The sequence below is a fragment of the Geotrypetes seraphini genome, chromosome 6 (genome assembly GCF_902459505.1).
Source record: "Geotrypetes seraphini chromosome 6, aGeoSer1.1, whole genome shotgun sequence".
Lineage (NCBI taxonomy): Eukaryota > Metazoa > Chordata > Amphibia > Gymnophiona > Dermophiidae > Geotrypetes > Geotrypetes seraphini.
In genome coordinates, this window is record NC_047089.1 from 100,798,453 (window position 1) to 100,870,541 (window position 72,089).

Genomic DNA, 72,089 nt, shown 5'->3' on the forward strand with positions numbered 1-72,089 from the left:
GAGTTCGGGGATGCTGCGGGGCAAGAGGACTTGGGCTCCCTCTTGCCCCGATCTTTATCGGGGGTTCGGAGGTGCTGTGGGGCAAGAGGGCTTGGGCTCCCTCTTGCCCCGATAGTGTCAGGGAGTTTGGGGATGCCACGGGGGAAGAGGGCTTGGGCTCCCTATTGCCCCGATCGTTATAGGGGGGGATTCTGTAACCGGTGTTGTTTTTGACAGACACCGGTTACAGAATCCAGCTTTTAGGTGAAGGACTAGCTCCTCCTTCGCCGAAAAGCCCTTGTTTTGGACGTTTGGGACTTAGGCGTTTTTTAGGTTGATTATATGGTGTTAGTGTAGACGTAGTGGTGGTCTGGGCGTTTAAACAGCTGAATGTAGAGGCAGGCCATTATAAAAAAAAAACTCCTTTTGGATGTTTTTTTTGATAATGGACATTTCCCCTGCTTCTACTTTCAACGTTTAAGGCCTTAGGCCAAAAGGGTACTTAGACTTTTTTTGGATTATGCCCCTCTAAGTCTCCATAAGTTTTTTCTGCTAGAAAGTTTTTGCGATAAGAACATAAGAACATAAGAATTGCCACTGCTGAGTCAGACCAGTGGTCCATCTTGCCCAGCAGTCCGCTCACGCGGCGGCCCTCTGGTCCAAGACCAGCACCCTAACTAAGACTAGCCCTACCAGCACACGTTCCTGTTCTTTTGGTAAATAAGGGAATGCTTGCGATTGGTCTGTAGTTGGATGGGGAATCCGGTGGTTCTTTCACATTTTTTATGATTGGGGTAATCATGATATGACCTTGCTCAGACGGGAAGTTTCCTGTGGATAGAAGGGAGGTAACCCATGTCATCATATTAGCTTTGAAGTGGAGCGGGGCAGCTTTCATAATGTTCGGAGGGCATGTGTCCAATTTGTAGAAGGTGTGTGAGTATTTGTTGTAATAGGTATTAAAGGTGTGCCAGTCAATTGTTTTAAATTGTTTCCAGCTAAGGTCTGTTCTGGTTCCTGGGTCAGGGTTAGATAAATCCGGGACCGGAAGAATTGGGAACTGCTCGAGGGGATTGGGTATGGTGGGCAGTATGGACCTTAGTTTTTGGATTTTGGTGTTAAAGTAGTCTGCAAGTGAGTTTGAAGTTAGTGTTGATCCTTTGTTTGTGTTTGTGAAGGTCTCGATGTTGTAGAGGTCATTGACCAGTTTGAAAAGGTTACTGCTGTTGGATTTAGTGTTGCCGATTTTGTGGGAGTAAAAATTTTTCCTTTTTTCATTAGTGAGGTTTTTGTAATTTTTTAGTTTTTGTCTCCAGGCCAATCTGTGTTCTAGGGTTCCGGATTTTTGCCATATTCTTTCTGCTTTTCTGAGGTCCTTCTTAGCTATCAGCAGTTCTGAATCGAACCAGCCCTCTTTGTTATTGAATCTAATTCTGCGGGTTTTGAGAGGGGCTATCTCATTTAGTGTATTGGTACTATCTTTGATCCAGGTGCTCATGAGTTGTTCTGTTTCTTCAGTTGGATTAGTGTTGATTTCGAAGTGGGACCAAAATTCCGTAGGGTCGATTTTTCCTCTGGTGGTGTGAGTTTTGGTGATTCTGGTTTTATTATTTTTGGGGGGTTTGTGTTGGCATCCTATGGTGAAGCTGCATAACCGGTGGTCAGACTATAGAGAGTTTGACCAGTTGCCTTGTTTCCAGTAGAAGGTGGGGTTGAACTGTTCCTTGGTGGAGAGAGTCACCAGGTCTAGTTGGTGGCCTCTTTGATGAGTTTTGATAAGGGGGGTGTTTGTCGAAGCCTAGTTGAGTGAGCAGTGACCAGAAATCCGAGATTTCTGATTGGTCCGTTTGCTCGAGATGGATGTTAATGTCCCCACATAGTAGGTTATAAGGACTAGTTAAAGCGTTGGTTAGTAGCGTTTCCGCAAAGTCCTCTTTGGACAAGGTCCATTTTTTTGGAGGGATGTAGAATAGGGTGATGATTAATGTGGAGGGCAGTGGTTTTGATGTTAGAGAGATGGTTAGAATTTCTGCATTGGGGGAAGATATTGTGTTGAGAGTGGTGCAATTTAATTGGTCCTGGAAGATTATTGCCAGGCCTCCTCCTCTTCACCAAGTTCTGGCTAATGAGAGGATCTTGAATCCTGGGGGAAGACAATCTTTAATGATGATGTCTTTGTCAGATAGCAACCAGGTTTCAGCAAGAAGGACGATCAGCCAGTCTTTGATCAGAGTCGATTTGTTCCTCATTGATCTGATGTTTAGGTAAAAACCGCGTAAGATCTGCTGGTTGGGGTAGTTGATTGGGGAGAAGTGGGTGTATGTCAGTTTTTTTAGAGTTTGTGGTTTTCTTGAGTGGGGCTTAGTTGGTTTGTGTGGGTGAGGGGGGATAGTGGGTGGATTGGTGTGAGGGTGGTCTTGTGAGTAAGGGAGAGTGTGGGTAGGGAGTTTTGTTTTGCTGATCGGTATGTTGTGACATGGATGGGGATGGGGGAAGCATTAGAGTTGTCTGTGATGCAGATCCTAGTGGTAAGCAGGTAGAGTAGGCAAAGTGCTGTGCATCGGTTTGTGCTTGGCCAGGCCATTTGGTCTAGAGCAGTATAGTAGAGATCGGTACAGTCCAGTGCAATACAGTAAAATATAAGCCAGTAAAGAACAAATAAACGGTGCAATGTAATATCAACAGAGTGATCCAATACAATTCAGAGTAGTATCAACCATGCACTTATACGTTTTGACTTAGACCAAGTTAAAACAGGTATAAGTTCTGAAAAAGGGGCCGCTGAGCTGATCGCTGCAGCTCAGCGGCACTAGCAACCTGCCTACTACCTACTGCAACTATCACTGCAGGAGAGATGGCTCATCTCTCCTGCTGCGATGGTGATTGCCCACCCCCCTGAACCACGGCACTTCGAGGTGAACATTGCAACAGGGCATCTCCCCTGCCGGTGATCCTCACCCCGAAGTTCTGCAGTTTGGGGGGGTGGGCGATCACCATTGTGGCAGGAGAGATGAGCCATCTCTCCTGCAGCGATCCACCCCTGCCCCGCGACTTAATCCGGGCAGAAGGGAGCCCAAGCCCTCCTGCCCCAGCGAACCCCCCGCGACTCGATCCAGGCAGGAGGGAGCCCAAACCCTCCTGCCCCAGCGAACCCCCCCATGACTCGATCCGAGCAGGAGGGAGCTGATTCCGGTTTGCCCAGGTGCCTCAGGCCCCACCTATGGGCGGGGTTTGAGGCGCCTGGGCCAATCAGGCCCTAAGGCCTGCCATTCAATGGATGGCGGGCCTGCCAAATGGACGGGCTTGGGACCCATCTGTCTGACCAACTTTTTTTCAGGTACGGGAGGGGGGGGGTGTCGGGGGTGTCAAGGGGTCAGCGGGGGTGGGGCAATTGGGGGTTGGGGGGGCGATTGTGGGAAGGGGGTGTGCCGAGGACAGGAGAGCCTTTTTTCATATGGCTCCTTACTGTTCCCATAGATTTTCAAAAGAGAAAGTTTCTATGGAATGAAAGCAACCCCTGTTTCTTTTCAAAATAGGTGCCAAACTATCCTCCATCTTTATAATCAAGCCTTTATCTTGCAGGTTAAAGCACATTTCATTTTAAACTGTCCTAGGGTTATAAATGTCTTTGGAAAACCCTGCCAGTAATTCCCATTGGTGATATACAGTAACACCTATAATGCTGGTTAGAGAAGACCTAATTAATTGCAGCATTCTTTGTTACAAGGCTGGGTCAAACAAGGGATTTATGGATCTAGTGGGCATTTCTGCTGTTAGACCAACGGTAAATTTACTTTTTAAGTCTGTTTTTGTGATCTCTCGCAGGAGCATATGTAAGCACAACCAGCTGAGAAACTAGCTTCTCTATATATGGAGAAAAATTTCTCTTTGTACAAGTTAGTGTCTTGGGGGTTTGAAAGCAGGTAGAAAATTGAACAGAAAGATCTATAGTACTACACATTCCTAATGTTAATCAGAGAATCTGAAAGGCACTGTCTTCTTTTTCTGTGTAGATTCTGGTTGCTGTAACTTCACTTTTTTAAATCAAGCATTAGATGTAATTAACAGGATCAATATTAAAAGTGATTTATGCAGCCAAGATAATCAACTGTTGTTTAAATTAAGCGCTCCTTTTACTAAGGTGCGCTAGGGTTTTAACGCACAGAATAGCGCGTGCTACATTGCCGCACGCGCTAGACTTTAATGCCAGCATTGATCTGGCATTAGTTCTAGATGCGTAGCGCGAGGTGTAGTGCGCAGTAATTTCCTGCATGTGCTAAAAATGCTAGCGCACCATAGTAAAAGGGGCCCTAAGTCTGCCTAGCTGTCAATATTCAGCGGAATTTAACGGAATATTGACACTGCTGAATATTGACACTCACAGTCACATTGAAAATCGACAGATGAGGGGCAGGGAGTGAACTTGGAGAGGAGCTGGGAGTTATGTGGGTGCTGAATATTAGCTGGTACCCGCATAACTTCCAGGTCCTGGCTTGGAGAGTGCAGTGTCTTCCTCACCCACCCCAGCAAGTTATGATCATTCCTCCCACCCCCTGACACAATTACTTACCTCTCTCACCCCTGGCATAGTCTCTGTTCTCTGCTCTTCCCTGCCACAATCATACACCCCCTCCACCCACTTCCCTCAGCCCAGTTGCAGATCCCTTTTCTCTCTCAACTAGAACAGTCCCTCTGGGCCTACCCTAGTCCCTGATATCCAATGTGGCAATGGGGGCAAGAGTGAACCCCACTCACACCATCCCTTAGAGATTACTGCTAGAAGTTGTAGTGATCATGTTTATAATGGAGCTGCTAGGGCCAGAAGCCTACATTAGAAGATGCATATTCATGCCTATATGTATACTTTTATGCCTAACCTAATTATATATAAAACATTTTACATGCAGATATTGCCATATTAAGATGACTTTATAAAATTACCCCTGTAGAGAGACAGAATTTTATACAGTTCAAATCTACCTAGCTAAAATCCAGGTGTAGCTCTATAAATCTTTTCAAAACAATTCTCTAAGCAAATACCGTATTTTCACGCATATAACGCGCGCGTTATACGCGTTTTTACCTACCGCGCATACCCCTCGCGCGTTATATGCGTGAGCGCGGTATACGAAAGTTTTAAAACATAGTTCCCACCCCGCCCGACGCCCGATTCACCCCCCCCAGCAGGACCACTCGCACCCCCACCCCGAACGACCACTCGCACGCGCTCCCACCCGCACCCGCATCCACGATCGGAGCAAGAGGGAGCCCAAGCCCTCTTGCCCGCCGACTCCCCGACGTCCGATACATCCCCCCCCCCCGGCAGGACCACTCGCACCCCCACCCCGAAGGACCGCCGACTTCCCGACAATATCGGGCCAGAAGGGAGCCCAAACCCTCCTGGCCACGGCGACCCCCTAACCCCACCCCGCACTACATTACGGGCAGGAGGGATCCCAGGCCCTCCTGCCCTCGACGCAAACCCCCCTCCCCCCCAACGACCGTCCCCCCCCCAAGAACCTCCGACCGCCCCCCCAGCCGACCCGCGACCCCCCTGGCCGACCCCCACGACCCCCCCACCCCCCTTCCCCGTACCTTTGGAAGTTGGCCGGACAGACGGGAGCCAAACCCGCCTGTCCGGCAGGCAGCCAACGAAGGAATGAGGCCGGATTGGCCCATCCGTCCTAAAGCTCCGCCTACTGGTGGGGCCTAAGGCGCGTGGGCCAATCAGAATAGGCCCTGGAGCCTTAGGTCCCACCTGGGGGCGCGGCCTGAGGCACATGGTCGGGTTGGGCCCATGTGCCTCAGGCCGCGCCCCCAGGTGGGACCTAAGGCTCCAGGGCCTATTCTGATTGGCCCACGCGCCTTAGGCCCCACCAGTAGGCGGAGCTTTAGGACGGATGGGCCAATCCGGCCTCATTCCTTCGTTGGCTGCCTGCCGGACAGGCGGGTTTGGCTCCCGTCTGTCCGGCCAACTACCAAAGGTACGGGGAAGGGGGGTGGGGGGGTCGTGGGGGTCGCCAGGGGGGTCGCGGGTCGGCTGGGGGGGCGGTCGGAGGTTCTTGGGGGGGGCGGTCGTTGGGGGGGAGGGGGGTTTGCGTCGAGGGCAGGAGGGCCTGGGATCCCTCCTGCCCGTAATGTAGTGCGGGGTGGGGGTAGGGGGTCGCCGTGGCCAGGAGGGTTTGGGCTCCCTCCTGGCCCGATATTGTCGGGGAGTCGGCGGTCCTTCGGGGTGGGGGTGCGAATGGTCCTGCCGGGGGGGGGGGATGAATCGGACGTCGGGGGGGAGGTGAACGGAGAGTCGGGACAGCGCACGGAGAGGCGGGGCAGTGCACGGAAGTCAGGGGGGTGAACGGAGAGTCGGGACAGCGCACGGAAAGTCAGGGCAGTGCATGGAAGTCAGGGGGGGGGTGAACGGAGAGTCGGGACAGCGCACGGAGAGGCGGGGCAGTGCACGGAAGTCAGGGGGGGTGAACGGAGAGTCGGGACAGCGCACGGAAAGTCAGGGCAGTGCACGGAAGTCAGGGGGGGGTGAACGGAGAGTCGGGACAGCGCACGGAGAGACGGGGCAGTGCACGGAAGTCAGGGGGGGTGAACGGAGAGTCGGGACAGCGCACGGAGAGGCGGGGCAGTGCACGGAAGTCAGGGGGGGGTGAACGGAGAGTCGGGACAGCGCACGGAGAGGCGGGGCAGTGCACGGAAGTCAGGGGGGTGAACGGAGAGTCGGGCAGCATACGCGGTATAATAGTGAGCGCGTTATACCAAAGTTTTTGTGCTTATCATCGTGATTTCTGCGCGCTATACACGTGTGCGCGTTTTATACGGGTGCGTGTTATTTGCGTGAAAATACGGTACATTAAGAAAATAGTAAAAATATGCATGTTGGGTATAGGTAGGAAAGCTGCATACCTCTGTCCTATCATGTATCATAGCCCTATGTTATTGTTATGCTCCATTAAATCACTAGCAATCAGCACAAGCATTTCTTTATCTGCAAAGGCAGTGGAGTATATAAGAAAAAAGGTTTTAGATTCCTATGATGCCTAGCTGGTGTAAATGAAATTACGGTGGCTGATCAACATGATTTGCAATGGATCTCAGCAATGGAAAAACTGTAGAGCAGAACCCTCAGCCAGATGTTAATGCTGAAGATGGTCGATGCTACTTTCAGCAACTGACATATTTGAAAAGTGGAAGAATGGAAAATATGCAAATGTCAGACATTTTGGCACACAAAGCAGACAGAGAGGGGAGCAGTATAACAAATATAGAGAAGTAATAAATAACTCTATATAATTTCCATCCATATGAATTGCTCTTATTTATATCATCCTGCATACCTATTTTATTTTTAGGTCAGAACATACCAGTTAAGTCAAAAAAATATTGCTTAACTAATATGATAAATTGCTGTTTAACAACAAAAAACAACAACAACCCAACAGAATTTGATAGGACACAGTATAAATATATTCAGGGCATAATTCTATAAGGAGGGTGCCAAGATTTAGGTGCAAAGAACATGCATAAATGACCAGAAGACCAGCATATATGCGCATGTATGTTCACATACACATGCAAATATTGATCAAATGTCTATAAAATGGTACCTAAATATGATGACATAGTTTGAAGGTAGGCATGCATATGGACAGAATCTGGGTGGGGCACATTGTTGCATTAATAATTTATACACTCGTGTTAATCTATGTGCAAGCATTTACTTCAGCTGTATGGCTGGTATAAGTGGTCACACCTATATTATATTCTCTCCTGATATTCAAACCAATTTAACTAGCCTGGAACGGCTCCTGGCTGGTTAAATAGCATATTGATGCCTAACTGTGGATATTCAGCAGGAGGTAACTGGGTATCTCCTGCTGAACATTTGTCATTAGCAGTGAGCTGCTAAGCAGCTATATCACACAACATAGCCAGCTAGTGCAGATATTCAGCACCAAACCAGCTATGTCTAGCAGTTAAAATAAACCACAGAGATAGCAGGCCTATCTTTAGCCGCTAAGCACTTAACTGGCTAGTGCTGAATATTACTGTTACTGCATATATTCAGTAAGAACATATACAAAGTATCCAAAGCTTATAAGGTTTTTTCATGAACCTCAGGACACCACTCCAGGCTCATTTTGCTCATGGCCTTAAGCTTGACGTGTACGTTCCTCACTGGTTCATTTTCTAAAGTGTATCATTTATGATAATTTTCAGAAAGCTTGCAAATATTCTTAGCTTTAAATTTGTGGTTCAAGAGATTGGGATTAACTTGCTGACATGTTTCGCCGGAGCTTTTTCAAAGGCATAATCCCTAAAAAGTGAAACATGCCTGGGGGTGGTGGGGAGGGTGATGTATGTGGGGATGGGTGTGGGTGAAGAAAGCTTCTAGGAACTGGGTGAGGCACTTAGAGATGGCAGGCTGGGTGAGTCCTGTGTTGGCTGCTAGAACTGATTGAAAGCTCTTGGTGCCTAGGCAGGTGAGGTGGACAGGAATGGGGTTATGCCTGCAGGAGGGTGCCTGAAGGAGAGGTTTCAGCTGCTGACATAGATCCTGTATAGATGCCCTGTCAAAGCAGTATCTATCTATACATTGCTGGTCTGTGAGGTCTAGGAAGCAGGAGTGAGCCTTGAAGTCTTTCCTGTGTTGGTGTCTCAAGTGGGGCCCTTCCTTATCTCTCTCTTCCACTTGCAGCAGAACCTCAGCCACCACCACTGCATGAATTCCAGCCATGATATGCCTTCAGAAGTCCACTACCTATCACCACCTTCCAAATGTTCTGTTCCCCTCCCTAGACATACAAACCCCAGGCACTCGCTATCCCAGCCAAATCTAACACCAACAATCCTCAATCAATCAGCCCACCTCCTCAGACAAACACAGGTGAGAAAATCAGCCCTCACTCTGCAGCTCCAGGCACACAATATAGACAGAGACAACACAGCTACAGAAAGCAAGGTGAGTGAGTAAGATGAAATGGAAGGGAGGTAAAAAGGTGGCAATGAAGGTATCAGGTAGGAGGGATGGGGAAGGGGAAGGGGCAGTGGCAAGGGTCTGTAAGGTATAGGGAGAGAAATGGGTGAGTGAAAGAAGCAGGGCAGGTCATGTACAGGTAGAGACAGGGACAAGTATAAAAACGCTGGCAATGTATCACTCAGAAACTGTGCAGATTCAGACACATGCTCAGCTTTAGCTCTCAAACAGCACAAGATCAAACAAAATTTAGGTATCAGCTTAGGTACTTTTTAAAGAGGTCTAACTGTAGGCATGTTTTAGTACACCCAAAGCAAAGTGCTGCGATTTCCGTTATCGTACTTGAACATCCTGTCCATAAATACGCCTCCTTTTGGTATGCCCTGTGATAGAAGTAGTGTGGGGTTGGACGTTGCTCTCATCAGCTTTCGATTATTAGCCCTGGGCGTCCAGTGCTTTCCTGGATGTATATGTGCTGGTTTGGATGTTTTTTGGACATCTTTCTATTCTGATTATGAACCCCATAGTGATCATTTGAACTTAAATGTGACCAAGACTCAAATGATGCTTTAATTGGGACACTTGGCGGCTGATGTACCCACTATGATCAAATTTGGGAATATTGTGATGCTTATTGTAAATATGTTATGCAATTTAGGGCTGTCATTAGATTCCAGGTTGTCTATGAGGGAGCAAGTTCACAACATAATTATGCAAGCATTTTATAGATTAACTAGGCATCTAATAGATTACCTTTCAATAGAAAATTTTACATTAGTAATTCAATGCTTGTTCACTCTGGGGCTCATAATAATAATAATAATTAAAAAAAAAAAAAAAACGTCCAAAAAGTGACCTAAATTGGTACTTGAATGATCAAAAAGCCAGATCGTCCAAGTACCGATAATCAAAGCTGGTTTTAGATGTATCTAAAACCAGCTTAGGCCTTTCCCCTGCCTCTAAAAGCCTAGAGTGAAAAGAGGCATTTTTAGAGGAGGGGAAAGGGCAGGAAGTGGGTCGACCTAGACTTAGTCATACAGCAAGTATAACCAAAAACATGAGCAGGTTGCCCAGTCGGAACTTATACGTTTTGACTTAAACCAAGTCAAAACAGGTATAAGTTCTGAAAAGGGGCCCCCCGAGCTGATCCCAGGCCCTCCTGCCCATGGCGACCCCCCACCCACTTAATATATGGGCAGGAGGGATCCCAGGCCCTCCTGCCCATGACATACCCCTCCCTCGAACACCCGATCGGCCCCCCCCCAAACACCACGACCTCCCAACCCCCAACCCCAACCTCCCCCTTCACTTAAATTAGTTGTCTGGACGGACGGGTCCCAAGCCCGTCCACCCAGCAGGCTCGCTAGCCTCCGAATGGCGGGCCTTAGGGCCTGATTGGGCCAGGTACCTAAGGCCCTGCCCACAGGAATGGCCTTAGGCGCCTGGGCCAACCAGAATTGGCCCAGTTGCCTTAGGCCCCTACTGTGTGCGGGGCCTTAGGCACATGGAGTCAACCCAGCCCATGTGCCTAAGGCCCTGCCCATGGGAGGGTCTAAGGCAACTGGGTCAATTCCGGTTGGCCCAGGCATCTAAGTCCTTTCTTGTGGGTGGGGCCTTAGGCACCTGTCCCAATCAAGCCCTTAGGCCTGCCATTTGAAGGATGGTGCGCCTGCTGGGTGATGGGCTTTGGACCCGTCCGTCCATCCATCCAACTTACAAGGAATAAAGGGGGGTTTTCAAGGGTGGGGGTGGATGGTTGGGGGTGTCACGGGATTCGGGGAGTGATTGGAGATTTGGGGGCTGATCAGGGGTTTGAGGGCATTCGTGGGAAGGTGTGCCATGGGCAGGAGGGGTTGGGCTCCCTCCTGTCTGTATTTTAGGGAGGTTGGGGGTTCGCCTTGGGCAGAAGAGCCTGGGATCCCTCCTGCCCGTATTTTAAGGGAGGTGGGGGGGGGGGTTGTGGGGCTCATGCCTCGGCAGGAGGGGTTGGGCTCCCTCCTGCTGGTATTGTGTCAGGTGAGGGGGTCGCAGGGCTCGTTCCTCGGCAGGAGAGGTTGGGCTCCCTCCTGCTGGTATTGTTTTGAGAAGGTGGATCACGATCGCGGCAGGAGAGATTGGCTATCTCTCCTGCCGCGGTCACGATTTCCCCTCTCCCCTGAACTGCCACAAACCAATGTAGGAGAGATTGGGCATCTCTCCTGCCACAGGTCGCGGCACTTTGGGGGGGGGGGGGTGATTGCGGCAGGGGAAATGAGCCATCTCTCCTGCTACAATTGTCGCGGGTGGGGGTGGAGGGTTAGATTCTGTTATCGGTGTTGTTTTTGACAGATGCCAATTACAGAATCCAGCTTTTAGGCGAAGGACTGGCCCCTCCTTCACCTAAAAGGTCTTGTTTTGGGCGTTTGGGACTTAGGCTATTTTTTGATTGATAATGTATTGTTAATTTAGACATAATTGTGGTCTGGTCATTTAAACTGCTGAACGTAGAGGTAGACAGTTTTATTTGTGCACCTTTCTGATTGGACAATTCCACCCAGTTTTGCTAGAACATAGAGGTAGGCCATTCTAAAAAAAACTTATTTTGGACGTTTTTTTTGAGAATGGATATTTTCCCTGTTGCTACTTTCAGCGTTTAGGGCCTTAGGACAAAAGGGGACAGATGGTTTATTTTATTATGCCTCTCCACGTGTTTTGATTACAGTGGTTTGTTGATAGGTATTCCAGAAATATGGTTAAAGCATTGCAGGTTGCACAAAATGCAGCAGTAAGAGTCAAGGGGGGTTGTTCATGATGGGTTCTTATCTCACCTGTATTGAGACAGTTGCATTGGCTACCAATTGAATAAAGAGTTACATTTAAGATATTACTTACAGTTTTTAAGATTCTTAATCTGACAGTGGTGGTTATTACAACCAGTTTGCATCTTTGACAGCCATCATGGATACTGAGGTCAGCTGATGCAACCTTACTGGACATACCCTCTTGTCAAGTGGTTCAGCTGGAGTACCAGTCCTCAATATTTTATATCTATGGTCCCAAACTATGGAATGCAATACCATCTTATTGTGAAAAACTGCGAGAAAACCTTAGGAAATTGGAAGACTGGGCGTCCAAATGGCAGATAAAATGTAATGAGGACAAATGCAAAGTGATGCACATTGGGAAGAATAATCCAAATCATAGTTATCAGATGCTAGGGACCATATTGGGAGTAAGTGCTCAAGAAAAGGATCTGGGTGTCATTGTAGACGATATGCTGAAGCCTTCCACCCAATGTGCAGTGGCGCCCAGGAAGGCAAACAGGATACAAGGAATTAATAGAAAAAGGATGGTTAACAAGACTAAGAATGTTAGAATGCTTCTGTATTGTTAAATGTGCAACCTCACCTTGAGTATTGTGTTCAATTCTGGTCTCCTTATCTCAAAAAAAAAAAAAAAATATATATATATATATAAAAAGTTCAAAGAAGAGTGATCAAGATGATAAAGGAGATGGAACTCCTCTTGTATGAGGAAAGACTAAAACGGTTAGAGCCCTTCAGCTTGGAAAAGAGACAGCTGAGGGGAGATATGATTAAAGTCTACAAAATCCTGAGTGGAGTAGAACGGGTACAAGTGGATCAATTTTTCACTCTGTCAATAATTACAAAGACTAGGGGACACTCAAAGTTACAGGGAAATACTTTTAAAACCAATAGGAGGACATTTTTTTTCACTCAGAGAATAGTTAAGCTCTGGAACGCATTATCAGAGGATGTGGTATGAGCAGTTAATGTAGCTGGTTTTAAAAAAGGTTTGGACAATTTCCTAGAGGAAAAGTCCATAGTCTGCTGTTGAGACAGACATGGAACGGTAGCATGAAATGCTGCTACTATTTGAGTTTTTGCCAGGTACTAGTGACCTGGATTGGCCTCCATGAAGACAGGATACTGGGCTAGGGGGACCATTGGACTGACCCAGTAAGGCTATTATGTAGTTTTGGATGCCATATCTGGCCAAGGATATAAGAAGACTTGAAGTGGTTCAGAGGAAGGCAACAAATATGGTAGAGGGTCTGTGCCAAAAGAAATATGAGAAGAGACTAGATGACCTGAACATGTATACTCTGGAGGAGAGGAGGGACAGGGGAGATATGATACAGATGTTTAAATACTTGAAAGGTTTTAATATAATACCAAATCTTTTCCAAAGAAGGGGAAATGGTAAAACTAGAGGGCATAAATTGAGGCTGTGGGGCCTCTTCTACAAAGGCCTCTTTACGGCCTCTTCTACAAAGCCACGCTAGCGGCTGTCGCGCAGCAACAGCCCCGAAGCCCTTTAAATCTCTATGGGCTTTGGGGTCATTAGTGCAGCGCAGCCGCTAGCACGCCTTTGTAAAAGAGGCTTTTAGTAGTAATGTTAGGAAATTATTTTATATGGAGAGGGTGGTGGATTCCAAGAATGGCTTTCTGAGGAAGCTGGTGGAAAGGAAAACGATGACAGAATTCAAAAAAGCATGGGATAAGAACATAAGATTGCTAATTAGAAAATGAATGGTATATATTGAAAGTTCTAAGGCCAACACTGAGCAGACTTGCATGGTCTGTGTCCCATATATGGCAATTCGGTATAGGATGGGCTTGGAAGGACATTGATGGGAACTCCACTAACTTGGAGCATGAGGACATTGCTGGGCAGACTTTATGGTATATATCTGCATATGATGAGATGGTTGGATAGGCTGGAGTTAGTCTGACGGCAGCTCCAGTAGTTGGAACCTAAGGACAGTATTAGATAGACTTTATGGTCTATGGCCCAGAAATATCAAAGAAAAAAGGGACAATTTAATTTAATCATGAATTTATAATGCATGTAACTAATGGGCAGACTGGATTGATTGTTCAGTTTTTTATCTGCTGACATTTACTATGTTACTATGGTAAAAAATTACCTTAGTGCACCTTACCGCCCTCCGTCTCATCTTTGGCTTGAAGAAATGTGAATACATAACCCCTTTCTACCACAAGTTGCACTGGCTGCCGTTCGAATCCAGAGTCCTATTTAAGTTCTCATACAACAGTATTTGGTATGTCACCAGATTATCTTTATCCACACTTTAACCTGAATTACAATAATAAGAGCTCCCGCAGAATAAACCTGTTCACTTTCCCCTCATTGAAATCGTGTCATCTTAAAAGATTCTTCGAAAGAACCTTCTCTTTTCAAGCGGCCAAACTAAATTCATGGCTCGCCCAAATTGTACTTTATGCCTCTTCATATCTCAACTTTAGAAAGCAGATCAAAACTCAACTCTTCAACAAACCAAATCCTTAACACATCCCACCACTTCCTTAACGTACTCCACCACTTCCCTTCCCATTCTTTTAAGATTGTTGCTCCCCCTCTTTAAAGCTTGTATGCATTTGTCTCCTTCTCTTAAATTCATTGTATAAACTTACTGTAATATTTACTGTAATTCATTGTATATACTTTCTGTAATTCATTCATTGTATATACTCACTGTAATTGTAAACGTATAACTAGTTTGACTTCATGATTGTTTTGTTATGTTCTTCAATTTCAACCGCAGTGTTTGTATTTCATCTAATTGTTGTGAACCGCCTAGAACTCCCTGGGTATGGCGGTATACAAAAATAAATTATTATTATTATTATTATTACATGGATTTTCCCCATGCATTAAGGCCATTTTTATTTTTTAACTGCAGCCTATTAAGAAAACTCGTTAATTACTTAGACGAAGCCATTTCAAAAGTGTGATCCACCTATGTAGATTGGAGAAATAAGAAATCATTGCTGGTGAAGACTGCAAGATGACAGGACAACTTAGCTGCTTTTAGACTGGTGGTACAACCTCTTATCTTGAGTTCGCTGGATTATTGCAATATCCTTTATCTTTCAATCTCTAAGCAAAATATAAAAAGGATGCAGATCATCCAAAATACTGTGATAAGGTTGATCTTTGGATTGAAACAAACAGACCATGTTTCGTAGTATTATTATAAATTGCATTGGTTGACAGTTGAAGCTAGAGTGATTTTCAAGTTAGGCTGTTTGTTTTAAGGCTATGAATGGATTGTTGCCTAGCTATCTCTTTGATTCTTTCAAATTTGTTAACAGGAAACATTAACGTATAGTATTGCCTCTTTGATTTTCCATCATTAAAGGGATATGTCTACAAATGTTTCCTTAGTAAAATGTTGACATTTCAGGCAGCTTTATGGGAAAAAGAAATTGGTATTCATATATCATTTCTCACATCTTATTCACCATTTAGAAAAATATTGAAAACATATCTTTTTGGTAAATATCATGGCTAATTCACTGTATCTATTACATTTCAGCTTTTATATTGGAAATATAATCTCTGGTAAACTTATGATCGATTGTGATCTACTACTTTGTTAGGTCATTGCGATATATAAGAATCTATGTAATGTAAGAGATCAAAGTACAATAAGTTAAAAAAAAAATTAAAATTCATCATGGTAGTACCACTATAATACAAGCTTAGAATTTGTTTGGTTTTATTACGAAACTATTTGTTTCTAACCATTATACTCCTAAATAGAGAACAAGCAGAGCTAGGTTGTGGCTTCCTGTTTGAAATACAAATAAGCAAACCAGATTTATATTGATTCATTTGTAGAGGCTTGTCCACTGTAGAGCAAAATTAAATTCCTCTGAATTCCTCTGGGCTTTGAGACAAAAATTAAAACTGCATGGACTGGCTCCAGTTAAATATAAAAAGGATGTTTATAAATTTAGATATTTTCACAATGGGGAACAATATCAGGATTTCTAGAAAAGCATGTTTTTTATATTTGAAGTCAGAGCTTAGCCAGAATAAAATTCTGGCCCTATTAACCATTGGCTTGAGCTCCAGGGATAGTTTCCTCCCACTCATCTGTTTTCTTGCCAACCCACATATCTTCCATTAAGTCTCCATATGTAAATAATTGCAACGGAAATATTTTTGAGCAATATGTTTTAATTTTTTTTTAAACTACATCCTGTGTTTTCTTAATACTTGCTTGGGTTGACTATTAATTATTTTGTATGAGAGCACCATACTTATGATCTAGTAATAATTTTATAAAGATTGTAATATGCTTTAGCATTTAACTGATAGTCCATGTAATTGGTATATATATATAAATATATACAAGGGTTTTACCAAAATGTTAACAGTACTTGACATCCATTGAATTATCTTGTTTGCTGAGGTTTATATATTTTGCCTTATCATTATCAGAATTAAGAGTTCTTTTTACTAAACTGTCCCTCTCCTTTACTAACGCGTAGCGTGGGTTTTAGCGCCGGCAGTGGTGGAAACTGCTCCGATGCTCATAGAATTCCTATGAGCATCAGAGCAGTTACTGCTGCCCATGCTAAAACCAATGCTACGCGTTAGTAAAGGAGGGTGTGTGTTAGGTGTTAATATGCGCCTAACACAGCAAAATATAGAGTACTGCAGGATGCGTTCAAGCATCCCACAGTAACTTCAAAATGTTTGTATGCTACACAAGTTTTCTAATTTTTTTGATGGAGCATATCAGGGGTGCCATCTCTCTTGCTGCCTGCGTGAAGCCACTCCCTTGCTGCCTTTGGCTGGCTGTAGCCCCTTCCAAGCAAGAACTTAGGAATGACTGGAAATTTTATCTCTCCAACACTCATCTCTCTTGCTGCCTGCCTCTAGCCCCTCCCCCACTGCTTCTGGCTGGTTGGCTGTAGCCTCTCCCAAGCAAACACTCAGGTGACCTCACTAACCTTGCTACCTATTTAATCTAAGCCCTCTCTGGGTGGAACCCTTTTCAAACTGGGTCTCTGTCCTGAATGGCCTCCTCCTTCATCTTGCAACTGGTTAGTAATACAATGTAAGCCCTTCTGTTCCTGTCTGCTCTATCTCTTGGTTCTGTTCCCCTTTGGTCTAGCCTGCACTCTAAAATAAATGCTTTTCTTTGCTTTCTTTCAGGAGTGACTTCAAACTTACCTCTCCAAGCCCCATCAATTATGTCCAGGTCTTTTTTACTGGCTATGACTTCCAGCTCTCCTATTTTGGCTCTTAGGCTCCTAGCATTTGTTTATAGGCAATTTAAGTCCCGGTTGTTTGCCTTCCTCGCTGGTTCTCCTCGTGGTTTAGCGTTCCTGCCGACCCCCTCATGGGTTGCCAGCCCCCGAGCCTTGTTAAGTTCATCTCCATCCTGCGGTGTGTCTGTGTCGTCCTCAGCCTGCTTCCCCATGTTTGGATGCCTAATTTTAAAGATCCTACATGGCATTCTTCCTTCCCTAATCCCACTATCCTGGAATTCTTCGAGACCTGACACTACCAGACCTGCCCACATACTCAAACTATCTTTCCCCTCGTTAAAAGGTGTCATGTATGCAGGTAAATTAGGGAAATCCCTTTTCTTCAAATTCACTGAGCTTTGGAATAACCTCCCTGCCCCGCTGCGGAACCTAGGCTCATTCCAATTATTCTGAAAGCATCTGAAAACCTGGCTTTTCTCCAAAACGTAAAGCTATCTATTTAAAATGTAAAGCTAGCTATCCTCTTCTTAACCTCTAATTTCTTATTATGTCCTTCCCTCATTTATTGAATTACCTGTCAACCGTGTCATCTTTATGGAGATGATGCGGTATACAAACTTAAGGTTTAGTTTAGTTTAGACATATATATCGTCGATTCAAGACCCAATTAATAGAGCATAGATCTTGCTTAAATACCCGACGTCTGGAAGAGCCTTTGGTGGTGCACTGTTTGGAGGCTCAGCATGAGTTTGGTGCACTGCAGTGTACTGTGATTCAACATGTTCCCTATCCAGTTTGCCGTGGGGATTGGAGGCGCCAGTTGAGACAGAATGAACAGCGTTGGATTTATATATTGCAATGGTTCACCCTGATGGATTAAATGCCCGGACTGAATGGGCAGCGTTCTTTGGTTGATGATGCATACTGATTGGTGAGTTGGAATAGGGGGCGGAGTTCTGGAAGAGTTTATCAGCCCTTGACTGCGGCGTTTCTTTGCGCCAGAAGTGATTTACTGAATGGTAGCTGGATGTGCACTGAGGGTCCTGATTTGTTGCCTATGATACAGTGGAATCTGAACCCCTGATGCAGCGAAGTAAAACGGAGATTTCCCCGTCGGGTTATCTGGCTGCGGGGTCTGGGTATGAGAGCAGTAATTGTGGACGCTTTGGAGAGAACCTGCAATTGGCAGCTAAGTTTTCTTGTTTTGTTCTACTCATTAAGCAATATTAGTGACTGTAGTGCTAAAGTGCTTATCTACCCACAGTATCACTGTTTGGAATTTTTTTCCTGGCATGCTGAGTGATGTGATGGCACTCTACAGGCTGTTATAGTACCTTTTTTTCACCCCCTTTTTTTGTAGTTCACATGTGCAAGTAGTTATCTTAATGAAGTGGAGTTTTTTTTGCCATATGAAGCAGAACTGAGGCTTTTTATCCACGTCTTTTTCTTTTCTTTTTCTGTCTTTTCCACTTGTGAGTGAATGACTGTATGGTGTTTGGGTGAGGCCTTTCAGTGATGCAAAGTTCCCTGTTAGTTCCATATAGGGTACTGATTAGAGTGAGTGGATAAGTTTACAGACCCTTTTCCTTAGGTGAGTGTGGAATTGATTCCCCCCAGCGAGGTGACTTTGGAATCAATCTGGAAGGTGCTCCAGAGGCTGGACGTTAGAACCTTGAAAACATCTACTGAGGTAAAGGCTCTGGGGAAAAACTTGATGTGTTATTTAAGACTATAGAACAAACTAATATTGAGACAAAGACTACAATTACAAAAATGCAGAAAGAAATGCAGTCCTTACAAGAATTTAAGAATACGGTTATAAAAGATAGTATGGTTATACAGAGAAAAATAAAAAATATTGAGAATTTTAATAGGCGTTGAACATAAGAATACTTAATTTTCCCAAGTCTCCTGGGATATCCCCTCATGACATGTTTATAGATTACCTAGTGGAAGTGTTAAAATATACCTCAGACTGTATTTCACCATTGAACAAGATCTACTATCTTCCTTCCAACTTTAAACAAGACCGAAAAGCCTCGGAAAGCAGAAATAATCAAGCTGATCAAGATACTCAGCTGGACTTGCAAAACCTAACTGAAATCCTTAGAATGACATTTCTAGCTTCTTTCGTCTTCCAGCAAGACCTAGATGCATTTAGGAAACAATATTTTAGATCCTCAAAAAACTTGTTTCGTGGGAAGCGCATATGGGCCTATCAGGATGTTACAAAGTCATCTCAAGAATGCAGAGAGCAATTCTTGGCCTTATGACAAGAGACTACGGGCCTGTTTTACAAAGCCGTGCTAGCGGCTGCTGCATGGCAATAGCCCCAAAGCCCATAGAGATTTAAAAGGCTTCGGGGCTGTTGCTGCGCGGCAGCCGCTAACATGGCTTTGTAAAACAGGCCCTAAATCTCTAGGTGCATCATTCTTGTTATCTTGCCTGTGAAAATGTATTGTGAAGTACACTCAAATTAAATACGTCTTTTTCCTTCCTGAGCAGTTGAAGGCTTTTCTGGACCTAAAAAGAATTGCTTCCAATTGAGCATTTAATTATATTGCAGATCACTTGTGTTAAGCCTGTTCCTCTATAATTTTATTTTTATCATTGATGTAAAATAACTTCTCTGATTTTCTTGGCTGAACTCTCCCTTCATGGGTCTAAGCAAGGATAACAATTTTTCTGTTTAGTTTAAAGATAATGTGAAGTAACATTATTCCTACTGCTTTTCTGTAACAAGAAGTTTTTTCTTGTAATTTAATGTTGAAATTATAAATAAATAAAAAAATAAAAATAAATTGTGGAACACGTAGACAAACATGACAGAGTCAGCATGGGTTCAGCCGAGGGAGATCTTGCCTCACCAATTTGCTTGACTTCTTTGAAGGTGTGAATAAACATGTGGATAAAGGGGAGCCGGTTGATATAGTGTATCTAGATTTTCAGAAAGCTTTTGATAAAGTTCCCCATGAGAGGCTCCTGACAAAATTAAAGTGTCATGGGATTGGTGGCAAAGTTCAGTTGTGGATTAGGAATTGGTTATTGGACAGAAAACAGAGGGTAGGGTTAAATAGTCATTTTTCTCAATGGAGGAGAGTAAATAGTGGAGTGCCGCAGTGGTCTGTACTGGGACCGGTGCTATTTAACTTATTTATAAATGATCTGGAAATTGGAACGACGAGAGAGATGATTAAATTTGCAGATGACACTAAACTGTTCAAAGTTGTTAAAACGCATATGGATTGTGAAAAATTACAGGTGGACCTTAGGAAATTGGAAGACTGGGCATCCAAATGGCAGATAAAATTTAATGTGGAGAAATGCAAAGTGATGCACAAAGGGAAGAATAATTTGAATCACAGTTACCAGATGCTAGAGTCTGGGTATCATCGTAGACAATATGATGAAACCTTACACCCAATGTGTAGTGGCGGCCAAAAACAAACAAACAGTATGCTAGGAATTATTTAAAAAAGGGATGGTTAGACTAAGAATGTTATAATGCCCCTGTATCGCTCCATGGTGCAACCTCATCTGGGCTACTGTGTTCAGTTCTGCTCTCCTTATCTCAAGAAAAATATAGTGGTGCTAGGAAAGGTTCAAAGAAGAGCGACCAAGATGGTAAAGGGGATGGAACTCCTCTCATATGAGGAAAGACTAAAACAGTTAGGACTCTTAGCTTGGAAAAGAGGTGACTGAGGAGAGATATGATTGAAGTCTACAAAATCCTGAGTGGAGTAGAACGGGTACAAGTGGATCGATTTTTCACTCTGTCAAATATTACAAAGACTAGAAGACACTCAATGAAGTTACAGGGAAATACTTTAAAACCAATAGGAGGAAATTTTTTTTCACTCAGAGAATAGTTAAGTTCTGGAACGCATTGCCAGAGGATGTGGTAAGCGTGGATAGTGTAGTTGGTTTTAAGAAAGGTTTGGCCAAGTTCCTGGAAGAAAAGTCCATAGTCTGTTATTACGAAAGACATGGGGGAAGCCACTGCTTGCCATGGTTGCTACTCCTTGGGTTTTGGCCATGTACTAGTGACCTGGATTAGCCACTGTTAGAAAGGGCTACTGGGCTTGATGGACCTTTGGTCTGACCAAGTAAGGCTATTCTTAAGTTCTTAAGGTTTGACAGCTCCAGTATATTGATAATTTTATTTGTTACATACTGCAAGTCAGAGGTCTGAGTAGCCTAGGAGGGAGGGGAAGGCATCTTGACTGATAAGTTGAATACTATTAGCCACCACGTATTTAATACGTTGAATACTATTAGTACACCACATATTTAACCTCATGTTTGGCTACCTATATGGTTGACATGGTGGTGACTTCACAACCAGTATTTAAACATGGGTGACCTGGGTCTACATGGACAGGTGAGCGGTGCAATGGTCACCTTCTTGGGCAGACTGGACGGACTATGAGGGTCTTTTTCTGTCATCATTTATTGTGTTACTTCAGTCCACACATTCACATTCCACTAATGCCTTGAGCAAGACACCCAAAACAATAGTCTGTTTGGTCAGTCCTGCAGAATTTGGAGTCTAGAATTCAGCTCCATTCCCCTAGACACATTTTATTTTGTTCTAGGTAGCACCTCCACAACAATGTATATACTGTATGTTTAAAGGTTGATTGGACTTTTGGTCTCGCTGTTGCAAGTTCCTATTGTTCTAATGTTCTTTTTGGTGAGCCTGGTAGCTAGGAATTTACACCTTTGGCAGCTTGTCCTCAGAGAAAGCAAAGGTACTTACTTGTAGCAGGTGTTCTCTGAGAACAGCAGACCAATTATTCTCACATATCTTCCCATCTCTCCTTGGAGGTCCTATGCTTGTGATTTGGACAGGAAGGCACCCAGGCATGTGAGGTGGGAGCTTTGCCTTGACCTCTTTGCAGCATTTCTGTATCAGGATCTGTGGACGACGCCATCCTCATATGTGAGAATAGTTGGCCTACTGTCCTCGGAGAACACCTGATACAGGCTTTTCTTTTCCTAAGGTTTTACCCAAGAGGACAGAATACTGTACCTTTCTCACCGACTACTGACTGCTATGAGGTTTTATGTTCTCCCTGTCCAGAAATAGAAAAACAGCTTTCATTTCAGACTCACCTGGTTCTTATAGTTTTATTGGAACACTCTAAACCTGAAAAACTGATGTTTGCTTTTTTTTTCACTGTAATCCTATAAATTTATTTGTACAGCTTTTTGAACATCTGGTGTTCTTGACATCAGAAAAATGTTGTAAGCTGAGGGTTGCTAAATACTTTTTCTTAAAAAAAAACCTTTTTGTACTAACATCATTTTAGCAGTTCTCTTTTCTATTCAATGATAAATACAATCAGATAAACCATTGCCAACTTGCATCTTTTCATAGTGCGATATAAAAATTGAATCTGCATGTTCACGTTTAGAAAGATAAAGCCAAATATACTGTATATTATGACTAATTTTATTTCATCTATAAGGTTGAAGAACTCATAATGCTCTTCACTGAAGAAATCACGCTCCTAAATCTAGAGGTTTAGTGAAATTTTGAGGATAAATTTATTTATTTAAAAAATTTATGAATCGCTTAAATCTAAGTGATGTAAAAAACATTTACATCCACAATTTCAAGCACAAACAAACATAAAATGCAGTAAAGAAATAAATCAATCAAATATAGGCATTCTGCCCTAGTATGTTTTCAGAGGCCAATTTAGGAGCATAATACTCATATTTCCTTCTGGTTTTCTCGCCTCCCCTTTTATATCTATTGAGGACTGTGTAATATTATAGTGTTCCATATTTTATTTAAAAATCAATGCAGTCAAGAGCACATTTTGAAAAGGTAATGCTTGGTATTTTCTAAAATATGTTTTTAATAGATAGTTGTCTTTACCTTTTGAACAACAGATATTTAATTCAAGTTCTTGCTTTGTTTGACCAGCTTCTTCTCTGGGTTTCATCTTCATAATATTTTGTAATTCCTCTCTGGAGAAATAAAATAGAGAACAATATTGACAATGCCTCCAAAACATTATCTGCTTGTATGAGAAGAAATTTGGGTATACCTAGAAGACGATACAAGTGCCTAGGGAACCTAGAAACATGTTTTCCTATGAGACTCTGTTGGCCCCCATCCTGTTCAACCTGTATACACATGGAGGGGCATAATAGAAAGAAATGTCTAAGTCCATTTTGGGCCTAAGTCGCTAGTTGCCTAAAGTCGGCAGTGTCCAAAGTCCATTCTCAAAAAATATGTCCAAAATATTTTGTTTTTCAAGAGTCGACTAACTGTACGTCCAGCTGCTTGATCACACGGACTGCTCAATCATCTATCTTTATACCCCATTCTCGTCCAAAAAGTAATCCAAGTCAAAAATGCCTAGAAAAGGATCTTTTGGACATGGGAAGGGCCAGCAAAGTGATGGACTGGATACCCAGACATGGCAACAAAGTAGTGGGGTACCTTACAGGGCACTAATGCGAACTTCACAAAAAGGGTGCCACATAAACATCTCACCATAACTCCTTTATAGGTCATGGTGAGCCCCCCCAAACACCCCCAAAACCTATTAGACCAACCTGTCTACCACCCCAATAGTCCTCAGGGCTGTAGGTAGCACCTATATGGCAGTACAGTAGGGTTTGGGGGTGCATATGTTCCACCATAAATGCAGTGGATAGAGTGGCTTATGAGCCTGGGTCCTCCTCTGTATGGTTCACTAGCCCCCCCCCCCCACCCCCCACCCCCACTACTTAAGCCACCTCTGTGCTGCTTTACTAGGCTTTGCTATGCCAGGTGCTGATGTTCTGGAGGCAGGTATGTACGTTTTTATACCAATTTTTATGGTGTTGTGGGGGGTGTCAGTGATCACTGGGGCAGTGTGTGGGGATCTGTACTTTGTGTCTGCAGTGCTTATCTGGTCACTTTGGATACCTTTTTGGCACTTACCCCCCTCTTTTACGAAACCGCGCTAGTGGTTTTTAGCGCAGAGAACCACGCGGAATGGCCCGCGCTGCTCCCAATGCTCATAGAGTTTCGTAGAAGAGTGGGTTAGACCTGGTTTTACATGGCCTAAGTCACAACGTACAAGTTCCGTCCAGGCAGCCTCGTTAAACTTTCGGTTATACTTGCTGTACGACTAAGTTTAGATTAGCCCATGTCCGGCCCAAATCCTGCCCTCACCACTCCTCCTAAAACACCCTTTTTAGCTCTGGTCATACAGCAGCAATGATAAGGCCTAAGCCATTTTTAGGTACGTCTAAAATCCGGTTTGATTATCGGCACTTGGACGACTTGTCTTACTGATCGTCCAAGTGACGATTTAGGCTGGTTTTTAGACGTATTTCCGTTTCGATTATGAGCCCCATGATCTCTTGCGCATAAAAAATTAGAATTTCATTTACACTGATGTCATCTGTTGTGGTGTACAGGGTCATGCCTTTACTGTACTGGACTGTGCCTTCAATGAGGACATAGTAAAATTGGCCAAGTTTTACCATCAATGGAACCTTAAACTATGTCACCAAGACAACTTGCAGTGTGTTTCCACCTTCCCGTGTCACTACAAAAAGGGAATTGACAATTTACTTATTTAACAGACTTCTATTTCACATTATCGTTAACAGTTCTAAGTGGAATACAATTCATCATATACACAATTAAAATAAATAAAAATCAATACACATATACAATAATAAAATCAAAACAATAGAAAAATATTAAGACTGCCCCCTGAAAAATGTAAACTCCCTAAATTGCATCCTCTTTAAAGCACCAGGCATACTTTCATCAGATGTCATACTTTACTTCTTGAAAATCACAAGAGCTATACTATATACAAACAAAAAAGCCAAACAAAATATTTAAACAGTATGGATCCCTATATTAAGACAACTGCAACAGCACAAAAAAGTGAAGAAAAAGAGACCTCAGAATAAATGCTTCCACATATTTCAACACAACAAAGTCATGTACAAATGGGGCTAAGCAAAGTCATTAGTCTCTCAAAAAACTCCACAAAATATAAATGTTCATAATAATATCCATCAAAAGGTGCAGTATAATCTTCTTAAACACAGGAGTACTTCAGAGCTAAAGTAGTCTACAATAACCACAGCTGGTTCAGATAACAGGAGAAAAAACATTATTCAGACAAACTTCCAACAGGCAGCCTCGACAGCGGCCCTGTTTTGCACAAAACTATCTCAAGAGCCTTGGAAAACGTCCCCATTGATTTTCTTCAAGACCACCAACTCGCAAAATCATGGACAAAAAAAAACAAAAAAGAAACAATTTGTCCTGTATATGCTCACTGGCAATTCGCAGCTTCCACGAGCCATCCATCATTAGCTAATGATTATATTTTGAGTTGGGAGAGGTGGAGATTGGGGGATGATGGAGGCACAGAGAAACTTTTGTGCCTATCCACTTTGATCTGAGGCCCACCCAAAATGTATTTACTTATTTTACATATTTCTAATCCACTTAAATCTAAGCAGCTTACATCATAAAATATACATAAAACAAAAATACAATCACCCTCAAATTCACCCTCAAATACAACCCTCAAATTACCAGTTAATAAATTGGCTGTCTGGCCACACCACTGTTATAAAACAATAGCATAAGTAATAGAAATAATACCTACTTTGCAGGTACAATTATTTATGCCTGCTGTCAAGTGTAAATGTCCACAACTACTGTATATTACTCAAATATTTGCATAAAGTATAGTAGTTACAATCTGTGCATATGCTTGTGAACTCCATTCATACTTTACTCAGACTCTGCTCCTGTATAACTTACTAGCAAAGTATGCACCTTTGTAAGAGGGGTGTTCAATAAGTTATCTACCTCAGTAGGAAAGAAAAGAGTTTTAAAAAATTTTTTGTTTTATTTTTCAATATAGTCCCATACACTTTTTTTTTTCAAGACAGCCCCATACACTTCATCCACTTTTCCTACAATGACTTTAACATCTATGAAAATAATTTTTCCAGACAATCCAAGCAGTTATAGGCCAGTCTCAAATCTCCCATTCATCTAAAAAAATATTAGAAAAGATTGTACTCACACAACTATGAGACTTCATGGAAACAAACACCACTCTCTCCAACTTCCAATCAGGATTCAGGAAACACCACAGCACAGAAATGGTGCTTCTAGATATCGTAGATGATTGTTGAAAAATCCTTGATGAAGGGAAAGACGCTCTGCTGGTCCTATTAGACCTGAGTGCCGCCTTCAACACCATCGATCACTCACGCCTCCTATCCAGACTACACTCCATTGGAATCCATGATGTCGCACTGGTATGGTTCTTCTCCTTCTTACACGAAAGGTCTCAGAAAGTATTATTGAAACCCTTTTTATTGGAGCCAAAACCTCTCGACTATGGAGTGCCTCAGGGTGCACTACTATCCCCACTCCTCTTTAACATATACGTCAAACCAGTACTCGACATTGCAGAAAAACACCAAATCAAAATACACTCAATCACAGACGACATACAGCTATACCTTCCCCTAGGTCAACACCGAGATGTACAAATGGAAAAACTACACTGCTGCCTAAGAGAAATAAAAAAACTGAAATACTGCAAATAAACTACAGCTCAATGCGTCAAAAACAGAACATCTCTGGATACATAAAGGCTCCTGCGCATACCCCCGCCCATCTCTTTCCTGGAGCAATAACACCCTTACAGCCAAAGACAAAGTCCATAGCCTAGGAGTGACTCTCGACTCAAATCTGTCACTCTCTTAATATCTTCTTCCTTCTACTACCTCTGCCAACTAAAATGCATCTGTGCTTACTTTTCAGAAAATGATTTCGCCCAGCGACTATACATGTTTGTACTATCCCGCTTAGATTACTGCAACTGCAATCTGACTCTTAAAAATTTGGGCTTCTGTGACCATGTCACCCTGCACTAACATCTTATCCCCTGCACTGGCTATCTATCCAAAAACGATGCGCCTTTAAAGCCGTTAGTGCTAGCTTTCAAGACTTTCCACAAAATGTCATCAAACTACCTAGCATCAAAACTTCAAAATTATGTTCCCAACTGATCACTGAGATCCTAAACAGAAAAACAGCTGGTCCTGCCACCAGGCCGCTTACTCACATCTGTGACAGCCTGAAGATGCTCATATTCTCATTACATACCCAGAATGTGGCACGTCATCCCCTCATCCATAAGATCACTAGAAAAGCCATGAAAACCTTCCTCTTTACATACCCAGCTCCTTGAAGACCCACGTCTACACATTGGATGGATGGAATCCCAAAGACACCACCTAATATACCAAACGGAATCTTGTTAAAATTCGCATGCCACCGCAAATATAACCTGAATTACTATCACATTCTCTGACAACAAAGATGCATCCACCTGCAAAGAAAACCTATTTTACTTCCTAGTATATCTACACTGAAAATGCTGCAATTTAAATCACCCTATGTTCACTAAATCTGTATTTGTAAGTCTAAATGTTATATCTATACTGTAATTGCTGTAATCTACCCTTGTCCATGCTGTAAATGCTGCAAAGTCTTAGGCTCCTTTTACTAAGGTGCACTAGCATTTTTAGCGTGCGCTAAAGATTAGCGCGCGCTAACCACACGCTAAATGAAAAATACTAACGCAAGCTCTATAGAGGTGTTAGCTTGTGCGATATTGTAGCGTGCACTAAGCACGCGCTAAAACCGCTAGCGCACCTTAGTAAAAGGAGCCCTATGTCTCACTAAAATTTGTCCTACCCATAATATGAACGTACTCCTGTAACCCGTTCTGGGCTCCTTTGGGAGGACGGGCTAAATAAATGACTAAATAAAATATAATCTAGACGCCACAGCTTCCTTGATGTCTTCATCACTTGAAAACCGCTGTTCATGGAGAGATTTTGTTCAAAACTCGGAACAGAAAATAATCTGAGGGATCCAGATCAGGACAGGTTGATCGTTCAGAAACCCACATTCTTGGTTAGTTGTGATTGCTGTGATATGTGTACTGGGGCATTGTTGTGAAGAAGCAACACACCTGTTGTGAATTTTCCTCATTTTTTCTCCTTGATTGACTCCCGCAAAGCAATAATTGTGTTGGTGTAACTCTCCCTTGTTATGGTTGTCTTGTGTGGCATGAACTCCAGAAGCATAAGTCCTTCATTATCCCAGAAAACAGTTGCTATGACTTTGCCTACAGATTTTTCTGTCTTGAACTTTTTGGGGTAGGGAATAACTTGTGCTTCCACTGCATTGACTCCATTTTAGACTCAGGATATATATGATAGACCCAAGTTTCATCTCCAGTCACCAAACAATGAAAAAAATTCACTTGGTCTTCATGGAGCATATCCAGGTTCCCCTGACAGCAATGGAGCCCTCGTGGCCTTCTGACATGGTATCAGTATTCTTGGAACACATCTTGCACACATATTTTTTCACTCAGAGAATAGTTAAGCTCTGGAACTCATTGCCAGAGTTTGTCGTAAGAACGGATAGCGTAGCTAGTTTTAAGAAAGGTTTGGACAATTTCCTGGAGGAAAAGTCTATACAGTAGTCCGCTATTGAGAAAAACATGGGGGAAGCCAGTAGCATGGAATGTTGCTACTCATTGGATTTTGGCCAGGTACTAGGGACCTGGATTGGCCACTGTGATATTGGGCTACTGGCCTTGATGGACCATTGGTCTGACCCAGTAAGCTATTCTTATGTTCTTAAACCTTAATTTGTCTGTTTGAAAAAATTAAATCTTCGACTTGCACATTTCTGTGGAAGTTGCTTCCATGGACTGTCCAGTGTGAAGGTCATCTTCAATGGACTTTCTACCCATTTAAACTGCTTGCCCAAAATCTTACTTCATAGAATGATGGGGCAGACTCACTATAAACTGCAGTCATGTGTTCATGGATCTCCTTTGGCTTATTTTCTTCTTTTGTGAGAAATTTTTTTTATCACTGAATGGTGCTCTAAATCTAGCAGTTTCTTCTTTGATTTGCACGAGGACTCTCCTTACATTTTATCTCTTGGAATGTTAGACTCGTACTGAGTCGCAACTATGCATGAATGACCTTGAGACATGTCATAACATGCACAGACTTATTTCAACACGCTTGCTACTTTCTTTCATACTCAGATAAATAAATGATTGAAACTGCTCGTATCATTGTGCATACTTTTAACAGATCAGTATTTTAAAAGAGGTCAAAATGACTTTATAAAATTAAATCCTTAATGGGTTTAAGATCTAAAGCTGCTTTTTCCCCTGCTGTTCCATTTTATTTCTTGAACTATTAAAGCTACACTGCTATCCTTGGTTCAGCTTCTACTTTAAACTTTGAAAAAAAAAAAAAAAAAAGCCCAAGAGGCGGTTGGTCGGCCTCGTCGTAGGCATAGTTTTCTGCTGGTTTGGGAAGTCTATTTAGATTCCTTATCGCCTAGAGGATGCAGTCTCCTTTTGAACCCTCTTGCTTAGCTTTGTTGCTGTGCCACGTGCTCGCCTCCGGGATAGGTCACTGCAGGCACTTCCTTTTCCCACCCCCCCCCTTTTGGGGACTTTATATTACGGCTACCTGGGGCCCCATGAGCACGGGCCTTTGGGATATTAGCAACCTGTTGGTCATCTTCTGTGTGTTTATCTGGGGTGGGGGTGGGGGGGCTTGAGGTAGGGGTTTTTTGTTAGCTGGGTAGAGTAAGGGGAGGTGGGGTAGGGGATTACTGATTCTGTTTACTTTTTCTTTTTTTAAATCTTTATTCATTTTTAAAGCCAAGACAAAGTGCAACATATTATCATACAGTTAACAGAATAAATAGCACTCAAATTCATCAAATATTATTGTACGTACATATCCCCCTCCCCCTAACCTTCCTGAGAGTGTTAAAACAGTCATACAGATCAAAGGATAATACAAATGATCAGGGCATATAAAATTACAATCATATGACAAGATAAGTACATATTCCCTCCCCTCCCTCCCATCCACCCATCCTGGATGTGTATAACTTTCTTTCAGAAATCAAGGGTGACTAATATTCACTTCTTGCAAAATTTTGTTAATGGGTCCCAAATTTCCCTGAACTTCTTATAATGTCCCATATGCATTGAATTCATATGTTCAAACCTATAGGTTCGGCATAAGGTTTCCCACCAGAAGCAATAGTTTAACCGCTCCCAGTTTTTTCAATTCTTCATGATAAGGTGTATGGCAACTCCTGTCATAATGAGAAATAATTTATTGTTATTTGGAGTTATTGGACTCATGGGTATTAATAACGTACCAAACAATACTGCATCGTATGTCAATGCCATTGGGACTTCCAGAATCTTATTAATTTGATTCCAAATGGATTGCCAAAATTTAAGTATTAAGGGACAAAAGAAAAGCAAATGATCCAATGTCCCTATATCCAGATGACAATGCCAGCATCTATTAGACTTAGAACTATCTACCTTTTGTAGCCGGACAGGGGTCCAAAAAATTCTATATAACAAAAATAACTGATTCTGTTTTCTTACAACACAACCACAAATGTTGTATTGTTGGATGTTGCTTCTTTTGCCTTTGTTTCTTTCTTTGTTGCTTGTTCTTGGCATTCACAATAAAAAAGATTTGAACATAAACTTTGCAAAAAAATGGAAAATGGGAAGAAAAGCCAATGGAGAAAGGCAGATTCTCTGAATAGAAATGATTAAAAAAAAGATGGCACTTTTTTATTGGACTAAATACATTTTTGACTAGCTTTTGAATAAAAAATGGAAAACATAGTGCCCATCTCTGTTAAACGTTTCTCTGATTGCCTTCCTTAGTGGTTAGTAAACTTTTAAAATTCAGTATTTTTGTGGGAAAAAAACCTCTTAACACAAGCTTACCTGTCTATCTTACCGTATAGCAGTTGCATGGGAAACTATTTATTAATGAATGCTACATGCCCTATTTGATTTGAAAGCCTTCAGCCTGCTGAAAAGATTCAAAAGGCATTGCTTCTTGCACCAGCGGTGTTTCTTTATACAGCTCAGTGGTTTTCTCCTACCCAGCTGCTATATCTCATTAACAAGCATTTGACCGTCCCAGCAAAGTTTGGAGTGTTGACACTTGAAAGGCCTGGGCAGGCGCTGGCAAGCTATCAGCTATAGCAACAGGAAATTGCCTGAAGACAACACTGGGAAAACAGCAGCTGCACGATCATAAGCTAAGGGAGACCAAGAGAGTTTGGTGTTTCCATACTTTTAATTTAGAGGTTGATTAACCTGCCATGTTTCTCTGCTTCAGAAGGTGAATAACTCAGGAAATTCAAGTTTTGCCAAATAGCAATTGCCATTAAAGGGTTGATTTGAGAACAATGTGGGATGAATAACAGATATTCAGTATATCTCAAAAAATAGAAATTTAGGACATATGGGAAGCTGAACAATCAAATTTGCTCCATTCACATGCCTCATTGCTTCCAAAGAGTAACCCACAAAGAGTTATTCATCCCAATAATTAGATTAATTTTTAATTCCTTTCCTGAACCCCAAAACTAAAATATTTATTCTAACCAAGGGAAAGATTATTTCCAGAAGAACCTTTTTTTTTGCAGCCTTATAGTTAGCATTCTAGTCTATGGCAGCAATTTTATCCAGTTTATATTTTTTACTTCTCAAGGACAAATCAACAAACATAGCTGAAACAAACCTTTTCATTATATTGCATGTAAAGAAAGGGAAAGGAAACAAAATCTTTTTTGCTTTGAAAAATCACTGGTTATATGTTGTTGTAACAAACACTACTTATATATAGAGAATGCTATTTTCTCTGAATGAGATAGTGGTGTTTGTCTTTTAAAAATACTTAGGGGCCCTTTTACCAAGCAAAGTTATAATATGGCCTGCGGTAGCCCCAACATGGGTCTTTCCTGTGCGCTGAGGCTACTTTTAGTGCTGCCAGTAAAAGGCAGATTTTTCTGTTTTCCCAATAATGGTCACATGCTAGTTTACTTAAGAACATAAGAATAGCCTTACTGGGTCAGACCAATGGTCCATCAAGTCCAGCAGCCTGTTCTAACGGTGGCCAATCTGGGTCCCTAGTACTTGGCCAAAACCCAAGGTGTAGCAACATTCCATTCTATCGATCCAGAGCAAGCAGTGGCTCCCCCCATGTTTTTCTCAATAACAGACTATTGACTCTTCAAGAAATTGGCCAAACCTTTCTTACAACCAGCTACACTATCTGCTCTTACCACAACCTCTGAAAATGCGTTCCAGAGCTTAACAATTCTTTGAGTGAAAAAATATTACCTCCTATTGGTTTCATTGGTCAACCAAAAAGTTTTTCTTTGCTACTGAGAACTTAAGAAGTGTTCTTAGTTAATTTAATGATGCTGATTTCAGTTCTGTAATTGAAATCCAGCTAGCATGTCAGGTTTCTGAGATACATGTTACTGATTTTTTTAGACAGTTTGCCATATCGGCACAATATTGCGAATTTGAACTATGTCCCACCAAACTTGTGTTAAGTAGTTTACTCTGAAAACAAACACAAAGACAATAAGGAGACATGTTACAGCATATATTTATGCCTCTTTTAACTCACATAAAAGTGATGTCAGCATGTTCAGAAATGTCTGAGACACTTGCCTGTACTGTAAATTTGTCTCTCTTTGCAAGAACCAACAATAGTCTCCCATCATACGGGGATTGAATTTTTCCTGATATCTGCTTTCCCCATGCTTTTCGCTGACATCACCAAGATTGGGTAGGATCAAGTCGATCATTAAGAGCTTCATGAGTTAGCAGGTGAGATTGGTTTTCATCCACTTCAGGTTCATACAACTCCTCCAGAGCAGCAGAGGCATATTCTTCATCTGAACTTTTGGCACATTGTGCTGCAGATGTGGCAGGAGGAATTGGAACTGGATTCTCTGAGTCATGAGGAACGGGTTTAATTGTTGATGGGCAATCAGGATACACAATTTTTGATTTATTCCTCTTTGTGAATCCAACAATTTTTGTCATGCAAAAATAACAGTCTGTGTGATGATTTGTTGGTTCACACCACACTATGGGTACAGCGAAAGGCATCTTCTTCTATTTCCCATTCAGCCACTGTGTTAATCCGGAATAGCAGACAGTGCAGCACACATGAGGTGCCCACGCTTTATCTTAGTCACCAACTTTACAGCCAAAGCTTGTATGTTCTTTGAAGTCTGCTGGACAGATTCTTTTGCTGATCTTGTGCAGACATAACAGATCTTGTCCGCAGACATAACAGAAATTATCAGGATGGTTAACACAACCTCGTCTGTTCATAATAATTATAATATCTTAGAAAAAAAACAAAACAAAATATAAAAATTCATAGGTAGAAAAGTAGCACAATCACTTTTTAGTATAAATTTTCAAATTACTGGTATATGTGATTGATGAGCTGTCCTAAAATGCAATATTGTCTTACAGAAACAGTAAAATATTGACGCTTCACGGTAGCATTATGATGAAAATGATATAAACACAAAATGATGCATAACATAAAAACAGGATGTGATAGACGAAAACTATTTTCAGATTTAGAGTCAGCATGTGGCCCTTGTTAAAGTACAGGTGACAGAACCCCAGTAACAAAATGCTTGTTGACCAATGTTTTCAAATAAGTTCCCTGTAACTTTATCGAGTGTCCCTAGTCTTTGTAATTTTTGATGGAGTGAAAAATCGATCCACTTGTACCCATTCTATTGCCCTCAGGATTTTGTAGACTTCAATGATATCTCCCCTTAGCTATCTCTTTTCCAAGCTGAAGAGCCCTAACCTTTTTAGTCTTTCCTCATACAAAAGGAGTTCCAGCCCTTTTATCATCGTGGTCACTCTTTTTTGAACCTTTTTTTTTAGTGCTGCTATATCTTTCTTGAGATAAGGAGACCAGAATTGAATGCAATACTCCAGGTGAGGTCACACAATGAAGCGAAACAGAGCCATTATAACATTCTTGCCCCCTCTTCTATTAAACTGCGCTAGCAATTTTTAGCGCAGAGAGCCACGCTGAATGGCCCACGCTGCTCCCGATGCTCATAGGAACTCTATGAGCGTCTGGAGCAGCGCGGGCCATTCAGCGCTGCTCCCTGCACTAGAAAACTGCTAGTGAAATTTAATTGAAGAGGCCTTTAGTCTTGTTAACCATCCCTTTTTTAATAATTCCTAGCATCTTGTTTGCTTTTCTGGCCGCCGCCACACATTGGGCAGAAGGTTTCATTGTATTGTCTACAATGGTTCATAGACAACGGCGCGAAAGACAAAAGCACGCGCCGACAATTGAGCGCAGTGCGCGCCGCCGCACCGCTCTAAATTACAGTTTTTAGGGGCTCCGACGGGGGATTTTGTTGGGGAACCCCCCAGTTTACTTAATAGACATCGCACTGGCATTATGGGGGGTTTGGGGGGTTGTAACCCTCCGCATTTTACTGTAAACTGAACTTTTTCCCTAAAAACAGGGAAAAAGTGAAGTTTTCAGTAAAATGTGGGGGGTTACAACCCCCCAAACCCCCCATAACGCCGGTGCGATGTCTATTAAGTAAAGTGGGGGGTTCCCCCCCACGCCCCCGTCAGAGCACTAAAAACAGTAATTTAGAGCGGCGCAGCGGCATGCGCTGCGCTCAATTGTCTGGGCGCGCCTTTGTCCTGGCGCGCTTTTGACCTGACACCGTCTACAATGACACCTAGAACCTTTTCTTGGGTGCTAACCCCTAAGGTGGACCCTAGCATCCAGTAACTGTGATTTGAGTTATTCTTCTAAATGTGCATCACTTTGCATTTCTCCACATTAAATTTCATCTGCCATTTGGACGCCCAGTCTTCCAATTTCCTAAGGTCCGCCTGCAATTTTTCACAATCCGCATGTGTTTTAACAACTTTGAACAGTTTAGTGTCATCTGCAAATTTAATCACCTCACTCGTCATTTCAAATTCCAGATCATTTATAAATAAGTTAAATAGCACTGGTCCCAGTACAAACCTCTGTGGTACTCAACTGTTTACTCTCCTCCATTGAGAAAAATGACCATTTAACCCTACCCTTTGTTTTCTATCTGATAACCAGTTCCTAATCCGCAACTAAACTTTGCCACTTATCCCATGATTCTTTTTTATCAGCAGCCTTTCATGAGGAACTTTGTTAAAAGCTTTCTGAAAATCTAGATACACTACATCAGCTGGCTCACCTTTATCCATAAGAACATAAGAACATAAGCAATGCCTCTGCTGGGTCAGACCTGAGGTCCATCTTGCCCAGCAGTCCGCTCACGCGGCGGCCCAACAGGTCCAGGACCTGAGCAGTAATCCTCTATTTATACCCTTCTATTCCCTTTTCCAGCAGAAAAATGTCCAATCCTCTCTTAAATCCCAGTACTGTATTCTGCCCTATAACGTCCTCTGGAAGCGTATTCCAAGTGTCCAACACACGTTGGGTAAAGAAGAACTTCCTGGCATTTGTATTGAATCTGTCCCCTTTCAACTTTTCTGAATGCCCTCTTGTTCTTTTATTTTTTGAAAGTTTGAAGAATCTGTCCCTCTCTACTCTCTCTATGCCCCTCATGATCTTATAAGTCTCTATCATATCCCCTCTAAGTCTCCTCTTCTCCAGGGAAAAGAGACTCAGTTTCTCCAATCTCTCAGCGTATGAAAGGTTTTCCATTTCTTTTATCAGACGTGTCGCTCTTCTCTGAACTCTCTCAAGTAACGCCATATCCTTCTTAAGGTATGGCGACCAAAACTGGACACAGTATTCCAGGTGTGGGCGCACCATCGCCCGATACAGCGGCAGGATAACTTCTTTCGTCCTGGCTGTAATACCCTTCTTGATTATACCTAGCATTCTATTCGCTCTCTTAGCGGCCACTGCGCACTGTGCAGTCGGCTTCATTGACCTGTCCACCATTACCCCCAAATCAACAATATTCGAAATACTTTTATTTCCAATATAAACAATAATCACTCTATAGAACAGCCTGGCGACCATCTTTTTACTGCTAGATGTTCAAATTTTAAACTCCCTACACTTAATGATATTAAATCACTCATGTCACAAATAAATCTAAAGAGTTCTGGATTCGAAATTCTGCACCCATTTTACTTAAAAAAATTCTTTCATCTCTTTGGCCCATTCATTCATTCCATTATTTTAAAAAGTTTACAATCTGCTACAGTTCCTATTCTTTGGAAAACTGCTACTATCATTCCATTAATTAAAGATCACAAAATCAGTAGAAATGACCCTTTAAACTATCGCCCGATTGCTAATATCTCCTTCTTAGCAAAACTGACTGAAAAATTTATATTTAATCAGGTTTCCGATTTTGTTGAATCAACCAATGTATTACATCCCAATCAGACAGGTTTCCGCAAGTACCATAACACAGAACACTCCCTAATTGGCTTAACAAACAACATTCACTATTTTCTGGATCATCACAGATCCGTAGTCTTGTTTTCCCTAGATATTTCCGCAGCATTTGATACAATAGATCACGATTTACTTCTTAGGAGATTAGAATCAATAGGCTTTAGTGACCAAGTCCTTAATTGGTTTGCTTCTTATCTTATTAATCGAACTTATCTTGTGAAATTTAATAAGGGATTTTCAGAAGAATATACGACAACCTTCGGTATCCCTCAAGGATCTATCCTATCGCCTCTGTTATTCAACATTTATCTTGCACCATTACTGAATCTGTGCCAGTCTGTTGGTTTCACTGCTTTTTCATACGCAGACGATATACAATTAATTCATCCATTTAATCCTGAAAATCATGAAGAAATCAAAACTTTAAATGCAAAACTTGAACAAGTTCATAATTGGCTTAATAATAATAAATTATCATTAAATATAAATAAAACAAAAGCTATGATTTTTAACTGGAAAAGAGACATTAGACTTAATTCTCCTTTCCTCCTTAATAATAAACCAATCGAAATCGTTCCTAAAACGAAAATCTTGGGTGTTATAATTGATGAAAGATTAGAATTTAAAGATCACATTAACAATATAGTTAAAGTCTGCTTTTACAAATTACGTCTAATTCGATCTATTTCTAAATTTCTTGAATCCAAATCCCGCAATATCTTAATTCATTCATTGGTAATATCAAAACTGGACTATTGCAACTCTTTGTTGCTTAATATTACTCAAAAGGAAAAACGACAACTGCAAATTGTTCAAAACACGGCAATAAAACTAATCTATGATGCTCGGAAATTTGATCACGTCACTCCACTCTTCAAAGACGCACACTGGCTTCCTATTTGCCAGCGTATACAATATAAAGTTTTACTACTTATTTTTAAAAACTTGATTTTCAAAGAACCTCAGTGCATTTCTAAAATGCTAATTCCCTATAGCTCCGCACGCGCACTTAGGTCATCTTCCCAAAACTTATTAGTTATTCCATCTTTAAAAATTATAGGCACCCGAAGATTAGACATGTTTTCAGTCGTGGGCCCCCAATGGTGGAATTTATTGCCCCAATATATAAAAAATGAAAAAGACATTCCCTCTTTTAAGAAATCTTTAAAAACATTTCTTTTTAAAAAGATTTTTAATACATAAAAATTTTGCTTTTTAATAAAATTTTTTCCGTTTCAAGAATTTTACTACCTCCTCAATGTTTTACCCTTAAATGTGTTTCTTATTATAAGATATGTAACTTTAACCTCCCTTTCCTCCCAATTGTTGTCTGTCTTGTCCAATATCTAATGTTTATATATTTATTGTATGTTTTTATCTTAATTAATTGTATTTTAATGTACATCGCTTTGTATAAAGATATAGCGATTTATCAAATATTTAATAAACCTTGAAACCTTGAAAACCTTGATGACATCCCTCCCATCGTATAGTTGTACCTCGGGTTTCTGCTTCCCACATGCAATACTTTACATTTCTCAACGTTGAACTTCATTTGCCATTTTGTCGCCCATTCTCCTAGTTTGTTCAAGTCCCTTTGCAATTCCTCACAGTCCTCTTTAGTCCGAGCTTCCCTAAATAGTTTGGTGTCATCTGCAAATTTTATTATCTCACACTTCGTCCCTGTTTCTAGATCATTTATGAATATATTAAATAACAGCGGCCCGAGCACCGAGTCCTGTTTATTCACACCTTCAAAGAACTCAAGCAAATTAGTGAGGCAAGATCTCCCTTGGCTGAACCAATGCTGACTCTGTCTCATTAAATCATGTTTGTCTACATGCTCTACAATTTTATTTTTTATAACTGTTTCCACCATTTTGCCTGGCACTGAAGTCAGGCTTACCAGTCTGTAATTTCCCTGATCTCTCCTGGAAGTTTATTCAGGTTTCAAGTTTATTGATTTTTTGATATACCATCTATCAAATATATCTAAACGGTTTATAATAAAATGCTTTATATAAATATAAACAGTATTATAAAAATTATAAGGTTTTCATAAACAGTACATAAATAACTGACATGACACCAAGAGATTGTGGTAAGAGTGGATAGCGTAGATGGTTTTAAGAAAGGTTTAGACAATTTCCTGGAGGAAAAGTCCATAATCTGTTATTAAGAAAGACATGGGGAAGCCACTGCTTGCCCTGGATTGGTAGCATGGAATGTTACTCCTTGGGTTTTGGCCAGGTACTAGGGACCTAGATTGGCCACCGTGAGAATGGGCTTGATGGACCATTGATCTGAAACATTAAGGCTATTCTTATGTTCTTATGTTAGTATATCATAATATCGAGATAAAAATTAAATAGGGATGGAGAGGGGAAACACAGTAGGTTAGGGTGTAACATTGGCCACCCTCCAATCTTCAGGTACTACAGACAATTTTAGCGTCAGGCTACAGTTCACTAACTGCAGGTCAGCAATTTTATGTTTGAGTTCTTTTAGTACTTTTGGATGTATACCGTCCAGTCCAGGTGATTTACCACTTTTTAACTTGATGATTTGACTTAGTATATCTAACATAAGAACATAAGAATAGCCTTAATGTTTCAGATCAATGGTCCATCAAGCCCATTCATCACCTTTGAAAACTATTTCTGGTTCAGGTAGATCTCTTACATATTCTTCTGAAAAGACCGAAGCAAAGAATTTATTCAGTCTCTCTGCTATGGCCTTATTCTCTCTGTGCATCCCTTTTGCTCCGAATTCAAATAGTCCCATGGATTCCCTCACAGGTTTTATGCTTCTGATGTATCTAAAAAACCTGTTATGAGATTTTACCTCTTTGGCAAGTTTCTCCTCATATTCTTTCTTAGCTTTCTTTATCAATGCTTTGTATCTAACTTGCCAGTGCTTGTGTCTCTTCTTATTTTCTTCATTCGGATCCTTTTTCCATTCTTTAAAGGATTTTTTTTTAATTTTTTTGCTCTAATAGCCTTTTTCACTTTACCTTTTAACCATGCTGGCTCTCATTTCCTCTTCTTTTCACCTTTGTTAATATGTGGAATACATCTGGTCTAGGCTTCCACATGGTATTTTAAAATAACATTCATGCCTGGTTTACAGACCTAGAAAACAACAAACAGACTGCAGACAATGTACAAGATGCAGGCGTTGTTTATTAGTAAATGCAGTAACATATACAACCTTATAGCCAACCAAGGGACCCGACACGGTCCGTGTTTCGGATGACACGCCTTCCTCAGGGGTCCATGGTGGTTAAGGTATAAAGCAAACTGCGTAAAAGATAACAAACACACGCCAATCACGATCAAATGGGGTCAAGCAAGTCTTACACAATGGTACCATGGTACCATGGTACACAATGGTACCATTGTGTAAGACTTGCTTGACCCCATTTGATCATGATTGGCGTGTGTTTGTTATCTTTTACGCAGTTTGCTTTATACCTTAACCACCATGGACCCCTGAGGAAGGCGTGTCATCCGAAACACGGACCGTGTCGGGTCCCTTGCTTGGCTATAAGGTTGTATATGTTACTGCATTTACTAATAAACAACGCCTGCATCTTGTACATTGTCTGCAGTCTGTTTGTTGTTTTCTGGTTGCTGTTGTTTACTGCAGACTACGTTGGATTTTCTTTCTCCCTTTTGTGCATTCTCATTGGTTTACAGACCTAACCTTTTCAACTGATCCATTTAGCTTTTTTTTTTTTTTTTTAAACCATTTTCCTCATTTTATCATAATCACTCTTTTGAAAATTAAATGCCTCTACAGTAGATTTCTTTTGCAATGTCACTCCCGGAATCAGCTCAAATTTGATCACGTTATGATCACTGTTTCTCAGCGGATCCAACACAGTTAACTCTTTTAGTATGCCTTGCATTCCACTAAGGAACAAATCTAAAATAGCTCCCCTTCTTGTTGGTTTCTAGACCAGTTTCTCCAAGAAGCAGTCATTTATGGCGTCTAGGAATTTTACCTCCCTAGCACTCCCTGATGTAACATTTAACCAGTCAATGTTGGGTAATTGAAATCAGCTTAACGTACAGCTTTGATTTTCAACCCTTGAAGACACTGTTGCAAAATGGGGTACTCCTGTTGGGACTACAGAGGTTCATAGTCTTATACTGAAATGGACACTGCTCCCATTTAGAAGCACTGAGAATTGCTGCAAAGTGTTGGGTCGCCAGACTTCAGCTAAGTGAAATTTTCTTTGGCTATATGTAGCCTTAATTGTATATGTGCAAAACCCTTTTGAGACTTTATGAATGAGTAACTTTCTTCTTTGGAATTATTTTTGCGATTAATTGCACTGTTTTTTGTGGTGATTTTTGAATTTTTGAGGGTTTTTTGAGTATTATTAGTTTTTATAAAGGGGTTTTGAATTTTTCTTCATGCGGATTCCAGCTGAAGTCTCTTTTGAGCTGCTCAATTGAATTAGTCCATTGAACTGTGACTGCAAGTTTTACTGTGCTTTGCTTACCTGTTGTTGGAAGGAACTATATATTTACAGTTTAGTGGAGTTTTTTTATGACCAGTGATGATAAGTGAACTTACTGGCTTTCAATCTTTACTATTATGTTAAGTTCCATGTAGCCTATGTGAGGTCTTTTTGTTCCACTATTTATGCTTGTGTATGTTTCTTCCTGAATAGAATAGAGGTATGGAGTTTATATTGATATTATCTATCCTGCCTGGTGAAGGGTAATTGAAATCACCTATTATTATACTGTTGCCCAATTCTCCAGCTTTCCTAATCTCTGAAAACATTTCTTCATCTGTATGCTCATTTTGGCCTGGGGGACGGTAGTATAACCCTACCTTTTTATTCCTTCAATTCATAAATGGAATTTCTACCGTATTTTCACGCAAATAACGCGCACCCGTATAAAACGCGCACACGGGTATAGCGCGCAGAAATCACGATGATATGTACAAAAACTTTGGTATAACGCGCTCACGGGTATACCGCGCATGCTGCCCGACGCTCCTTTCGCCCGCCCTGACTTTCCGACTCTCCGTTCACCCCCCCTGACTTCCGTGCACTGTCCCCCCTTGAAGGTCTGTCCCCATCCTGAAAGCCTGATGCCCCCCCCCGACGTCCGATACATCCCTCCCCCCGAAGGACGGCCGACTCCCCAACAATATCGGGCCAGGAGGGAGCCCAAATCCTCCTGGCCACGGCGACCCCCTAACCCCACCCTGCACTACATTACGGGCAGGAGGGATCCCAGGCCCTCCTGCCCTCGACGCAAACCCCCCTCCTCCCAACGACCGCCCCCCCCCAAGAACCTCCGACCGCCCCCCCAGCCGACCCGCGACCCCCCCTGGCGACCCCCACGACCCCCCCACCCCCCTTCCCCGTACCTTTGGTAGTTGGGCCAGAAGGGAGCCCAAACCCTCCTGGCCACGGCGACCCCCTAACCCCACCCCGCACTACATTACGGGCAGGAGGGATCCCAGGCCCTCCTGCCCTCGACGCAAACCCCCCTCCCCCCCAACGACCGCCCCCCCCAAGAACCTCCGACCGCTCCCCCAGCCGACCCGCGACCCCCCTGGCGACCCCCACGACCCCCCCACCCCCCTTCCCCGTACCTTTGGTAGTTGGCCGGACAGACGGGAGCCAAACCCGCCTGTCCGGCAGGCAGCCAACGAAGGAATGAGGCCGGATTGGCCCATCCATCCTAAAGCTCCGCCTACTGGTGGGGCCTAAGGCGCGTGGGCCAATCAGAATAGGCCCTGGAGCCTTAGGTCCCACCTGGGGGCGCGGCCTGAGGCACATGGTCGGGTTGGGCCCATGTGCCTCAGGCCGCGCCCCCAGGTGGGACCTAAGGCTCCAGGGCCTATTCTGATTGGCCCACGCGCCTTAGGCCCCACCAGTAGGCGGAGCTTTAGGATGGATGGGCCAATCCGGCCTCATTCCTTCGTTGGCTGCCTGCCGGACAGGCGGGTTTGGCTCCCGTCTGTCCGGCCAACTACCAAAGGTACAGGGAAGGGGGTGGGGGGGTCGCCAGGGGGATCGCGGGTCGGCTGGGGGGCGGTCGGAGGTTCTTGGGGGGGCGGTCGTTGGGGGGGAGGGGGGTTTGCGTCGAGGGCAGGAGGGCCTGGGATCCCTCCTGCCCGTAATGTAGTGCGGGGTGGGGTTAGGGGGTCGCCGTGGCCAGGAGGGTTTGGGCTCCCTTCTGGCCCGATATTGTCGGGAAGTCGGCGGTCCTTCGGGGTGGGGGTGCGAGTGGTCCTGCCGGGGGGGGGGGATGTATCGGACGTCGGGGAGTCGGCCGGGCAAGAGGGCTTGGGCTCCCTCTTGCTCCGATCGTGGATGCGGGTGCGGGTGGGAGCGCGTGCGAGCGGTCGTTCGGGGTGGGGGTGCGAGTGGTCCTGCCGGGGGGGGGATGTATCAGACGTCGGGGAGTCGGCCGGGCAAGAGGGCTTGGGCTCCCTCTTGCTCCGATCGTGGATGCGGGTGCGGGTGGGAGCGCGTGCGAGCGGTCGTTCGGGGTGGGGGTGCGAGCGGTCCTGCTGGGGGGGGGTGAATCGGGCGTCGGGCGGGGTGGGAACTATGTTTTAAAACTTTTGTATACCGCGCTCACGCATATAACGCGCGAGGGGTATGCGCGGTAGGTAAAAACGCGTATAACGCGCGCGTTATATGCGTGAAAATACGGTAAACATATGGATTCCACACTGCTATCTATGTCATGCAGAATATTTATTTTATTTGATTCAATTCCCTCTTTAACATATAGCACATACCCCCTCCCCTTTATTTTGATCTACTCTGTCCTTACGATATAATTTGTACCCAGGTAATACAGTGTCCCATTGATTGTCCTCCTTCTACTAGGTCTCTGAGATACCTATTATATCTGCCTCATCATTCTGTGCTATATACTCTAACTCTCCTATTTTATTTTTTAGGCTTCTAGCATTTATATACAGCCACTTCAAATTGTGTTTTTTCCTTTAACAACAGGCTACTGAGAAGACAGGGAAAATTGGAGTCTTTAACTCTGCCTTCCTCTTAAACCCTCCTGGCTTTCTTTCACCATTATTGAAACCTCTCTATTGGGACTTCCTAAATATCCGGTTTCAATAGTATCCTTCAAGGATACCTCACACCGAACCATCCGCTCCTGGGTGACTGTCGGCTTTCCCCCGCATCTCATTTTAAAAGCTGCTCTATCTCCTTTTTAAACATTAGCACCAGCAGCCTGGTTCTATTCCAGTTAGGGTGGAGTCCCTCTTTCCCAGAAGGTTGCTCAGTTCCTAACAAATCTAAATCCCTCATCCCTGCACTATTGTCTCAACCATGCATTGAGACTTCAGAGCTTTGCCTGCCTCTTGAGTCCTGCACATGGAACTGGGAGCATTTCTGAAATTACTACCCTGGAGGGTCTGGATTTCAGCTTTCTACCTAACAGCCTAAATTTGGCTTCCAGAACTTCTCTCCCACATTTTCCTAAGCCATTGGTACCTACATGTACCAAGATAGCTGGCTCCTCCCCAGCACTATCTAAAATCCTAAGTGATGCGTGAGGTCCGCCACCTTTGCACTAGGCAGGCAAGTGACCAAGTAGTCCTCACATCCACCAGCCACCCTGCTATCTACATGTCTAATGATTGAATCACCAACTACAACAGCTGTCCTAACCCTTCCCTCCTAAGCAGAAGCTCCTGGACACACATCCTCGGTGCACCTTTTATTTCTTGATCATCCAACGGCCCCACAAATTCCCTCACAGGTTAAGAACATAAGATTTGCCACTGCTGGGTCAGACCAGTGGTCCATTGTGCCCAGTAGTCCGCTCACATGGCGGCCCTTAGGTCAAAGACCAATGCCCTATTTGAGTCTAGCCTTACTTGCGTATGTTGTATTCCAGTAGGAACTTATCCAACCTTGTCTTGAATCCCTGAAGGGTGCTTTCCCCTATAACAGCCTCCGGGAGAGCATTCCAGACCTCCACCACTCTCTGGGCGAAGAAGAACTTCCTTACGTTTGTGCGAAATCTTTTCACTTCTAATTTAAGCGAATGCCCTCTCGCTCTCTTTACCTTGGAGAGGGTGAACAATTTCTCTATCTCTAATAAGTCAATTCCCTTCAATATCTTGAATGTTTCGATCATGTCCCCTCTCAGTCTTCTCTTTTCAAGGGAGAAGAGGCCCAGTTTCTCTAGCCTCGCGTTGTATGGCAACTCCCCCAGCCCCTTAACCCCTTAACCAAGTTTGCATGCTTCTGCTACAAATCGGTTAATGGTGCTACTCCAAGCTACATCAACCCCCACTTTAACCTCTATCACATAAACAAGAAATCCCGTAGAACTCAACTATTCGCCTTCCCCTCGCTAAAACTCTGCCACTATAAAAGATTCATAGACAAAACCTTCGCCTTCCACGCAGCCAAGCTCAACACATGGCTGGCCCAAATGATCCTCGAGGCCTCCTCCTACTTCGACTTCAGAAAAACTCTCAAAACTTACCTTTTCAGCAAACAAGACCTCTAACGGCCCCACCCGCACACATTTTCCTCTCCCCCCCTGCATTCTCCCCCCCCTTTTTCAGCTCCTCTCTTCCACGTCTTCAACAACTTCCCGCCATCCTCTGTCAATTTTCGATTTTACTTGTTACTGAACTGTTTTTATTTTTTTGTTTGTAAATCTGCTGGATAACGTAGATCCTTTTGAATTGATGTAAACCGCCTAGAACTCGCTGGGTATGGCGGTATATAAAAAATAAAATTATTATTATTATTATTAAAATTATTATTTGTCACTCTTCTCTGGACCCTTTCGAGTAGTACTATGTCCTTTTTCATGTACGGCGACCAGTGTTGGACGCAGTACTCCTTGTAGAGTCCATCATGGTCAGGTACAGCGGCATGATAACCTTCTCTGATCTGTTTGTGATCACCTTCTTAATCATTCCTAGCATTCTGTTCACCCTTTTCACCACCACCGTGCATTGCGCGGATGGCTTCATTGACTTGTCTACCAGTACTCCCAAGTCTCTTTTCTGGGAGGGTCTCTCCGTGTACTGCACTGGATATCTTGTATAAGATTTTTGTTACCGACATGCATCACCTTGCACTTATCCACGTTGAACCTCATTTGCCATTTTGCGGCCCATTCCTCGAATGTATTTTTGTCTCTTTGTAGGTCTTCGCAATCCTTTTGTGTCTTCACTACTCTGAATAACTTTGTATCATCCGCAAATTTAATCATCTCACTCATCGTGCCAATTTCTAGGTCATTTATAAATATGTTGAAGAGCACAGGCGTGACCACCGAACCCTGCGGCACTCCACTCGTGATGCTTTTCCAGTCCGAGTATTGTCCATTCACCCCCACTCTCTATCCACCAACCAATTTTTAATCCATGTGAGTATATCACCCTCGATTCCATGGCTCACAAGTTTTTGAAGTAGACATTCATGTGGAACCTTGTCAAACATCTTCTGAAAATCTAGATTGACAATGTCGACTGGGTCACCCTTGTCTATCTGCCCATTTACTCCTTTGAAGAAGTGTAGTAAGTTTGCCAAGCAACATCTTCCTTTGCTGAAGCCGTGCTGGCTGGTCCTCATCACTTTGTGTCCTTCAAGGTGATCGATGATGCAGTCCTTAATCAGCGTCTCTACTATCTTTCCCAGTACTGAAGTCAGACTCACCGGTCTGTAGTTTCCCGGATCTCCCTTTGAACCTTTCTTGAAGATTTGCATAACATTCGTTACTTTCCAGTCTTCCAGTCTTTCCTGATTTGATCGACAAATTTGCTATTAGTTCAGCTATAACCCCTTTCAGTTCCTTGATTACCCTCAGGTGGATGCCGTCTGAACCCAGGAATTTATCATTTTTAAGCCTATTAATCTATCTGCATACCTTCTCTAGACTGACCGTCGTACCTTGAGTCGTGGCTCGTGGCCAGCGTGCTGTTTATGGGACGATATTGGCTTCAAAGAAGGTTTGGATAGGTTCCTAGAGGATAAAGGAATTGAGGGGTACAGATAAGAGTAGCGGTAGGTTATAGGGATAGTCTGGGACCATTGCTCAGGCAATGGGCCTGATGGGCCGCCGCGGGAGCGGACCGCTGGGCGAGATGGACCTCTGGTCTGCCTCAGTGGAGGCAACTTCTTATGTACTTCTTATGGATGTCAGGAGCATGATAGTGCAGTAAAAAGCGTCAGTTTTTCGTATGATTCTGGGTAATTCTAGTTAGATAATTCTGTGTTAGTTAAGGACCATGCCCAAATAGAAGCGTACGGAAAAACAGGTGAATAAAAATTTGAATATAATGTAGCTAAGGCCAGAGAAAAACACATTAAGGATTAATATAAGGGAAAGCATAATAATATCTGTGTATGTACTTTGCTGTTGAGCCAAATCATGGTGGAAATCATGATTACATGATTACATAGAATCCAGTTTGGGTTCTCTGTTTGGACACCATCTTGTGCCAGTGATTAGTTTTCTGCCTTCTTTGTCCTCTCTGAGTTTTTCCCGCTCTCAGCCTCGTAACACCAGATGTGCTTGCTTTAGACTGGTAAAGAAGGATAATGTGCCCCAAACTGAATTGGATGTAGTTTTGAATGAAAATTATGATTTATTGAATGAATGAAAGCTTGGCCAAGCAAAGAGTGAATGAAACAAATATGATTGGATTGAAGTGTAGGACTGTGTTGCTTTGAAAAACATATTTTATATATTTTAAACCTGAAGAAACACTAAGGAAAATCCTAAGGCAGCATCTGGAAGTAATTAGAGTCAGCCTCAAGAATAGGAAGAAGGGGGGCATTGGAAGCCCACGCTTCAGGGAGAGGAGAGGGGGACTTAACCCCTCCTCCTCCAGAGTAAGGTTTCTGTGTAAGGCTATGCAATTTGAACCTGTCAGCTTAGGAAGAGTTTTTTCCTTTAGGGCTGAGAATTTCTCAGCACCATGTTAATAATTATAGATTCTCTTGAATGTTATAATGTTAATTCAGAAATCAAAAGTAATTTTCTGAAAACTTTGTATAACTTTTAAACATGGAGGAATGTTTCTTTGTCCAACTTTAAGACCACCCATAGGATTGTTATTGGTTGATTATGATGATGATGTCACGAAAAGCCAACAGCATATAATAGGAATTTTGGAGCTAGTAAAACGAGACCATTGTGAGAAGGCCAGCCTTTGGCCACGATGGTGATCTCCCATGAGCGCAACGTAAGCAATTATGCTGTTCTTTTGATCTAATAATGGAAAAATAGAAACAATAATTCAATAAATCTTGGTTATAATTTTAAAACCTTGCGCTGGTGTTATTTTGCACGTATAATTATTTTCAAACCTGAAGTTTTCACAAATGGCGTCAATGACCCTTGCTCAACCTGTCAGTTTCCTGTCTTCATTTCCTGTGTATAGCCTGTTGGCTTCTGGTATATTGGATATCATAACAGCTATTATATAATATCATAAGTGCATTACTTGCAAAATAATACAAAGAGTAGCCCCCCCCCCCAGAACAGTGCCCTAATCGCAGCAGCCATTTTGAAAGCAGAACCAGAAAAGGCAAGAGTATCTGGTGACCTTTTCTGTTCTGACTATACCCCTGAACCATTAGGGATTGTAAAATAAGCTCAGAGATGTCCATGGGTAGAGTGGGTGGTAGGAGGTCTAACTCCTGTTGGGGGGGGGGAGAGGGGGAGGAATTTAAAGACAAATGAAACCCTGCACAAATTTGTAGGTTTCACCCAAAACATATGATCATGTTTGTCTGGATCTGAAAACATGGCTGAAATTAAAATAACTTTTCAGCTGAAACTGAACTGAAACTGAAATTTAGTTGCCTCTAACCCTGGAACAGTTAATACTACACTAGAGTACTAAAGGAACTTAAAAATGAAATTTCACCTCTACTATTAGAAATATCTAACCTGTCATTAAAATCACCCTCAGTATCTTACTCGATTACTGTAATGCTTTGGTTAATTGGAATTAAGGCTGTAAAATTGGTATCTGAAGTCAAAAGGTTTGCCTAATACTCAGGAAAAATAATGCCTGGGGGAGGTAAATGCTGCCTCTGGGAGAAGAGGGCTAGAAAAAAGTGCTGCCTGTGGATAGCCCCAGGAAAAATGTTCTGCTTCTTTGGGGCGGGGGCTATGTTTTTCTATCCATGTGCAATGGTATAAGAAACTGCTGGTAAGGAGGGAGGAAGGGAGAAAGTGCTGGGATTTGGAGGAAAAATAGAGAGATTACTGGTGTCAGGCTTAAGGAAGAGGAAGAGGGAAAATGCATTCTCCCCTTGCTAACTTATGTGAATATGAGGGAGCATAATGAGAGAAAGTTCCTATGGTGCTGGTTGATTTCAGTTAAAAAAATATCTCCACTGTTTTGATATGCTGGCTTCCTATTCAGTGTTTTGGTTTGGTGTGTGTGTGTGTTTTGACTAACCATGAATATCCCTGGCTTGCTGTTTCGCTTAAAAAATAAGCTGCCTCGGGGAAAATTTAACAAACTTCGTCCCATGAATCAAGGCTTACAGCATGATTGAAGCTAGGTGCAAAGACCCCAATTAGATGCTGTGGATGGGCCATTTAGCCTTTATCTACCAACATATTTCTTTATTTTTATGTTTCACTCTTAAATGTGTCTTCTATTCTGGGCTGCTGGAATAACGCTGCTTGTAAGATAGCTTGCAAACACCATTATTAATTTATCATGATAGTCAGCAACCCGCAGTATTGTGATCCTATAGGATGGCAAATTCCATAGTTCATATACTGGAATTAGAAAAGTTTCAAAGAAAAGCGACCAAAATAATAAAGGAAATGGAACTTCTCTCATATGAGGAAAGGGTAAAGAGATTAGGGCTGTTCAGCTTGGAAAAGAGATGGCTGAGGGGGGATATGACTGAAGTCTTCAAAATCCTGAGTGGTGTAGAACAGAGCAAATCGATTGTTCATTCTTTCAGAAAGTACAAAAACATAGGGACATTCAATTAAATTACATGGAAATACTTTGAAAACAAATAGGAAGAAATATTTTTTCATTCAAAGAATAGTTAAACTCCGGAACTCATTGACAGAGGATGTGGTAAGAGCGGTTAGCGTAGCTGGGTTTAAAAAGGTTTTGATAAGTTCCTGGAGGAAAATTCCATAGTCTGCTATTAGACAGACATAGGGGAACTTATTACTTGCCCTGGGATCGGTAGCATGAAATGTTGCTACTATTTGAGTTTCAAGATTTTATTTTTATTTATAGAATTTTACAATTTATTTCAAGATAATACATTTTGACAGAAATTTCCAACTCAAAGAATAATCATTATCAGAAAAGAAAAATAAATTATATAGCTCCAAGCTAAAGGAAAAAAAGGAAATATAGACCACAAAGAAGGCGACTTTCCAAGGAAACAAATCTGGAGAAAGTTAAGGAAAAAAAATAAACAGTAAGGGGCTCATAATCGAAAGAGAAAAACGGCCAAAATCCGGCCTAAGTTGGCACTTGGACAAACATTTTCAAAATACGTCAAAATGCCGATAATAAAAACAGGTTTTGGACGTATTTCTAAATGACCTAGGCCTTCATAGTGCCACTGAATGACCATAGCTAAACGGGCATTTCAGGAGGAGTGTCGAGGGTGGGAGTTGGGCGGAATGTGGGCCGGCTTAGACTTAGTTGTACTGCATGTATAACCGAAAGTTATACAGCACAGGATCAACGGAACTTCAAAGTTGTGACTTAGACCATTTAAAACATGGTCTAAATCACCAAAACCCACTAAGTCACCAGATAAGCACTGCAAACACATAATACAGATCCCCACACACTACCCCAGTGATCATTGACCCCCCCACCCCCATAAAAATATTAATCACAACTTGAAAATTGTGCCTCCAAAACATCATCACCTGGCAGCCTGGCATAGGAAAGCCTAGTTGTGCTGCACAGAGGCATCTTAAGCCATCTTGGGGGTGGGTTAGGGACCCATAGAGAGGAGAACCCATGCCCATAAGCTCCTGTAATCACTGCATTGATATGGAAATATGTGCACTCCCCTATACACCCTCAAAACCCTTTTTTCTAGCATATAAGTGGCTCCTGCAGCCATAAGGGCTAATGGGGTGCTAGATAAGTGGGTCTAGGGGATTCTGGAGATGGTTTTGAGGGGGCTCATCATGACCTATAAGGGAGCTATAGTGAGATGAAGACATGATACCCTTTTTGTGAAGTTCACAGCAGTGCCCTGTAAGGTACCCCACTATTTAGGTGCCTTGTCTGGGTGTTCAGTCCATCACTTTGCAGACCCCTCTCATGTCCAACAGAGCTTGTTCTAGGCATTTTTTGACTTGGATGAAAAGTTGGACGAATATGTGGTATAAAGATGGACAATTTAGCGACTTGGACGATCAGATCGGCAGGACGTATACTTGGACAATTTTCGAAACGAAAAAATATATGGATATATTTTTCGAAAATGTGTCTTAAGGTGTTTTTTTACTTTGGACGACTTGCGACTTGGACGAAAACAGACTTAGACGTTCCTTTTGATTATGTCCTTCCACACTGTTAAAATGAAGAAGACTGAGCTAGACTTACATCAACATATCCTATTAGTTAACATGATTATTCATGATAACACACTCCTAGATCTTAGAAAGGTTTGCAGTTGACTTGGCTCATAATACACTTAAATTGAAGAGAACATTTGCATGGGAATATTAAAAGATATTTTGGCCAGGATTTCTTAAACAGCACTGTTGGCGGCCACCAATCACATGTCAATCACAAGATGGTGTCATTTAGAGAATCACACCTCTGGCAAAGGTAGGCGCCGAATAGGTAGACCAGGGGTTTCAAGGCTTCATTGTCCTTGCTGAGATTCCAGGATTCTGCTCTTTCCTGATTTTCTTCCTATCTCTTTCATCATATCTTCAGTGTATGTTATGGTGGATTCACCTCTGCCGCCATCCCACTGTCTATTGGCAGTCACGGAAGTTCGGGTAGAGGGGTGATCGCATCGCGACAGGGGAGATGAGCCATCTCTCCTGCCGCGATGGTTGCAGTGCGGGGGGGTGGGTAGGTTGTCAGGCTGCTGAGCTGATCGCGCCAGCCGCCATCAGCTCAGAGGGCCCTTTTTCGGCACTTATACCTGTTTTGACTTGGTCTAAGTCAAAACGTATAAGTGCTGACTAGGCAACCTGTCAAAAGATTTGGTTATACCTGCTATACGCCTAGGTGTAGGTCGGTCCACCTCCCGCTCACCTCCCGCCCTTTCCCCTCCTCTAAAAACGCCTCTTTTCGCTCTATGCGTTTAGAGGCAGGGGAAAGGTCTAAGCTGGTTTTAGATACGTATAAAACCAGCTTTGGTTATGGATACTTGGACGATCAGGCTTTTTGATCATCCAAGTACCCATTTAGGACACTTTTTAAACTTTTTTTTTCTGATTATGAGCCCCTAATTCTATGAAAACATCTGGGAGCCCAGATTCCCAATATAAAATACTAACATAACTGGTATGCATAACTTCAGTCATGTAAATATCACAAGGATGCAAGTTACATGTTTAAATAGGAGCTCTACAAAGACGCATTCAAAACTTGAACTTTACATTAGCCTAACTTCATCTTAATTTTAATGAATAAAATTACCCCCTTCCTCTTGTTTTTCCCGTTTCTGTCTCTCTTTTCTTTAAATTAAATTATAGTTCCACCCTTTCCCTTTCTGTACTTGTATGTTTTGTAAAACGTCTTAATGTAATAAATGCAGTCCATCTCCCCTAATTTTTTAACTGTACATCGCTTTGAAATTTGAAATTGCGATTTAATCACATTTTTTATTAAACTTGAAACTTGATAATAGCACATAAGTGCCCTGCTGGTACCTTTGTGGTTAAGTATACTGTACACTTACATGCCTAAGTGCTACTAATCTATACATTTATACATAGAATCATTTATCTCTTCTTCCCTCTAAGAGATCCCACGTGCCTATCCCACTCTTTCTTGAATTCAGACACAGTCTTTGTCTCTACCACCTCTTCCAGGAGACTGTTTCATGCATTTCTGTAAAAAAGTATTTACTTAGATTACTCCTGAGCCTATCACCTCTTAACTTCATCCTATGCCCTCTCATTTCAGAGCTTCCTTTCAAATGTAAGAGACTCGACTCAGGTGCATTTAAGCCATGTAGGTGTTTAAACATCTCTATCATAGCTCCCCTTTCCTGCCTTTCCTCCAAAGTATACATATTGAGATCTTCTTTTTGACTGTCCCCATACACCTTATGACGAAGACCACTCACCACGCAACCTCTGGCTCACTTCATCCTTTTTATATCTTTTGGTCTCCAGTTGTTAAAAGGAATACATGCAATTGTGAGTGCATGAGGTATGACTAGATAAATGTGATACAAGGATGGAGAATAAGGTGTGAATGTAAAGAATGTGTTGATATTTCTAATGAATCATGTGTCCAATAGACTAATGAACACTGTTTTTCACTTTTACCACTTCTTTAGGGCTTCAGACATGCCATTGTTTGTTCGCTGATATTTTTAGCGATACAAAACACCTTTTTGGCTATGGCTGTGACCTCTTCATTTGCCCATATGTTTCTATATGTATTATGTCAATTTGTTGAAAATTTTTTATATATATAAAGTGCTCAATATAAATAGTTATAAAAATTTAACTTATCTTAACGAATTTTCATCTCCTTAATAAGATCGGGTCGGGGTACGAAGATGAAAATTCATTAAGATAAGTTAAATTTTTATAACTATTTATATTGAGCACTTTATATATATAAAAAATTTTCAACAAATTGACATAATACATATAGAAACATATGGGCAAATGAAGAGGCCACAGCCATAGCCAAAAAGGTGTTTTGTATCGCTAAAAATATCAGCGAACAAACAATGGCATGTCTGAAGCCCTAAAGAAGTGGTAAAAGTGAAAAACAGTGTTCATTAGTCTATTGGACACATGATTTCTAAATATGGACTAATGTAAAGGAGATGACTGGATTTTTACTTACATAGTGGGATATTTCTAATGAATACATCCAGAATGTCTACTTTTACAAAAGTTGCTATTTACCACTCAATATTCAGCTAGTGGTGGTCAGCATTTCTTTAGACACTGGCTGCTCCTAATTGAATTAAGCCCACATATTCAGTTCCTGCTCTTATCTGGGTATTGACAGTAAAAATGTAGGTACAAGACAGCCACCAGGAATTACCGGGTACCATATTCAATGTTGGTAACTGGATAACTACTGGGTTAATTTAGGATACCCTTTTTGCTGTTCAAGTTAATCAGATACTTATCTAGTTATTTGTCGCTGATTATATCAATGGTGTCCAGGTATTTCCCAGCTCCACACTCAATCCATCTTGGAACATCTCAGCATTAACCATCTAGTGTCATGGCAGTCAGACTAGATATTCAGCTGTACCATCCAGTTAAGTGCCATAGAATATCTGTTCTAGAGACATGAGCCTCTCCTGTGCCCACATACAACATTTTAAATATCCACACCAAGTTTCCTAGACATGTTTTACTGCAGCAAGAGAAACTGTGTTTGAATGTCTGTCCATCTGTCTGTCTTTTTGTCCACTATGAAACTAAAACTTTATGCATAGGGGAGTACTCTGAAATGTCAACATGATTCAGAACCTCTGAGGACCAAGAAGAAAACATAAGACCTGTGCAGTGATGTAGCAAATGGTTGCAAGCTGCTAAGGTTCCCAATCTCAGCTGAAATAAGATGGACCTGTATGGCAGTGCAATGAATTTGCAAGTGCAAACTAATTTCCCTACTCCAGCTGGCAGTAGAGAGCTCTGTGAATTGAAAAGGGAGAAAGAAGAATGAGGGAAATGGAAGGGAAAGAAGGTGACAGAAAAGACGTAAAGAGGAAGGAAATTTGACCGTTTCCCCTCTTTTGAAGGCACTTCATGGACTTCCAGTCCTTTTCAGAATTCAATTTAAATGTGCAAGTATAATATTTAAAATGAACTTTTATGCCATTAGTTCCTATTTCCTTCAAATTTTACGGTCTACTAAACCACTAATTTCTCAAATGTATAAACTGTCTTTCCCTTCCTTTAAAGGAACAAAAGTCATTGGTTATATTTCTTGATCTTTCTCATACATTTTCACAACAATCTGGAATGAACTTCCTTCCCAGATTAGAACACTTCTTTCTCTCCAAACTTTTAGAAAATCTTTGAAAACATTACTTTTTCAACAGTCATTGATTGATTATTCCAAATTGAGGCCAGAAGACTTAGTATTATGTTAGGTCGATTAACTTAGTATTTCTCCAATTTGTTCTGAGTCTTTATCTCATATAAAATTCATTATATAAACCGAGTTGAGCCCCTGGTACAGGAGATGACCTGGTATATAAACCTAAGGATTGGATTGGAAGGAGAAGTCAAGAAGAGAATGGGGTGACTCACAATCCTCTTCAAATATGACACATTTTATCACTCATTCACACACAAACATTCCACCTTTTCAGGTGGCATACTTGGAAGGGACTTACTACTGCTGCACCCCTCAATCACTCACTTGGTATTACACATGCCACAATCCACATGAGATAATTCTATAACAGGGTGCCACAATTAAGGTGTCTACTTTCCATGAACTGTGAGCCTATTCTATAAGAAAACATCTATAAAAATAAAACGCTAAACGCGCATGCGCACTCCTACCTGCGTGATCCGTAGGTCCGTGGCTGGCAGGAGTGTGCATGCACGCTACTGGCAGAGAAATTATAAAGCGCGGGCCTCCCTGCTCTCCAGCTCCTCCAGGCATCAAGCGGCAGTCCTCCATCCAGTCCATCGAAGTGTCTCTTCTGTCTTCCCTCCTCTTCAAAAAAGCTTACTGAGGATAGCAGCCAACTGTTGCAAACCTTGCAGGCCGCTCTGCACCTCAGTAGCACGTTCCCTCTGATGCACTGAATCTCATCAGAGGGAACGTGCTACTGAAGTGCATAGCACCTGCGAGGTTCGCTACAGCCGGCCGCGATCCTCAGACACGAATGACCAGGAAGCCTAAGGCTGGACAGTGGGAGCAGGTAAGGGGTGCTGCTGGACAGGGGGAGCAGGGAAGAGGTACTACTGGACAGGGGGGGAGATAAGAGGAAGGGAGGCCTACTGCTGGACAGGGGGAGCAGGGAAGAGGTGCTGATAGACAAGGGGGAAGTAAAAGGAAGAGAGAAAGCCTATTGCTGGACAGGGGGGAACAGGGAAGAGTTGCTGCTAGACAGGAGGGGATGTAAAAGGAAGGGAGAAGGGCTACTGCTGGACAGGGGGAGCAGGCAAGGGATGGTGGTGGACAGCCGAGGAAAGAGAGAGACAGAAAGAAAGACAGACAGACAGACAGAAAGCGGCTAAGCAGAGAGAAAGAGAAAGACAGAAAGAAAGACAGACACACACATCTATTCTAGCATCCGTTAATGTAACAGGCTTAAAGACTAGTTTGTACATATATGTCCTTATAGAATACTAGCACAAAATAGCATTGGGGAGCCTAAATGAGAGCATGCTTATGCCAGGTCTATGGCTGACAAAAATATAATCTGGCTTTTATGCATGTGACTTACAGTATTCTATAAGTAGCCCATGCAAATTTTGAACATGCCTAATGCCCTTCCCTTATGAATGTCCCCCTTGCAATTATTTATTCATTCAATTTTCTATACCATTCTCCCAGGTGAGCTTAGAATGGTTTTACATAAATTTATTCAGGTATTCAAGCATTTTTCCCTATCTGTCCCAGTGGGCTCACAATCTATCTAATGTACCTGGGGCAATGGGTGGATTAAGTGACTTGCTCAGGATCACAAGGAGCAGCGTAGGCTTGAACCAACAACCTCAGCCGCAAACCTGAAGTCATAATGCCGCTTTACAGAACCATGGTGAGACCTCACCTGGAATACTGTGTGCAATTTTGGAGACCACATTACCGTAAAGATGTGCTTCGAGCTGAATCGATCCAGCGAATGGCCACTAGAATGGTCTCTGGACTCAAGAGTCTCTCATACGAAGAAAGACTAGGCAAATTACAGCTCTACACTCTTGAGGAGCACAGAGAAAGGGGAGACATGATTGAGACATTTAAGTACATCACAGGTCGTGTCGAGGCGGAAAGCGATATATTCTTTCCCAAGGGACCCTCGGTCACAAGGGGACACCCGCTCAAACTCAGAGGAGGGAAATTTAATGGTGACACCAGGAAGTATTTCTTCACAGAAAAGGTAGTAGATCACTGGAACAAACTTCCGGTGCAAGTGGTCAAGGCCACCAGTGTGCTCGACTTTAAGAATAAATGGGACATCCAGTGGGATCCCTACGGGGGTCGAGTTAAGGAACTGGGTCATTAGCACTCAGAATTGATGGGGTGGGTCAGAAGAGTGGGCAGACTTGATGGGCTATAGCCCTTTTCTGCCGTCATCTTTCTATGTTTCTATGTTTCTAGGATGCTGAGGCTGTAGCTTTAACCATTGCGCAATAAGATACATGCTAAACCGTTTTGAAATTTTTAAGTGTGTGGGTTTTTTGCACAGTTTTGCATTAAATAAAATTTTGCATATACAGTTTAAATTATTCAGGACACCTGATGATGTACAGGGCAGGGCTTATATAGACCTTTTGGTCTGGTGCTTGTCATCAATGAGCACCTGCCTAGAGTAGAGTTTAAATGCATGGTAGATTGCCTGTACTGAGGTGTTATTATTTAACGTTTGCCTCGATATCCACACGCTGATATTGTTCTTTGTAGGGGGGGAAGGAGGGGGGGGGGAGAGTTTCTGACAATTGTTTTGGTTACCTTACATTACACACACCAGACATTTACATGCTTATGTGTTCACATGTGCACTTAAATGGCAGTATTCTTTAAATTTTAGCATGTAAGTAGAGCTTTAATGTAGGCAGCCTGCTATAGAATGAGATTAGTCTCACCCACACTCCTTCTGTTCACTCATGTATATGTACATATTTGCACACACAGGCCTCATGTACCCACTTTTTATGGACATAGTCACACCTCTGACCTACCCTTCACCTATGCATCTCCTTCATATTGATTCCCAAAATAACTAACTCGAGTATTTGGATCTTAGATAGAGAAGCAAACCTTTGTATCATGCACTTAGAATGCACTTTCTACCTATTTTTTTAATCACTATTCACCTTCCAGGGGTCAAAAAACTATAATTGAATGGAGCCCTTAATTCCTAACAGATGTTTCAGTTTTCCAATATGTTCATGTGACCCAGTAATAGGGGCTCAATTAAGCTTAGCATAATAAAGATAATATCGGCAAAAGGCAGGTATTTCCACTTTATTGTCACAGTCAGTCTAGGATGGTCAATAAAGTAAATGAATTTGATTATGGTTTTGTGGTGTTACAGTTAGATTATTATCTAGACCCTTTTCAACAAAGAGAAGACAGACATGTCTTTATTTACAGCTGTCTGCCCAGGAAGCATGCAGCTAATGAACCACTCATTATTGAAAAATGAATTAATACAATAAAATGGCATTATCTTATTTTCCATGTTGTATTTCTATTTGTTAATTTGTAAAGTGGTGCTTGTTATTTAACTGTTACCACAGTTTAGATGCAAAATTACCTCTGTCAGCTTCAGTATACACTATACAAACAATGTATCATTTGGATCCCAGGTAAATTGGTACTTTTGAAAGATTTATTGACTGCGCAGTGCAAGTTTGTTAGCATTACAATTGCACAGGAAACACAGCCTGGATTCTCACAGGATCCTGCCTCTTTGTTACTTTTTTAATGAAGTACTGTGCATTCACCCTCATGTAAATGTTTGGTCCCAGTTGTTGCTGCTTTTGTGTTCTATGCTGTAGCAGAGATACCAAGTCTCACTCTTTATGAGTGTGTCACACTCATCTGAAGGCTCTCTCACGCTCTTTAAGCCCCTTCCTTCACCGGTTAGAGCCACAGTGCCAGTACACTGATCTTGAGAGGCAAGCCTTAGAGAAGAGATATCCAAGTTGCCTAGCTAGTAGGAAGACATCTACAACTACTACTACTTATTATTTATATAGTGCTACCAGATGCACGCAGCACTGTGCATTAAACACACAAGAGATGGTCTCTGCTTGAAAGAGCTTACAATCTGCTGTAATTATGACAGACATAGTGGATAAAACAGTGAATCAATATAAGCTGCTCATGTAGGGAAATACAAAGGGATGAAGGGGTAGAGGACTACAGAGGGAATGATAAACAAATTTGGTGCTTTACCAGTTGGTAGGGTTAGGACTTAAAACACAGCTTCAATACCAACTTAAATACCAAGAAACTTTTTGTGCAGTTTATTCTGGCAACTATGTACCACTCACTGCCAAAGAAAATTAACAATCTACTGCTAAACTATAAGCAGATCATTCAGCAGCTCACTGAGCATATCTTCTTGTGTACTTTGTCTTCCCTGCCATATTCCTATATGCAAAGTATATATGCTCTGAAACCAGTCCACATATATAGCTACTAAGTGGAGGGTGCTTTTCAGCCCAGGAAATGGATGCAGATATCTGCTGAGTTAGCTAGGCAAATTCATTTGACAATTGTCTCATATTGCCTCTTCTCTATCAATATCCTTTCTAAGGCACCAAACAAAAGCAAACATCATTTTATGCAATTTTTTTTCATTTGCAAAGCACTATGACACAATATGACATGAAGGTTCTGAGCCCACAAGGGACAGAAAAAGTACCTGCACATAATATATCTAAACTGCTTTGATTGTACCTACAGAACAATGGTTTATCAAATCCATGACCCTTTTCCCTTTATCCCTTTAATACTGTGGGGCTCATTTTCAAAACATAGACATCCATAAACTGTCACAAAAGCAGTCTAGACATCCAGACATGCAGGAAACATCCAAGTCACATAAGCAAACATTTTTTTTTAAAGATGTCCAGGAGCACTGGATGCCCAGAGAAAGACATCCAAGATGTAGAGATGTGGGCTTGATGTGGTTGTGACATGTGTGTGCTTAGAGAATACACATTCAAGCACGTTAACAGATACCAAGATGATTTGTGTAGGCATGCCCAAAGATTGGGGAATTTAGGAGACACCTAAAAACATATCTGTTCCTAAAGTACTTAGGTAGCTGATTTGCACAATATTTCCTAAAATAACTGATCTCTAGACTTTGACTCTATTAGTTCTACTCAGTCTGTAACATTTTTAATCAATCTAAACCGCATAGAACTTCACAGTCCTGCAGTATATAAACTGTTATTATTATTATTATTATTATTAAAGATGCTTTGAGAAATTACCGCATGAAGTCTTGGCAGCCATCTTGAAATTCTTCAGAGTAGCAGCAAGGGCAAGAAAGAGTTAGGTTCTTTCTTGTCTCCAAAGAGGCCACTAGACCACTAGGGATGTTCAGGTAGGGTATGGGGGGGGGGGCTAGGTCAGGGTCATACTGTGGGGGGAGGAGGAGGGGAGAAGGAAAGAAGGATGCCAGGGGAGGGAGAGAGGGAAGGATAAATGCCAGAGCAGGGAGGGAGGGAGGGATGGATGCTAAAGCAGGGAGGAAGATAAGGAGGGATGCCAGAACAGAGAGGGATGGATGCCAGAGAAGGGAGGGAGGGAAGGATGATTTCCAGGGTAGGGAAGGAGGGAGGGAGGGGGGGATGGATGGATTCCAAAGCAGAGAGGGAAGGAAGGATGACAGGGCAGGGAGAGAAGGAAGTAAGGATAGATGCCAGATCAGGGAGGGAGGGATGCCAGGGTAGTGATGGAGGAAGGAAGGAATAGATACCAGAGTAGGGAGGGAGGGATGTTTGCCTGCCAGCCAGCCAATCTTCCAAGCCAACCAGCCAGTCTGCCTGTCAGCCAGCCTGCCAGAGCATGAAGGGTGAGAGGAGAGAGATACCAGGGGGAAGGGGAGAGAAGGGATACAGAGATGCCTGTGGGAGGGAAGGGAAGCAGATGGATATGGGGGAGGGAAAGGAGACAGATAGGGGAAGGGAAGGAAAGGATAGAAAAGAAAAGAAAAAAGAGAGAGATGTCAGAGCATGGGGAGAGGACTGGAGATGGAGAGAGGTAAGAGGAGAGAAGAGAAAGGAAAACGGTGAGGGGGTAAAGCTGAAATGAATTATGTACAAAGGGGAGAAGGGGCACAGACTGGATGGAAGGATGAGGGTAGACGGTTTATGGAAGGGGCATAGAAAGAGAGAAGATGCCATATGGAAGGGAGAGAGAAAGCGGATAGTGGATGGAAGGAGCAGAGAGACTCCTGGGCCTCCCTATTACTCCTCCTTGGTCTGTCTTATGGCCCCTTCCTATATCTACCCCTTCTCCTCCAGGTGACCTGGGCCACCTGCAGGCCCTCTTCCTTCACCTGCATGCCCTCCTCTTTCACTTGCAGGCCCTCCTCCTCTGCCTGCTGGCCCTTCCCCTCTGCTTCCTGGGCCTCCTCCTGCTCAAGTTTACCTGTGTGTGGTAAAGACATAGAGTTGAGTTACTACATCATATATTGGTTGCATAGTAGTGCTGCTGAGAATCAGGAGGTAGAAATTGGCAAAGGAGTCATGTCTGAGGGGTGACACGAATGAGATGAGATAGCACTGACCCATGACAGCTGGCCTGGCAGAGTATAACAGAGGATGGGTGATCCAGCAATGATGCTTGGATGGGACTATTGTGTGTGGACAGGGCTCTGGGAGCAGGTGTGTTGGGAATCATATATATCATATATAGAGTGTGTAGTGGTTAATTATTCAATCACATATATCCCCAGGCTGCCTGAAACCCACCAGGTGAGCTTCTGGTACTGACTGAACATTGCCTCAACTGAGGAGCCATCCCCTTGAAGATGGCATGGCTATGGTTTGATGGAAGGGGATGTGGCCTTTGGGTACCACTCTGTATGTGGGATAGCATGAATCCCACACATAGACTGGTACCCAAAGGTCTATTCTCCTACCATCAAAACACAACCATGCCATCTTCAAGGGGGGGGGGCACTAGGGGGGGTTACATAGGATTACCAGATGTCCTGTAAAACCTGGACATGTTCTCTTTTTAGAGGACTATCTGGGTAACCAGATGAACTTTCCAAAACCCAGCAGTTGTCTGGGTTTTGAAAAGCTCTGGCCATGTCTGAAGGGCCTCTGAGTATGTGCGTATGACATCACATGTGTCTGTGCATGCTCAGAGACCACCAGACATGGTCCAGAGGTCAGAAATTTTTAAAAACATGGCTTTCGGGGGGGTGGGGCTTAGGGTGGAATGGGCCAGGGATGGGGCAGAATGGGGCTGGGCCATGCATCTGGGATTTTATCAATCAAAATATGGTAACCCTAGCTTTATATCTCTCCTGTCTATTCCCTCATTACATCTGCCTCTGACATATTGATCATTCATTTTTAGCTTTCTGCCTCTCTCTCACCCTTCTCCTCTTTTTTACTCTCCAGTTACCTATCAAATTTCCATCTTCTTCTTTCACCCACTAGCTTTCCCATTCCTCATCTCACTCCTTCCTTAGCCCTCTATTCCCTTCATCTTTAATATACTCCCTACTACCATATTCTACCCTAAGTAATCACCATCCTCTCATTCATTTCCATACCACCCTTCTCCTTCTCCTCCTGTCATCTCCAGCAGGGTTCTCAGCATCTTCTTCTCTCCACCTTTGTAACCTAGCATCTGCTCACTCTTCCTCCTCTGCCTGCCCTCATAGTTTGCCATCTCCCTGTTTCTCCTCTCTTCTTTCCTGTCCTCTCCTCCAAGATCCAGCTCTCTTCCCTCACTCCCATTGTTCAGCATTTTCCCATCACTCCCTTCTGCTGCTGGATCCAGCATTTCCCTCTTTCTCTCCTCTCCATCCCCTGTGTATCTCTCCCTCCCTTTCATCCACCCTATGCCCATCTCCCTCTCTCCCCCCTCACTTGTGCCCATCTCTCTTCCTTTCCCCCAAGCAGCATTCTTTCCACTGCCATGTCTAATATATTTGCCTCTCTCCCACTATCCACCATTTCTCCCCCCCCCCCCTTGTGCCCTGGGTCAAACAACTCTCCCTTCCTCTCCTCCACCATCATGTCTAACATTTCTCTCACATGCTGCCTGCTGCTAACCCAGAAGCCACCCCTCTGCCTTATCTTGCCCAGGAAGAAACATGAAGTTATAACAGAAGGGGTAGGAAATGACAGAAGAGAGGCTTAAAGTCTTTACAGAGTTTCACTAGAAAAACTTTAGGTTTGATGGATTTAGATAACAAAAGGTACAGGAGCTGAGTATTGGCATACTGATCTATTGGCAATAATTGATTATGCATGTGCCAAGGAGTCAAACCGACTAGCATCATCATCAAATATTAGTCCCAGTATGACAGACCATTACTACCCCAAGTCTGAAACAGTCTGGTCTGGAGTCCACCTCTGGTGGGAATTGGATGTTACTTGCAATTACAATGAAAGTCAGATTCCCTGCTCATATGCCAGATGACATTCAGCTTTATTAACCAGCTAGAAATGGTGCTGATTGGTTATAGTGCTTACTTGGTTAAATGCAAATATTCAGCATGAGATAACTAGTTATCTCTGCTGAATATTCATGGTTAGCGGCTAAAAGTTAATCAATTCTATCACACAATATCCAGCTGTTTTCAGCACTGTGTGGCTAAGTTTAGCAGCCAAATCAGACAGTTTAAATAGCAGTTCTATATTTGACTGCTATAAACTTAACCAGTCAGCACTGAATATTAACTTAACTAGTTAACATTTTAGTGAGCAACCTTCCTCCCCCCCCCCCCACTGGAAATAAATTATATTATATTATATCCGAGTGTCAGCGCAGACTGCAGGAGTTATCCGGGCTGCCTCACAGTGGCTGAAAATCAGGCCCATGATCTCAATAAAATACAAGGGTTCTTCAAAATGTTTCCTCACTTTCATATTTTCATGGGAAATGGATGGGGCGGGAGAATTAGCAAGAGGGCGCATCATAGAATGTCATGTGACTAATCAGTCAGGCAAGCCAGCTCACTTTGCAGGTAGAGGATGTAATTTGCTTTTGAGATATTTAATAGTGTTTAAAAAAAATAAAAGAGCAGAAACTTTTTGAAGATCCCTCACATGTTGAGGTATCAAGCTTACCTAGGCAACCAAAGCAGATGATCCAAGGGCCACGAGCCTACCATAACCTGCTTAATTCCTACCCACAATTTGGATGGTGAGTTCTGGAACCACTCTAAAGCTAGGTATAATAATGTACTCCAGGTTAATTGATGGTGTAAATGGGCATGCCTATGTTCCATGCTACAGTATGGGTGCAGTTTTGTTAAAGTCTGCTTCAGACTAACAGACACACAGATCAAAAAGTTTCAGTTAAGAAGGAGAATTTCAAGCCTACGACTCAAAAATTTTGATGATGTCATTGCAATGTTGTTTTCCGCATTACTCTCTACATGTGACATATTAAACATCCCGGACCCCTGAGGAAACACGGACCATGTTGGGTCCATATTCCAAGTACATGAGAGCCATTTTCAGGATTACAATTTTGTATGTTTTTTTTTTAAATAAAAGATTCCTGTATCTTGTACATTCCATTCTGCAGTCTTTTCCTTGGTTTTGGTGTTTGCCTTTCACTGCAGACCCATTGAATTTTTCTTTGTTTTGTTTTGTGTAATTGTAGCAAGAAAATTTATGTTAGATGTGGAGTATAGGACAAGGGAGAAAAAAGAATTGGGAGAGACAAACACCAACAGATGCTCCAGTATTTTAAAACTATTTCTGCATTTATATGTTTAACTAGCTGATGCCCCGGCGTTGCAGGGGTATTTAATTATAGCAATAACACTGTAAATGGATTCAAATAAAGATACTTTATAGTGGTGAATGAAATTATTTTTTACAGCTTTATAAAAAGTACAATATTCAAATTATAATGTGAAATATTTTACAAAATGAATACAATACAACTAACACAAAACTTGATAATAAACAACATTTTTAGTTTCACCTCCAGGAGCAAGAACATATAAATTCTTGGGTGAACCCACCCTTGAGCAAGCATGGGATAAACAGGGGATCTTAAATCCACTCCACAGTATGTAATAGTCTGTCCCTGTGATTTGTTGATTGTGATAGAGAATGCAAGTATCACTGGAATTTGCAATCTCTTAAACTGAAAAGGAAGATGTGTTGCAAGTTTCGTTCAAATCGGGCAAGCCGTTTTTGCGTTGGCAGCTTTGTACAATTTTTCCATTGACATGAATGGGTGAAATATGATTTTATGCTTGTAGCTCCGCCCACGTATGCAGGTGGGCAGCGAGACCCCCAGAACATATCACCCCAGGTAGTGAGGGATCTGCATACCAAGTTTAGTTCAAATCGGGCAAGCCGTTTTTGCGTTGGCAGCTTTTTACATTTTTGCCATTGACATGAATGGGTGAAATCTGATTTTCTGTTTGTAGCTCCGCCCACGTGTGCAGGAGGGCCGCGAGACCCCCAGAACATATCACCCCAGGTAGTGAGGGATCTGCATACCAAGTTTCGTTCAAATCGGGCAAGCCGTTTTTGCGTTGGCAGCTTTTTACATTTTTGCCATTGACATGAATGGGTGAAATCTGATTTTCAGTTTGTAGCTCCGCCCACATGTGCAGGTGGGCCGCGAGACCCCCAGAACATATCACCCCAGGTAGTGAGGGATCTGCATACCAAGTTTCGTTCAAATCGGGCAAGCCGTTTTTGCGTTGGCAGCTTTTTACATTTTTTCCATTGACATGAATGGGTGAAATCTGATTTTCTGTGTGTAGCTCCGCCCACGTGTGCAGGTGGGCCGCGAGACCCCCAGAACATATCACCCCAGGTAGTGAGGGATCTGCATACCAAGTTTCGTTCAAATCGGTCAAACCGTTTTTGCGTGATCGCGGCACATACACACACACATACATACCTCCGATTTTATATATATAGATGTAAACAATTTTCAAGCAAAAAATTCAGATGATAGCTCTATTTCTAATACTCTCCATCCTTTACTAATGCATAGTATGGGTTTTAGTGCCGGCAGTGGTGGTAACTGCTCAGACGCTCATAGAATTCCTATGAGTCAGAGTAGCTACCGTCGCTGCCAGCGCTGAAACCCGCACTATGCGTTAGTAAAGGAAGGAGGGGACTGTTATACACTTCAAAATGGGTCAGTAGCAATGATCTCATGACTGGAAATTAAGGCTTATACCATAAGGTTGTTTTTTTTTTTTTTTTGCATTGTCATAAATGTGTATAAATGTTCTTCTGCATATGCTTTATATCCTGCATGATTTCAGACTGTAGCACAGTTTGTGAGAGGTGCTACTATGGGCATAGCCAGCATTCAAGCCAGGGAGGGGGGATGCAAGCATCCCTTGCCAGCATCATTACTATATGATGACATCGATGGACGCATGACTTGATCTAGAGCAGTAGAAGAAGCACCTGTCTTCAGGTCTTCTACACTCTCACTTTCACTATTGTTTTATTTTCTATTTTCTTCCTCTTCATTGCTGAATTATAAAATAACAAAATTAATTATCCATTTGAGTCTAGTGAACTTGCTTCTTTCATTTCAATTAGGCCTAAACAAAATCTAATATGTTTCAAAGCTATCTATAAATGATACAATCACAAGATTGAAAAGCTTACCTCCAAAATTTTTTCTTATATCCATCTTTTCACTTGCAATGCCAAAAAACAAGTAATTACACTAAACTGCTGTACATCACTTCACAAAGTTGGTTTTAGTCTGGACTGAAAACTGAAATTGAATAACAGAAGCAGAGAACATTAATTTTATATGTTTCCAGAGTGTAGAAGCATCCATGTCCCCTCACCCCACCCCACCTCTTCTCTCGCTTGCATCTCTTCCTCCCTTCCCACCCTTAAGTCTTGGTCACTTTCTTCCTCTCAAAATTATGGGTTCAGCATCCATCTCAGTCCCCTCCCCTTTACCCTGTGGGTCTACCATCCATGTCCCCTCCTTTCCCCCCAATTGCAGTTCACCATCTATCCCACTCCTTCTCCTCCCATCCTCCTTCTGGTCTGCCCTCTCTCACTCTCTGACCACCCCTTGTAGCATCTCCCTTCTGTTGTGCTCCTGACTCAACAGCCCCCTCCCTCCCCCGTGTGGGTCTGGCTCTCAATTGACCCTCCTCCCCATGTGGAACCCTCTCTAAGCAGCAGCGGCAGCTGGCCAGTAGAGGTAACACTGTAAACAGGTTGCTTGTGGCCAGCCATGCCAGGGCCTTTCCTCTGCCACGTCGGAATTGACATGGCAGGGGAATAGCCCTTGTAGGGCTGGCCGCAAGTATTTAGCATTACATTCATCTTCTGTTGATTAGGGGGGTGCGACTGTACCCCCTGCACCCTGCTAGGTATGCCCATGGTTGCTATACTGCAGAAAAGGCATATCAGGTGAAGGCAGAGTCCCTCACAGAAACTATCAAGAAATGAACATCCCTCACTAACCTTTCAAACTTTTACTTAGGGGTACTGTTGATACTCTAGAATCTGTTAGCTAGTATAAAACAATGGCCATTCTTATTTTTGCTGTGGTTAGTTTGTTCAGTGGAAACAGCAACCAGATACTTCCTCATGTACAGCTTTTGCAACATCTATGGTTTCTTGAAATACTTTGGGTTTGGAAAGCGCATGGATTGTGGAATCATGCTATTTCTGCCTTAGAATTACAAGGTACACACAGGATTCCAGCATCATCCTGGCATTATCTGTCTAAGACATTTTGTAGGAATTGCTGAGATGAATCTGATAGAGCTGGACCAGATAACTGAGCCCAGTCCTTCTCCACCTTCTGCACTTTCTAGGCAGCTAAACAGAGTGGGTTACTGGGGCCATGTAGTGGCCAGTATTCTACACAGGTAAATAAGGCAATAGAGAGTATATTTCTTTTCCAAGGTTAAACTCAAATGGTATCACATACACAACCTTAGATGAAAGTATTATTCCCGTTTAGGACCTCAGCGGTGCAAGCTGTGAGAGCATTTCATTCACAGAATTGTTTGCATCAAGACCGATGAAGACTTTAGTGCAAACAATTCTGTGAATGAAATGCTCTCACAGCTTGCACCGCTGAGGTCCTAAACGGGAATAATACTTTCATCTAAGGTTGTGTATGTGATACCATTTCAGTATTCTATACAGCATCAGTAACTAGTATGCTTCAGATAAGGCCTGAGATTGTTTTTTTGGCTCCTCCAATCAAACATGGCATTTTGCTGCCCCTGTTGTCATCTGAGAGTATGGGTAAGACACTGATGGCATGCATTCTAGCCAAATATATTTTTCTTGAGTCATGATTCCATAAACCTCTATCATATCTCCTCTTAGTTTCTCTTCTCCAAGCTGAAGAGTCCAAATCAATCAAGGCTTTCTTCATAAAGAAAAAATGTTATTCTTTTAATAATTTTTATCTTTCATTGCATGCTTTCCATTGATTATATTTTTGAGATGGGTTAACCAGAATGCTACCTAATACTCATCACGCGATTGCACCGTGAATCCACACAGAAAACTTATGACACTCTTAGTATTCTTTTCTATATCTATAGACCAATTTTCAAAAGTTTTAAATATTAAATGCAGTAGGATAGCCAGATAACCTTTGACTGTGAAAATCAAAAGTGGTGAGGAAGAAGTAAATCTGTAACATTGTAGACTTTTCAAATAGCACTAAGACTAGAGGACACTGAATAAACCAACTGCTAGTATTTTAAAACAAATTTAAGAAAGTATTCTTTCAGTCAATACAAAATTAAGCTATGTAATCTGTTTCTGGAAGATATGGACAAGTCGAGTATTATCACTAGTATTATAAAAGATTTACGTAAGGTTCTGAACGATGCATTCTGTAGCAGCTATTAGGCAGCTAATGGGGACTGAATAGTTATGAATGAATCATAGCCTATTCCTCATCACCATTGTTAGGATCTGTTGGGTATTTCTTCCAAAGGACTGAGAATATCCATAGTCAGAGACAGGATGCTGAAGCAAAACATTTCTTATAGCCGCATTTTCCAGCAAGGAAATGAATAACATGCAAATTGCCCAACCATTCAGCTTCATTGCAGTTAATAAACTGATCATCTTATCCTTTATAACTGATGGGGAAATTCAATTCTAAAATTTCTACAACAAATGAAAATGTTTATTTGCTACGCTTCTAACTGGGAGGAACTCAAACCGATCAGTGCACGGCTGATGAAATTTGTGATGCTTGTTAACAACTGTGCTCACAGACAGGTCACAGATGTGTGATAGATGGTGCCAAAAGTGATGCAGGCCTTATGGAAGTCTGGGTGTAAAAATACCACTTAGAAGCAGCTGATTGCATGACTGTGACCATTGTTTGTTTTTGAAATCTCCTTCCATTTGGCTCCCTGTACCATAATTCCACATTGTTGACTTTTCTTTTTGACAGAGAGCTGTGATTTGCTTTTAGTTTGATGATGTCGCACATCACTCATAGTTTTCTTCAGTACTGGTATAAGACTGACCATCACTGAGAAGGAATTTTTAAAGTTATGAACTTTAGCCTGAAAAGTTCTTAAAAAGTTAATCTAGAGCAGTGCAGCCTATCTTCCTGTTCGGTATGTAAGAGAGTAAGAAACTTCATTGCATGCATACCAATTTATCTAATGTTTCAGCTGGGAAAGGCTCTGTGTGAATTGATTGTGGTATTCACAGCTGCATACAGGCATGTATCACTTCACATTTTCATGAGATACAATTACTTTTTGCCATTTGAATGAAAAGATATTGTAAGTGAACCAGTTAAAGAACAATTTTTAAAACCATTTTTCCAGGTAAGTTGACTAATTGAAAATTACCTTCACCCAATCTGGGTAAAAATACATGTAAGATTGTTTTTTATGGGGGATGTGTGTGGTTCAAAGTAGAGCTTTACTTCTGTCCTGAACCATGGGTGTAGTACTAGTTCAATTAAAATGGGTACTTTCTACAGGAGCTTGGGATTTTTCCAAAAGGAAAAAGACTCCAGATATGTAAGATGGTAAGGTACTAATGCAATACATGTGGAACAGATGTTTGTACAAAATGACACCCCCCCAACATGTAGGCATTCTATAGTTTATGCACTTTTCGCCAGATAGAGGGGATACATTCTCAGGACCAGACAATACTGTAGATGTAGACTGTGTTTTCAAATCTCCGCACACTCTTGCAGCAATAATCTGCTTTCCAAAAGAAATATATAAGTAGAGAGACTTTTTTTTTTTTTTAAGTTTAAGTCCAACTTGGATGTTTCCAGCTGGATGTCCAAAGTTGGAGGAACAGAAATGGCCATTTTTGAATGGCAAACTGCTGGAAGTCTAAATATAAATGTTATTTTGAAAATCATCTACCTAGATCTCTTGGCCATCATCTACTTAGACCTCTTGGCCACCAAGAAGCGCCATCTCTGGAACAGACGCTAGGTCCATCAAGTCCGGCGATCCGCACATGCGGTGGCCCCGCCAGGTGTACTTTGGCATAGTTTTAGCCCCCATATCACTCTAAGCTTCTCGTAAAGAGAAGTGCATCTAACTTACCCTTGCCCATGTCACTTCATGCCACTCATAAGGAGATGTATATTTAACTTACCCTTAAATCCTAGAATGGTGGATTCCGCAATTATCTCTTCTGGGAGAGCATTCCAAGTGTCCACCACTCGTTGCGTGAAGCAGAACGTCCTGATATTTGTCCTGAACTTGTCTCCCCTTAGCTTCAGCCCATGTCCTCTTGTCCGTGCCACATTGGACATTGTAAATAATGTTTTTTCCTGCTCTATTTTGTCGATTCCTTTCAGTATTTTGAAAGTCTCGATCATATCCCCTTGCAGTCTCCTTTTCTCAAGGGAGAACAATCCCAGTCTCTTAAGTCTTTCCTTGTAATCCAGGTTCTCCATACCTTTCACCAGCTTTGTTGCTAGTCTCTGCACCCTCTCTAGCAGTTTTATATCCTTCTTTAGGTATGGAGACCAATGCTGAACGCAGTATTCCAAGTGTGGTCTGACCATCGCTCTATAAAGCGGCTTTATAACTTTCTCCGATCTACTTGTGATTCCCTTCTTTATCATGCCTAGCATTCTATTTGCATTCTTCGCTGCCACCGCGCATTGCGCCGACGGCTTCAGTGTCCTATCAATTAATACTCCCAGTTCCTTTTCCTGTTCAGTTTGTTTAGGCTGCCAGAACAACATCCATGTTGAAAACGTCCAAATGCAGACCCTTTGGATGTGTGTGTGTGTGTGGGGGGGGGGGGCAGCATAGTAATGGACTGGTTACATAGACATCCCAACAAAGCAAAAAGCAATGAGCAATGGAACACCTTAAAGGCCACTGCTGATAACTTCACATACAGAGTGCCAGATATATCTCACTATAATCCCCTTATAATTTATGTTGAACCCCCCCCCAACTCCCCCCAAACCTTTTATAACCACCCTTGTGGGTTCCTTCACCATTTGTCTGAGCAGAGCCTTTTGAAAGCATCCACAATCTCCCTACTTTCTGATTCTGCAGACGGAACATTCCAGTCCGCATCCGGCAGGTTGAAATCTCCCAACAGCAGAACCTCTTCTTTCCTTCCAAACTTTTGGATATCCACAATCAGATCCTTATCAATTTGCTGCGATTGAGTCGGAGGTCTGTAGACTACACCCACGTAGATAGAAGTTCCATCTTCTCTTTTCAGAGCGATCCATATTGCTTCTTCCTCTCCCCAGGTCCCTTGCATTTCGGTCGCTTGGATATTGATCTTTACATAAAGAGCTACTCCTCCACCTTTTTGACCATCTCTGTCCTTCCTAAAAAGATTATTTCCCGGTATGTTTGCATCCCATCCATGTGATTCACTGAACCATGTCTCTGTGATAGCGACAATATCTAAATCTGCCTCTAACATCAGGGCTTGCAGATCATGAACTTTGTTGCTTAGACTGCGAGCATTTGTGGTCATCGCTTTCCAGCTATTTTTCAGCGGTAATCTCCTTTTTCGTATGGATTTTTGTTTCGTTTCACTTTCCGTTGCAATACTAACAAATGAGTTGCTGATATTGTTTATGTTGCAATCTTTACTACTATCACATCTTTTCTTTTGCCAGGGGTGGTCTCTATAATTGTTCTTCATACATACACCACCCCCACCTTCTAGTTTAAATGCCTTGAAACATATTGTCTAAATTTCTCTGCAAGGTTTCTTTTTCCTGCTGTAGTAATATGTAGCCCATCAGTGCAATATAGCTTTTTGTCCTTCCATGTATTTCCCCATCCTCCTATGTATCTGAAGCCTTCTTGTTGACACCAGGCTTTGAGCCATCTATTAAAGTCCTCTGTGTTTTTCACTCTTTGCTCTCCCTTTCCATATGCAGACAGTATTTCAGAAAAAGCTAAAGTCTTTACAAAAGGTTTCAAACCCTCACCAAGCTCCCGAAAAGCTTTCTGTGCTGCAAGTGTGGAGTTGTTGGCCAGGTCATTTGTTCTCAGATGGATAACAACATCAGTGTTAAAATCCTTAGTTTCTTCCTTAATTATAGTCTGTATTTGCCTGGAACTCCTGGTAGCTGAGGATCCTGGAAGACATTTCACTATTTTGGTCTCCTCGCCTTGTGTTCCAAGGTTAATGCCTCTGATGATGGAATCCCCACAGTAATAGTTTTCTGTT